The sequence below is a fragment of the Furipterus horrens genome, unplaced genomic scaffold, assembly GCF_987537825.1.
Source record: "Furipterus horrens unplaced genomic scaffold, mFurHor1.1.pri manual_scaffold_4, whole genome shotgun sequence".
Lineage (NCBI taxonomy): Eukaryota > Metazoa > Chordata > Mammalia > Chiroptera > Furipteridae > Furipterus > Furipterus horrens.
The window spans coordinates 48,989,418-49,056,388 of record NW_028327174.1 but is presented as its reverse complement, the minus strand read 5'-3'; the positions used below and the strand labels follow the sequence as shown (position 1 = coordinate 49,056,388).

Below are 66,971 nucleotides of genomic sequence, written 5' to 3'. Positions count from 1 at the left end.
TGGGAACTATGGCCAGGGCAACAGCTAGAGAGGTGCCAGTCCCATACGGAAGTGGGAGAAGTGCCTGGAAAAGGGGCGCAGGTGCTGAGCAAGTGGCATTGTTCCCTCCCAGACCCCTCCCCCATACATAGCACCACAATGTGGTGAACCAGGTCACTCTGTACTGACGAATATCTAAGGCTCCACCCCTTACAATGTAACAGGTGCGACAGCTCCACCTAAGACACAGGCAAACAAACACAGGAACCTGTCAAGATGAGGAAACAAAGAAGTATGGCCCCAAAAAGGAAACAGATCAAGGTCCCAGTGGGAGAACTAAGTGATGAGGAAATAGCCAACCTAACAAATGAGGAGATAGCCAACCTAACAGATGAAGAGTTCAAAACACTGGTGATTAAGATTCTCACAGGCTTGACGGATGTGCCTAAATATGGCAAACACATAAGGGAAGAAGTGAAGGCTATGCTAAATGAAATGAAGGAAAATCCACACAAAACCAATGGTGAAGGCAAGGACACTGGGGTTCAAATCAATGATTTGGATTATAAGGAAGAAAAAAAAACAAAACAGTCAACCAGTACAAAATGAGGAAACAAGAATGGAAAAAAATGAGGAGAGGCTTAGGAACCTCTGGGACAACTTTAAACATGACAACATCTGAATCATAGGGATGCCAGAAGAAGAAAAGGAAGAGCAAGAAATCAAAAGCTTATGTGAAAAAATAATGAGGAAAAACTTCCCAAATTTGGCAAAGGAAATAGACATACATGTCTAGGAAGCAGAGAGAGTCCCAAAGAAGCTAGACCCAAAGAGAACCACATCAAGACGTATCATAATTAAAATGCCAAAGGTTAAATATAAAGAGGGAATCTTAAAAGCAGTAAGAGAAAAGAAAAGTTACCTACAAAAGGGTGCCTATAAGACTCTCAGCTGATTTCTCAAAAGAAACTTTGCAGGCAAGAAGTATTCAATATGATGAAAAGGAAGGACCTACAACCAAGACTACTCTATCCAGCAAAGCTATCATTTAGAATGGAAGGACAGATAAAGTGCTTCCCAGACAAGGTAAAACTAAAGGAGTTCATCATCACCGAGCCATTATTATATGAAATGTTAAAGGGACTTATTTAAGAAAATGAAGAAGATGAAAACTATGAACATTAACATGACAGGAAACTCACAACTATCAACAACTGAATTTAAAAAACAAAAACAAAAACAAACTAAGCAAACAACCAGAACAGGAACAGAATCATAAGTATGGGAATCATTTGGAGGGTTATCAGCTGGGAGGGGGAAGCGGGAGCAATGGGGAAATGATGCAGGGACTAAGAAGCATAATCGGTTGGTACAAAATAGACAGGGGTAAGTTAAGAATAGTATAAGAAAGGGTGAAGCCAAAGAACTTATGTGCACGATCCATGAACATGAACTAAGGGGGTGGGATTGCTGGAGGGAAGGAGGGTACTGGGAAAAGGGAAGCAAAGGGAAAAGAAATTGGGACTACTGTAACAACATAATCAATAAAATATACTTTAAAAAAAATCAAGAAGTGAGAGTGTTTCTTTCTGGCATGGTGGGGGCAGGGCAAGGGCAAATACGTTGGGCGGAGACCAAGGAAGGCAATGCTGAGGACACGACACATGACACTGAGCGTCTTCTGTAAAGCCCTCTGCTGAGGTTCACTTCTGTTACTTCATCTATCCTCACGGTAAGCCCATGAGCAAACAGCAGTATGCCCTGTTCTATGGGTGAGGTTTGGGAGGTGGAATGACTCACCCAAGAGGAGGGAGCTGGAAAGTGCAGTTGTCATGTCTAACCCTGCAAGATGAAGGGCAGCCCTGTTTCTTTTTATATTTATCCAGGAAAATATTAAGCATATTGTGCATTTCTAGGCACTTTTAGGATCAAACTAGACAGGCCGCTTGACGAGCTGGTGCAGAAGGGAACTGAGTGCAAGCAGGTTCCTTTAGTCTTGTTCGCATGAGAACAGAGACCTTTACAAGCAGTGGAGGATTCCAGGGCAGGATCCCCATTGTGGGGGCCTTGCTGATATCCTAGATAACCTGCCAGAGGAAGAAACTTCTACTTGGGGATGGAGGAGTGTGGAAGAAGGCAGATTGCTGCAGATCCTAAGTAACACTGTGGGACAGATGTGACTAAGCTGCTTTCCCTGCCCAAGGCTGTGCCAAGAGGAGCTATCTCAGTTACAGACCACAACGGAGTGCTTCCACACATGGCATTGCACAGTGCTGCATCACACCGCATTGCAGTATATTATATTGTTTGAATACCTCCCCTGAGGCGGTCATCTCCTTAGGACAGGATCCCTGTCAAATAGACCTTTCTTTGTGTCCCCCACCTAGCAGGTGCCTGGCTCAACAAAGTGGAGCTGAAGGAATGCTGGCTGAGGAATGGGAGGGGGAAGGGGGCGGGAGGACAGAGTGAGAGGAGACAGTTAAAGAGGTCTGCACAGGAGTCTGGGAGGGAGGGCTGTCCGGGGCAGTGGGTAGTGACAGTTGAGGGGCTGGCCTTCCGGCTGGAGCGGGGTGTGGATGTGCAGAGTAGAGTGATGCCCTGGCTGTCCTTGGACAGGTGCCTCGGGCAAGGCAGACAAGGCGCCCTCGTTGGTTTTGCAGCATGGGCAAGGGTGGCACACTCTGTCCTTCTGCTCCCTTCCAAGGTTGTTCCTGGCACGGGAGCTCACTACAAGCTGACCACACGTTCCCTTGAGCTCTTCAGGGACTTCCTGGAGGGCAGACCCACTCCACCCACTGGAGTAGGATAAACTTGGTTTCCAGGTACCTGGCCTTCCCTGAGGAGGTACATATCCTGCTAGGCCCAGAGGCACCTCAGTCTGGCTCCTTGCTTTCAAGATACTTCCCACTCAGGAAGAGTCCATGGGTCTGGGGTCCCCAGGAGGCAGGGCTGAAGGGCTTGTTGGGAAAGAGGTATGACGTCAGCCTTCACTCTGTGCCCAACTGTGCCCTCACCTGCCCTCTGTGGAATCCAGGACTGAGCACTAGAATGGGTCAGTCTCTTCCTAGTACCAATTCTATTTCCTGCCAGAGAAATGGAACATGGGAAAAAGTGACCTCCCACCTACTTCAGAAGGAGACAGCCTTTGAGAGTTAACACACGCACAACGCAGCAGCAGGCTTTTAAAAGTCACATGTCTGCCATCCGCTCTATAACCCTCTGTCCATCCCTCTCCCTCAACTCCTCCTTTCTGCAGCCCTTAACTTGGGCCCCTCCTTGTCACGGCTGCAGCTGCAGTTCAGGTGTGATCCCAGCCGCTAACAGACCACATTGCTCTATGAACCAGGGCCATGCACTCTGTCCGTCAAGCAATATTTAGACCAGCACTTATCTACCCTTAAAAGGCACATGAATTATCTGGAGATCTTAGTAAGATGCCATTCCTGATTTTGTAGATTCTGTTTTTCTAACAAGCTCCTGAGTGGTTTAATGCGGCTGGTCAATGGACCACACTTCTAGTAGCAAGAATTTAAAACACTATTATGTGACTGTAAGTGCTTGACAGACTGTGGAAAACACTTCACATGTGTAAGTTATGGCCCTTGTTCTCAAGAAGGTATATGAATAGACTCATGTAGGATTTCTCTGTACGTCTGAGGGAGGGATGAGTGAATGAATGAATGAATGAATGAGGATGCAACACCATGGAACTGGCCATATGTAAGTGCAAAAAGTCAATGGGAGGGAGAGAGATGGAAGATAGAAGCCACTCACAGGTGTCTGGTAGGTTGTGGGCCCTCAAAGGGTGCCCCCTGGAGCCGCTGCCCTGTGCCATTGTTTGACAACAGCCCAGAGCAAATGCTCTCTGGCTCCTGGAAGTGGCTGTGCCTGACAGCCATCTGATGGGGAACCGAGGGCTCCACATGTAGCCTCTGCTGGGCGTGCTTGGCTATCTCAGCATTGAGGCGTTTATGTTTTCCCGTTTTCTGCAGAACCATCAAGAGCTGATGAGAGACACATATGTTCCTTCAAGCCAGAAAGCTGTAGGCTTCAAAAAAATTGCAAGATTTGGCATGAAAGAGTTTTGTTTTAAAAAAAGTGAAATGGGAAGATCATTTCTATATAAACATACAGCCATTTCTTCAAAAAAGTAAGCCTTAAAAAAAAAAAACAGACGTTGATCTCTTTTTCCCCAAAGGCTTATCTAGTAGGAAATAGATAGAAGAGGGGACAATGAGAAGTGAGAAAGGCAGGTCTGAGCCTGACTCAGTGACAACTAGTGGCATTCACGGAGTCTTCTGTGTCTGACCTCGATTTCACCCCTGGTGACATGTTTTAATCCTAGTGGCCCCTGTGGCTGACTCCATACTGTTCTGGGTCCCCTGCCGGTTCATCTGTCCTTCCTTTCTTTTCTTTTCTCTCTCTCTCTCTCTCTTTCCTTTCTTTCTTCCTTCCTTCCTTCCTTTCTGGTTTGTTTGTTTGGGGGTTAGGAAATTACCCTTCTCACAGTATTTTTCTCACAGTCATTTTTTTTCTTGTTTCCTCTACAAACTCAAAGATAGTGTCTTAATATTCTCTGTCTCCCCATTTCAGACATGAGTGGGTATCCAATTTGAGTGCTAAGTTGAATTCACGTGGGGCTGGAGCAGGGCTAAGACTGGCTGGGACTCTCAGTGCTGCTTGAGTTTGAGAAGACAGAGTAACACATTTATGCTCCTACGGAATGTTAACGTATGCCATAAATCTGGAAACCCTATCCTGAACAGTCCTGATCCTGTACCTCTGCCCCCAAAATTCCAAAGTAAAACATAAACACTTCTTGAAAGGATGTCTGAGCTGAGCCCGACGCACGGAAGCAGAATGTCACTGAGTAAGCTGGCCCCACTCCTCCTCCCAGTTGGCCGTCTGGGTGAAGTGTGGCTGGAGGTCAAGGGAAGGGTGTACATTCAGTATCTGCCATATTTGGGGTGGGCTTACCTCTTTGGAATGTGAATCCTTCTTCACTTTTATCACTTTTAAATTGGGATTTGTGTGGAGGGAGAGAAGAGATCTTTTCTTTACAGTCTACCTACAAACATCTTGCCCAATAAGGCTGTGTTTATTTATATAAGTCTAAATTTAATATCCCCATAAAAGAGAGAAAAATAGTGAAACACTGTTTTGTCTGCACAACACAAAATAACTGGTTCAATCCATCTGTTTCACTGAGTTGGTCTGATTTGGGGTAGATAAACTAATTGTGTCTGTTATTTATAACTGTTCTACCCACTGTTAGTCATGTACTTAAAGGTGCAAGTGAATGATGGAGGTGGGACCTTTGTTCTCAGCCACTGATGCCCCTCTTCCTCCAAGTAGGGGAAACAGCAGCTCTGATTCCAGTTCTACAGTTCTAGAAATCAAAGTACTTCCTCAACTATCTAACTGTGCAAGGATATAAGATTTTTCACATTGAGTAATGAACATTTATTTTCTTTATGTTTAATGGAGACCTTTCTAAAATGGAATACATATTTTCCTGTCTACTCAAGGATACCATAATACATTTAAATTAACATTTCGTTGGATATTTAAGTTTGTCATTATAAACCACAGGAACTGTAACAGATGCTATAAACGAGGATATCCACCTGGAACCACTGAGGACTGTAGAGAGCTACTGACTCCACCCTATTGGCCCTAGGCAACCGTGTTTTTTTATTCATTGTGCCAACTCATCTTGCTCTCCTATCTCCTCTCTTATTGTCCCTCCTTGCTGTTCTTACTGTGCTTTTATCCAAGTGCTCTCCTATATGACCTCTTTTTCTACATCTACATGGTGAGGGAAGATGATAATACCTGTTAATACAATATCTATGCTATGAATTAATAAATAGAGTAAGAGGGACTCTACTATGCAATATATGTATATATAACATAGCATATATATGTATATATACTCATATATGCCACATATAGGTTCAATTTCAGTCAGAGTCATGAATTAAAAGTTTTAAAATTGTAGTTGCTTGGATTCATGGATCAGTAAAATATTAATAGTGGTGTTTAGTTGACTTTAGAATTTAACTAATTTCTTTAGTTTAGCTTGGCTTTGTCAACTTCAGTTTTGTTTTGCTTTTGTCAAGTCTCATCTCTGATGAGAAAAGTTTTTTTCCACAGGGAGTGGAGAACTAAACTTTGTATTCACAGATGAACCATGATTACTGGAAAAAATCCAGAGTTCTTATATGTAGATATAGTTCACTGGCAAAGATGAATCATCACAGAGTTAGAGTATGAAATCAAGAGCAACTTAGCACTGAAACTATGTATCTCTTTGTTGCCCATGGAACTAGATCACTTTAAAATAGGCTTCAGTTTTTCATATATCTTAGTGTTTTCACCAAAACTCTTATTTTTCAGTTAAGTTTTTGTGGCCACTTGTATTTGAGGTCAATTGTATGAATGCCTAGCTTTATAGCTGCTGGTGTATTGTTGTATCATAAATCATAGTTGCATCTAAATGCATTAGTCCACAGGGGTTAGACGAATCTTTCTATGTGCTAACATTGTGCTAGGCACCATTCTTGTCCTCAAGGAGCTTCCAGGCTCATTGGTAAGATAAGACCAATGAATACTAGGGGTGGGGATGGGGTGAGAACTACCTATAAAGCAAGCAGCTTAGGGTACAATTGTAGATACAGGATATATATGCCCGAAGGATGCAGAGAGGCAGAGAGACACTGCATTCTAGAGGTATCGGGGAAGGATTCTCAGAGGTATTTTAACCTAGAGGGTCTTGAGAAATGGTGGGATTTGGTCATTCTACCTTCCAGGTGGAGAAGATAGAACCTATGACCCCCAAAGAGGGCACAGGACACTGTGGCTGTGAGACCAGCTCTCTTTTGGCAGAGGCTGGGGCTCGGGAGTGGCTCAGGGCTCAATGCAAGGACTTGAACGGGAGGATGGGAAAAGGGCCAAGGAAGGCCCATGGCCCAAGAGAAGCTGCAACCAGCAGTTTAATCCTTCAACTACCTCCATCCAGCTTGGACAAAACGTGGCAGCATCTCTTTAAACAATGGAACTTCTTTTCCTTCCCAGCTAGCACACTTGCACAAAAGTCAAATTCTGTGCACTTGGAACTTAAAGCTTCAAATTATGGGGGCAGGGGGTGGGGGAAGCCTGGGACCGTGTGTAGAAGCCTGCAGCCTAAGGTGGGGGGGGTCGGTAAAAGAAGCTTCTTCCAAGAGCCCTCAATTTCTAGGAGGAAAGTGCTACAGAAACCCCACTTCTAGGGAGGGGAGTTCTGGTTAAATCAGAGCCCAATTTTGAGATTCATGAAAGTTTGCACTTGCCTAAAGTTCTTTGGGGGAACCTTACAATCCTCAAGAAGAAGAAGGTTCGTTTCCTCTGTGGCATCTTTGCCAGGAGCCAGGCAAAAAGCACAGCTGAACCCTGGGGAGAAGGCAGAGCTTGGGTGAAGCTGCCAGCGAGCCCTCATCGGAGAAGGTGAAGTGAGGTGGGAAGGGGAGGCCAGGGGGCCGACTAGGAAATTCTGGCTTCTCCCTTGGCTCACGGAACTCTGTCCAGATGCAGCGGCCTCCTCGCTCCCTGGACCAGGCTGCAGCAGTGACCGACTGTCTCTGGCCAGAGCTGCTCAACCAGGGCGGCAGCGCCCACTCCCCCCCGGGACTCCCGGAGCCGGGCCAGGAAGAGCAGACACCACGTCTGAGCCTGGAACTAGACGGTCTCCCACCTCGGCAGCGTGCAAGGTTTAGTCTCGGCTCTCTTCTCGTCCTCTCTGGCTCCTCGAGCCCCCTTACCAGGACCTGCCCCGCCCTCCTCCTCCCCCCATCTTCACACAGGTCTCCTTCTGTGCTGTAACACACCGGCCCCTTTCCTGGCAATCGGTTCCGGCCAACGTCTGCCCAGGCTCCAGAGGAGGCTTTCATCGAGTAGCTGGATGGGGGAGGGGTTGGGAGGCTGTCGCTCTGAACTTCCAGGTGGGAGCCTGGGGACCAGGTACCTCGGAGAGGGGCCCCCAAACCTGGTTTTGCTTGCCAGTCTCCAAGATTTAGGACTTCGGATACCTTCGCGGGCTCCCCTTGCATCTTACCTCCCACGCTTTGCCGCCCAAGGTCCCAACGCAGAGCCCCCCACCTCTTCTCCCTCCCCCGCTGCTCCTTTCTACTACTTTTCCCTCCTCCTTCCTAAGTCTTTTCCGTCCTGGTCTAGGGCTCGCGGCCTGTGCCTCTGCAAACACCCCCCGCCCCTCCAATCCGGGCAGAACTCCGAGGGGAGGGGCCGGAGGCCCCCCTCCCCGACTGTGGTCAGAGGGGGCAGCGCCGCAGCCCCGGGTTGGGGAGGGAGGACAGGGGACGACTCTGCGCCCCGCCCGATCAGGCCACTCGGCACACTAGAGGTGGGGGGCGGGAAGCCGGGCTAGCAGAGAGGGGGGTTCGGCCCAGGCAGGTGCGGGCTTTGGCTGGGCCTGGGCGGGCTCCGGGGGCGGGGTCTCAGGTTACAACCCCGCGGGGGGCCGGGGGCGGCCCGCGGTTTGGGCCAGTTAACCAGCCTTGAGTGGGGCCGGGCGCATATAACGGGCGTCGCGGCAGGGAGAAGACGCAGAGCGCTGCTGGGCTGCCGGGTCTCCTGCCTCCTCCTCCTGCTCCAAGGGCCTCCTGTATGAGGGCGCGGTAGAGACCCGGACCCACGCCGTGCTTCTGCCGCCTCGCTGCGCTCCACTCGGGCCCGGCTCCGCCAGGCCCCGCGGTGAGCCATGATGCGCCTCGGGGCTCCCCAGACGCTGGTGCTGCTGACGCTGCTCGTCGCCGCTGTCCTTCGGTGTCACGGGCAGGATGTCCGTAAGTCGCCCACAGTCCTTGCCTGCCACCCTTCCGTGCCATCCCCTCCGCGTCCTCTTACCCGGCTTTCTGCTGTTCTGGAACCCGAGGGTCAGGGCTAGAGAGGCTTCTGGGGTCATAGGGCACCGAGACTTGGGCGCAGGACGCGCAGGAGCTCACCGAGCGGAGTTCTGCAGCGGCTCTGTCCGGGAGTCCTCCGGGAGGGTCACGGTTGGCGGCATTTGCAGGTCCCTACATTGAGTAGGAATATTAAACCTGCAAAGTGTCGAATCAGAGAGGTTTGCGCTCTGATTTAAGCGTGCTCTTTTCACCAGCTTTGATAATTAGGCGCACACGCACACATCTTGCCTCGAGGAAGCACGCTAGAGTTCAGCAAAACAGGTCGTGGCCCATCGTTCTTAGAAGTAGTAGAGAGTACTGGCGAAGGGGCGAGCACGCGCCAAGGGGTGGACTTCGCAGTCGTGTCCAGGGGTTGGTTGCTGGCGGGGCGGAGGGGGGGTTGTTCAAAGAGGAGGTAGACAAAGGAGATGCTCTGGCACTGGTGGGCTGAAATCCGAGGCCACAAAGAAAGGCTTCGGAGAGGCGCTCTGAGACCACAGCGTCTCTCGCGGTTCCCTCCCCCTCCGGCTCCTGGCTGGCCCTGGAGCAAGGTGCACCCTCGTTCGCATCTCGGCTTTCCCCCTGAAACTTCCCGTAGGAGAGGGCATCTGAAAGGCGATAAGGTTCCAATCAGAACGTGCTTTTCAAACGCCCCGGAAAATAGCGCCCCCTCCCTGCGGTCTTCCCCCCTAACCCCCCGAGATACTTTTCTGTTTCTGAAACTCACTGAACCAGGCTTTGGGCCGTGCGTGTGTGTTTAGTCGATTGCTATAACTATTTCAACCGAATATAGTCAGAAATGGCAATTTTTATAATCTGGTCCAATGGCGGTTCGGACCACCCCGTGCCATTGCCTCCTTCGGTAAAAGTCCGGCTGTCTGGGATTATATTCAGGACAAACGAAGCCTGGAAAGTGTATTAGGTAGAGAGATTTTTTTCTACGTGTTTGGGCACGTTTCCGAAGGCTGGGATTCCAGCCCTGTCTTTGTATGTTACAGATTGTAAATCAATCGCAGGGCAAACTTTTTTGGGGGGGAGGAGGGATCAAAGTCCTCGGTCGACGAGGCTCTACACTGTCTCGTCTGCCACCAGGCTGTCTCCGGAGACGCTCTGGAAGGCTGCGGGCCCGGGAGGGCTTCCCGGTCACTAGAGCGGCAGACCCGGGCGGGGCAAGACTGGAGCCCGCGGCACAGCCGCAGGGAGCCTGGGGCAGGAGATCCTGGGCAGGTCTTCTCTGGTTGAGCTAAGTTCAAGGTGCGCTCCGTAGCACCTGTTGGAATATGTCTGTAAGTGGCCCCGGCTTGGACTGACTATATTTTTGTCCTAAATTTACATGAACACACTCACAAAGCTGTTTTCTAGACTGACTTCTGCTTTAGTGTACAATGAAATTAGCTAGGTGACTTAAAATAATTCCCAAATTCTCCACCCGGTATTGGAGGCGCTCATTTAAGTGGCAGAGCTTTCTCATCGCCGCCGCTTTCCCGGGAGAGAGTGAATTCCAGTTTCTTGGGCCCAGCTCCTCCAGTCGTTGCTCCTCCTCCCCAGGCGGACTGCATCGGAGCGGCTGATTTTGTGCGCCCGGGAGCATCTCAGCTCCAGAACCCCATCTCTCGGGTCGGCTGACCTAAAATGTGACGTGGGTAAACGCGCAGTCTGCGTGGACTTCAGGAATGTCAGAAACCTGGAGCTCGGGCACGCCTCTCCTCCCCATCTTTCCACGAGTTTGAGAAACTTATTGGCGGTGGCATCTTTGACCCACATCTGCACTTCACAGCCCTCGCCTCCGAAAGTGCCCCTCGGCTTGGGGAGAGACCTCAATCCTCCTTTGTGAGGCTTGTTTGCGTTGGGAGATTGGCAGCGATGGTTTCCAGATGGGGCTGAAAAGCTGCCCGTATTTATTTAAACTGGTTCCTTGCGGAGACCTGTGAATCGGGCTCTGTGTGCGCTCGAGAAAAGCCCCATTCATGGGAGGCGAGGTCCGGTGGGTTCCCCCAGATTCCCCGACACCCTCTCCCACAATGCCCCCCTGTGCCCGCCCGGGCTCCAGCCCTGCGAATTCGGCGGTGGAGCGAAACAGTTCCCCGAAAGAGGCAACTTTTTCATTGGCCTGCTACAAAGAATCACTTATACGGCGCTGCGGTAATGAGCGGAACCCGATCGGGCGCGCCGGGATGCTATCGGCAGCCGTTTGGAACAGCAATTATGGTGGTGCTGGGCTCCTCCGTCCACACCTAGGGGATCCAGTTACGGGGCTGGCTCCTTTCTGGGGCAGTCATTTAATCCCACTTTTCACCCTCCCAGTGTCTGCGGGCGAGCCCTGTCCAGAGCCGCCTCCACAAAGAGTCACCCCGCAGCTCTCACACCCAGCGCCGCCGGGCCCCGCCCCTGCGCCCGCGCATCCCCGCGGCCCTGCCAGGAGAAATCCGATCTGCATTAGGGTGCACCGCCCTCTCCCAACATTTCCCTCTCTTTCCAGCCTGGGCCCTCTTGGGTGAGAGTGGGCTCTTCTTTAGTCCGGACCCGAGAGCCTCCGTTGCGGGCTTTCTACAGTTTCCAGCAGTTTTAGCGGTGGGTGTATCACAGAGACGTCTGTATATCCCCCGGGATCCCCTCCCCTCCCCGTGATTATCTTGCCTAAAGGCTGAGTGAATTTTTCTAGTGGAAAAGAAAAAGAAAAAGAAGTTTGTCTTTAGACTTTCAGAGTCTGCCTCAAGGGCCGGGGGGCAGGCCCGTTTCTGTCTCCGCCCACCTGGTTTGTGGCTCTTTCCTATTATTCATCCCCTGCAGTTGCCATTGCTTCGGAGGTTTTGATGAGAAAAACAGCGCTGGGCGCTCCCTAGCACGTGGTGCGGGCTCTTCAGCCCTTGGCGCGCTGCGAGCGCTCCTGTCAGCGCAGGTTTCGTTTGCAGAGTGGATTCCAGGAGGCAGGGCAGACTAGTCCTGCCATTCTTGGTCTGCATTCTTGTGGAGGCCAAGCCTGCACTGGCCGATCCTAGCCCAGGCCCAGCATTCAAAGCCCCCTGCCCTTCAAGTTGGGGTGTTGTCTTCAGATGGAGGCAGGGCCTCTCCAGAGAGGACTTAAAACTGGAGGTCAGCACTGGGGGTCCTTTGGCCCTGCTTGCCTCCCACGGCACTTTTATTAGCCTGCGCGGGTCCCACGTGTATTGTTTGAATGGGCTTAACCTCCTCTCCAAATTGACCCTAATTCTACTATAGTTTAAAGGACAGGATGAGATTCTAATTCTAATAGCGCCTTCCTTCAGCTGCCCTGCCCCATATCCAGGGTTGGAACCTGGCTTTTTATAGATTCTAATTTTTGTGAGTAGAGTTTTCTACACACTTTCTAAATTTTAGCTATTAATGGTATTTCACAAATCCCATCATTCTTAGAGGAAGGCAGAAAAAAGGCCTCTGTTCCTCAGCTTGGATGGGGGGCCAGGTGTCTCCCTTTTCTCCTCCCCTCTATCCTTCTAGTTCCTGAGTTCCCGTTCAGAGTCTTATCTCCTCCTGCTCCCCCTCAAACTTGCCCCTGCCCCCCACATCATCAGGCCTTCCTCATGCTAGATGGACAAAGAGAATACTATACAGTCAGTATAGTACCTCCACCCCCTTCATTGCTGGGTCAGGATTTCACTGATGAACAGACAGCATAGTGCAAGGTGCACAATAAATACTTTTTGAATACGTGGAGGAATGAATGATGCCTTAAAAACATAACTTTCAAGTTCTTTGTGTTTGGGTGGCCCGAGTTCGAGTCCACATCCTTCAGCATTTGAGTGATGTCAAGTTGACTGCAACCTCTTTCTCTTTTTCTCTTCTGACTCCTGCCCCCTCCTTCCCTTCACTCTCTGCTTCTCCTGCTCCACCGTTGGTGCAGAGAAGGCTGGCAGCTGTGTGCAGGATGGGCAGAGGTATAATGATAAGGATGTGTGGAAGCCTGAGCCCTGCCGGATCTGTGTCTGTGACACTGGGACTGTCCTCTGCGACGACATAATCTGTGAAGACATGAAAGACTGCCTCAGCCCCGAGACCCCCTTCGGAGAGTGCTGCCCCATCTGCTCAACTGACCTCGCCACTGCCAGTGGTTGTAATTTATTTATTTCCTGTTCCACATAAATAAATTACTTGCAGGTGCAGCAAATGCCCTCCCATGGATGCTGGTCATCTCTGCAAAGCTGAGGGGCTGGTTATCCATGGGACCCCCAGCAGCAGAGGCCCAAAGGAAAGGCCACTTCTCACTTGCAGGTTGAAACTGAGTGAGCCTGAAACACTAGAGGGGTTCTTCCTCACCTAACACCTCCCAGATATGTGCTTCCCAGACACAGGGAAGGACAGATGTGATTCCACAGAGCGCCCTCTCTGGAATCATTCCTGCAAATTATGAAAGCCCCAGTGGAGATCGAATGTTCCATCTGGCCAAACCACAGATGAATTCCTCCTCTATGACCCACAGCTTGTCTTCTCCTTAGAAGACCTCCAAACATAATGGTCTTCAGTGAGGAGAAACCTCCGCTGGCTAGTGGGAGACAGAGGGCAGGCTCCCTCTTTGAGATGGAGAACATTGATGGCAGTGTTCTTTTGTTTCTGCCTCTCTTGGAATTGGCTGCCGGTTAAGAATCACGTTAATAAGAGGAGGAGCTGGGCCCCAGGAGTCCTAGTGGTGAAGGTGGAGAGAGGCTGGGATAGAGTCCCTGTGCCTGCCCTCCTGTGGGCAGCTATTAACTCCTAGCTAGAATTAGTGCTGGTGGATGATATGTGTGCAGGCGACCTCCCCAGCACTCAAACCCTTGCCCTGTCTCCCTGCAGGGTGAATGGAGACCCATCTCTAGGCCTCTTGGGTGGCCTCACTGTTCCTTCCTGTTCAAGTAGACAAGAAATTGAAAGGGGAGTGAGAGGTTGCCTTTCCTTAAAAGTTCGTCAACACTGGGAAGCTGCTTCGGGAAGCTGCTTTTAGGGTCCAGATTTCCAGACCATTTCTGAGGGGGCCTCTGAGTGACACTGTTGCTGCTACAAAGGGCAAGGGGTTACTGATTTGGGGTGGCACTGGCTGCAATGCCTTTTATAACTCCTATGCTCTGCTTTTTTTCCCCCTACTCCTTTTCTGTGCTTGCTTCAAGGAGATCCAGCTTGAATGTAAGACCTTTTTAACTACCTAACTCTTTTTCTGGGAGGGCTTGGGCTGCAGGAAGAGCTTTCTACCTTGTGGGGGAAAGAAGAGATTGAACCTTCTGCCAGCTTTGGGAGCTTTTTTGGTGGCTGATTAGATCTGAGCTCTTTGTTTTCTCTTTTCACTGGCTCTGTTCTTTTGCATGCTGGCTGCTTTTTGAATAACAAAGTCTGGGTCATCTCTGTTCCTCATGGGATCTCAGCAAACCCAAGACCCCAGTGACCCTAACACCCCAACAGAGGGTTCAGTGGAGTAACAGGAAGTTGCCTCTTTCCTTGGTTGAGTTTTTTTTTTTTTTTTTTTTTTGGTTTGATCCCCTAAAGAGTGTTTGAGTGACAAGAACTTGTACTTCTCCAGCTCACAAATCTTACATTCTCCTTCTTTGTTTTTTTCCACTTGTAGGGCAACCAGGACCAAAGGTGAGGGATTTTTGCTTTTGCTTTTGCCTTTATAGTTCCTTCTTCAGAAGTAATGCTATGCTCATGTAGCCTGTCATTTTTAGAGGTCAGCAGAGGTCTGTTTCAGAGGGCATCTTGATGCAGGGGCTGCTGGGCAGGATTTTGTGCTTGGGGCTTGGTGGGCTTGCTCTGCTAAATCCTGAGACTGTGTCACATTTCAGGGACAGAAAGGAGAACCTGGAGACATCAAGGATGTAAGTAAAAATCATTCTTACCCCATGTTGCTTCTATGGCTCTAACTGGGTCATTTTCCTGTGGTCCCCTCTAACTCACTCTTCTGTGATCTCTCACAGATTGTAGGACCCAAAGGACCCCCTGGGCCTCAGGTAAGAAGGGAGGAAACCATTCCTCTGCCCCTTCCTCGAGTTACTGAGCTGCAGGCCCCTGCCCTTGCTGTCATCTCAACATTTCTTCACCTTCAGGGACCTGCAGGTGAACAAGGACCCAGAGGTGATCGTGGTGACAAAGGTGAAAAAGTGAGTAGAGAAACCACGCTGTCTGACCCTCTAAGGTCTCCTACTTGCCTGACCACCACCTTAGGGGCCACCAAGGAACAGGTGGTCCTTGCATGAACACTGCTTCACATTGGTGCCCTGTTCTCTTTCTCCCAAGGGTGCCCCTGGCCCTCGTGGCAGAGATGGAGAGCCTGGGACCCCTGGAAATCCTGGCCCCCCTGGCCCCCCTGGTCCCCCTGGTCCCCCTGGCCTTGGTGGAGTAAGTATCCTTATGTTCCCTTTCTTCAGGGTGCCCCTCCAGAAATGTGGCTTCTAAATTGCTACTCACACTTACCTGGCTGGCTCCCAGGGCTGCCAACAGTGTGTACACAGCCTGTCCGTGGGCTTCTCCCCCAGGCCTATAATTTAGTGGGATCACACATTAGGCATGAGGCTGTGGCACTCAGGGCTGACTTTTTTCAGTCACTGGGTTTCTGCAAAGAAAGTCTTCAGTTACCTGGCTCCATGGTGTCTGTATGGTGTGGTCAATTCTTGGGAGCGGGTGTAGGGGTTGGGGGAGAGGATGACTGGGCACTTGTAGTTCCCTGGAAGAAGAGTGACCACTGTCCTTGGAAGACATTTATTCTTGGTCCTTGCCAAGTAATTCCAAGCAACTATTCATTCTCATGAAAGAACCCCACTGAGTGAAGGTGTGTGGCTAACGTCGGTTTTGGAATCAAACCAGTCAACAAAATATACTATTGCCCAGTTTTTGCATGTTTGCCATTTTGATGGTTGCTCTGTTTTAGATTTTTAAGCTTTAAACTCACAGATACCTACTACATCCCTTGCTAAAATCTTTCAAGACCGTTGATTTTAGTCTTTTGCTGGGCATTAAAGTCTTTGGGGGAAAACCCACCTTTAAAAGTGAAGTGCAAGTAACTGATTCTCCTCCAAACGACACTTAATCTTCCAGGGAGATGATTATGCCACTGTCATCTCATAACACATTTCCAAAACGATTTTTTTTTCAGGAATTATTGGTAATTCTGATCGTTGCTAGGTTAATCTCCAACAATTAGAGTTTATCTAAACAGAGGTTTTTTTTCTGCCCAGAATTAGCTTCTCTAGCCAAGTAGGAACAACCTAGGGCTCGAGACAGCTCTTAATGTTGTTGGGTCTATTTGCAGAACTTTGCTGCCCAGATGGCTGGAGGGTTTGATGAGAAGGCTGGTGGTGCCCAGATGGGAGTAATGCAAGGGCCGATGGTAAGAAAAGACACTAGTTCTTTGCAGCCAAAATGGCAGGAGGTGGCCCTTCACAGAGCCAGACACTCTGACAACCTCACTTTACAGATAATTGCTAAGAGCAACTGGTCTCCATCAGTTATGTAACCTCCCATGTATTAGCCCAAAGCATGTGGTGTTTCATGGCCATGGATGCCAGTTTTAATGAGGCACTGGAGCAACTAAGAAGAATGAGGATCGAGAGGTGCATATAGGCCGAGCTATTAGAAGGCCAGTTGCTATTGCTTTTGGAATGAGAACTGAAGAATGCAGACAGCAGCCACTGTTCTCCAGCATCCACAGGACTTCCAGCAGGAAATCTCAGCCCTGCGGCTCCAACTTGGCACAGGCTAAATGAAACTCAGACTTTAGTAAACATGGCTGCTGTCCAGGAGAAAGCAAGGCCAGCTTCTCCGTCCAAATGGTGCCTATAAATAAAAATAGATGGTTTCGTGGGGGAGTGGGAAACGAGAGGGAGCAGCCACTGTAGGCCCCTTGCCCACAGAGTGGCTCCTTGTCCTTTGTCTGGGCTGCTGGCTGAAAGGAGGTGGCACATGAGAGGCTGCTGATGAAGCATATTTAGTAAATGTCCTCATTTTCTGTCCCAACGTAGGGTCCCATGGGACCGCGAGGACCTCCAGGCCCTGCTGGTGCTCCCGTAAGTACCAGGTCTTTTCTTCTTGGTGACAATGCAGCTGCTTTCAAGCTGTCTCTCAGTTTGTGGGGATCAACCTTGCGTTCTTACTTTTTAGGGGCCTCAAGGATTTCAAGGCAATCCTGGGGAACCTGGGGAACCTGGCGTGTCTGTGAGTACCAATGTGGGCCCGGCGCACCTCCTGGGGAGCCTCCAAGATGGACCACCCAGACCCCGGTCCTGTCACTACCATCCCCGTACACTGTCCTGGGCTTTGGCACAGTGGAGGGCCCAGAGGAAATCCAGATGTCACTTCTTAGCTATGGAGGAACTCTGACAGAGAACCTACTGTGCCAAGGACCACCAAGAACTCTGCCATACCTGTCCCCTTCCTGGTTCATTGCTAGCCTGTGCTGTCTGCTGCTTCCCACTATGCTCTGCTCTGGATTTTGGCTCTTTTTTAGCACAAAATGGGGTTTTTCCATCTTTCTTCTTTAGAAGGAAACTAGCTTCCAAAAAACCCCCCCCCAAAACCAAAAACTACAGTCTCAAAACTTTGTCCACTGATTTGGTGTCTTCCCCCTTCAACCATCTCTTAAACTGTTTTACTTTGTAGGGTCCCATGGGTCCCCGTGGGCCTCCAGGACCCCCTGGAAAACCTGGTGACGATGTGAGTACACATGAGTAGTCACAGGAGTGGCTGCCTCTGTGACAGGGCCTGAGGGGGCTTGTGCTGGGGTGGAGATTGGCTTGACCCGGGTGGAGGCATCTGAAAGGGCAAGACTGGCTAGTCTGAGACTTGGACCCTGTTACGGTCTATGTTCTGCCTTGCCACTTAGCTTGCAAGTGCCCTTGGGACTGCAGTGAACTCGTTGGGAAGGGAAATAATTAAAACATCATTAGCTCCAAGAAAGGAAATTGAGAAATGAGAGAAGGGAGAGGGAGAACACCAGGGGAAAAGATACAGAGAAGAAAAAACAAAGAAAGAAACATTCAACAGTCCAACATTATCTTAATTGTAAATGAGTTAGGAAAAGCTCAGCCTGAGTCAGGATGTCTACAAAGGATGCAAACGAAGTGAAAAGACAAGAGATGGCACTGAAGCTATTCTTACAAGTGGCATTAGGCAGTCAAAATCCCCTGAGCTTAGGGAGCCCAAGCCCTGTCAGCAGAGCTCAGAAGAGCAGAGAGAAAGCGAGAGCGCGCACCAGGGGAAGCAGAGGCTGGTGGGGATGGAGGCGCTCGCTCCCCCAACACGAGTGGTCCCAGAGAATACACTGTGACCTAAGGAAGGCATTTAGGGAAGTCTGGAATGTGGAGGAGGTGCGGGAAGTGAGGGAGCAGATGGGCAAAGGCACAGAGGACTGAGTGAGGGCAGAGCTGCAGTCTGGCTTATGCCTGTCACGCTAACGTGTCTCCTGAGGAAGTTGAGGACATCTCTCTTCTTGCAGGGTGAAGCTGGAAAGCCTGGAAAACCTGGTGAAAGAGGCCCCCCTGGCCCTCAGGTAAAGCCCCACCTTTCCCAGCCTCAAACCTCCCTTTTTGGTCATCAAGTTCAGTGAGCTCACTTCTAAAACAAAATGCCAGCAGATTCCACGTGTATCACACGTTCAGCGGATGATCAGGCTTATAATGCTAACACAGGCCCGCAGGGGACGCTGGCAATTGTTGTTTCTACCCATTTTGCATTAAGTAGGGTGAGGCCGGGTAAGGGGGGTTCTGGCATATACTAAAAGAACCATCCAAGTGCTGGGCTTCTCCGCTGCTGCTCCCTGGTGGTTGGGGAACTGGCTCTAAAGGCTGTTAGCAGCTCAGTCAGCTGTTAACTGGGCTCTTCTGCTCTGTGCCCTGACATCTCCTCTTTGGATTTCAGGGTGCTCGTGGCTTCCCAGGAACCCCAGGCCTTCCTGGTGTCAAAGGTCACAGAGTAAGTATCTTGGGTGAGGGCGTTAAAAGGAAGGGATTGCCCCAGGGGTGAGAAAAGTTTTTGGAGACACGTGCACTTCTTCCCATCTGGGTTCCCCAGAAGTGTGATTGATGTTTTTTTTCTTGCCCCCAAGGGTTACCCAGGCCTGGATGGTGCTAAGGGTGAAGCTGGTGCTCCCGGTGTGAAGGTAAGGGCCAGGACGCACTCTGGGGGGGCAGGAGAGGTAATGGGGAGTCTTCTCCCATCAAGGAGATGCTGTTGAGCTTAGTGGAGTCGGGATGTTAGAGCAGCTTTGGTTGGAAACACCCAGTCCTATATCCTGATGGATGAAAAGAGCTCGGGGAGCTGTCCCTCACGGGACTGATGCTTGGGGGTGTCAGCACTGGCTGAGATGAGCAGAGCTTTCAGCCTCTTCCTGGGGAGTTGTCTGGTGCTAGTAGTGGGGTCCCAGGCGCCAACCTTGTGCATCTTTCTTTCCAGGGTGAGAGTGGTTCCCCTGGTGAGAATGGCTCTCCAGGCCCCATGGTGAGTATGAGCACCCCCCAGGCAGGGCCTCCAGCTCCTTCAGACTCCTCCTGCAGCCCTGGAGATGGCTCCTCCATGAACACCGGTGCTCCTTTTTGCAAAGTAGATATGCGATGTGGTAGACTGATCTACACTGTGAGCACAAGGTGAAATGTATTAACTAGAGGGTTTGGTCAAGGTTTCACCGACATTTCCTTGAACTAACCCTAACAGAGTTTACGTGTGTTTGAATGTAAAAAATTTCTATTTATTCTCAACATTTTGGGGAGCTCATCTATTTGCAAGGGGCAAGATGTGCCTCTAACTGGATGCCGGGGTGCCGCTCAGTAATGGGAGCGTCCGTGTGTGCTTCCTGGGCAGAAAGCCCTGGCTGCACTCTGAGACCTGCATGCTCCCTCCCCTTGGTGTCTGGGAAGGGCCTGCAGGTAAAAGTGATGGCACAGAGTGTTGTTTGTTAAGACAGCTCATGCTTGTGCTGTCCTGGTGTGTGTTCCAGGGTCCCCGTGGTCTGCCTGGTGAGAGAGGACGGACTGGCCCTGCAGGCGCTGTGGTGAGTAATTGGCAAGGCCAAAAGCCACTGTTTGCCCAACGCTCTTTTGCATTCCTAAGGCACTTTCACACAGTTACTCCACTTGATTCCCAAAACAGCCCTGTGAGGTGCAGAGAGTGTGGCATCCCATAGGGCTTGCTCTGAGTGCCGCCATCACAAATTCCCAGGCTGGGTCTGCTCAGCTGAAGCGGGGGGCGGGCTGTGGGAGGCTTGGTGGTGGGGGCAGGGCTCGCTCTTAACCAGTCTGGATTACTCAGGGAATCCCCTCAATAGCACATACCCACTCTCCAGCCAATCCAGTTTGAATTTACAGACAGACTTGAACTGGCTTACAGTACGGTGCTACTTTCTCTTCTTTTGATTGACTCAGATGATGCCCTAGGAAATATGAGTCTAGTGTCATCTGACAGGGCCTTTGAACATGACACTGCTGCTGTCATTACCATATAATACAGTGGCCAACATGTCGCAGGTGTTTTCCAGGTGTGAGGCCTTATAGGCTTGTCTCATCTAACCCTATCTCAGATTCTATTATTCTCCCCATTTTAGAGAAGAAGAAACTGAGGCACACAAAGGTTAAACAGCTTAAGAAAAACAACGCTTGGCAGCCTCAGCCTCTGGTGGCCTCTTGTTAATGTGGGACATGAGAAGCGAGGGGAATTGCAATCGGTGGAGTGTGCGGGTGCTCAGCTCTGATCCCTCAGCAATAGAGGGCCCTTGTAGGCGCCTGGCCAGGCGAGTGGTGCGATGAAAGCCATGTTTAAGAAAGATTATGCTCTCCTTGATTTCCTACCCTGGCTGCCCATGCCCTGAGGCCCCTCCTCACGGGTCCTTGCAGGGCTGGCCAGAGTAAATCAGCTTCACTGTGTTGTGCCGCTTTCCAGATCATATATCTGTCTGGCAGAAATTGTTCTCCAAAGCAGATCAGTGAAGTAACAAGCAGCCTCGACCCCCATTTGTCACCCAGAGCTGCTGAAGTGCCTTGTCCCAGGGTCACTTTGTGTGAGGGGATTAGAGAGTGCTGAGCCTGCCAAGAAACACTGCTGTTTCTTCAGATTAGCAGGACCTGGCTTGTGGCTTTTTGGCTAGGCCCAGAGTCATAGTGGCCGCCCCCATGTGGAACAGAGGCGAGCCGCATCCCCTGCCCTGTTCTCCCTCCTTCCTGGGCACAGTGGGCCTTGTTTCTTGGTCCACGGTAGTCCCCACGGTAGTCAGGCTGGCAGGGTGCACATAGGATTTGGCGTAGAAGGTTGACAACATCACATAGTTCCAAGTGCAGGCCTGGTGTCAAGACTGGGCCAGGGACTAGGCTGGGTTGGCCTCTGCCTGCTGTGGTCACGTGTTCCTTCCCCTCCTTGTGCCAGACTGTGTCCTCCCCCTAGGCTTGCTACAGAGAGAACCTCAGATGCCACCCCAGCTCTGGCCTCTCAAAGTGGCATCACAGCTCCCTGCTGCTCACGCCCAACCGGGCCTCTCCTCTGGCCGAGCCCTGGAGGGAGGGTGCCCCAGACTGCCCAGAAGGGGCCCTGGCCGGTGCTGAGGCTGTGTACTCCCTCTGACATTCTTTGTTAAGTCTTCTCTTGCTTTCCTGCTTAATGTCAATCTGGAGTGTCTCAGTTGGGAGAAATGGACCATAGCCAGGAAGGAGATTTGAGTCTTATTTAAAACGTGAGCTCCCCCTAAAGCATTCTTCTTCTTCAGCTTCCATAGAAAGGTGAGGCAGGCAGACAGGGAAAGGTTGCCTTCTGGCCTCCTCCGGTCCCCTGCCAAGCGCCAGGTGCCAGGCCCAGCTCAGCCTGGCCAAGTGGTTCCTGGAGTTTGAGGAAAAGCTCCCTGGGCCCTGAGGGACCTTGAGAGAGAGACTGAGGGGTGCTCACCACAAACCTGGGGGAAAAAACCCTCAAAGTGCAAGTCCTATAGGGAAAGAGCTGGCAGCGTTGCCTTTCTGTGTAACGGAGCCTCAGGGGCATGAGCTCAGATGTGGTCCTCGGGCTGTACTGGGTGCCCGGTCCCCATCCTGGAGCTGGTGGCAGACATCTTGGGAGCATCTCTGTTTTCCTTAGGGCAGGTTGTCAGGGAGGGGCCAGAGTACAGAGGCAGCCTGGAGTTCACCAAGGCGGGACCTTGACCAAGCCTTTACCCAGGAGGTTAACCAAGCCTTGGAGGCCTTAACCAAACCCTGGATGTCTTCCTGCTATGAGTGGGCGGGACCTAGTCAAGGTTGCTCCTTGGCTAATTGATTTTCCTTTGGCTCAATTCTCTGAGTCTTTAAATGATAACGCGGCCTTGACATTGGGGCTCTTTCAGATCTACACTGAAGTTTAAGAAACAATAGACTAGCTGGGCAACTACGCAAGCTTTACTGAAGCTGAGAACAAGCTTTCTGAAGGCCCCGAGCATCAATTCACGCAGCCCCATGGAGGGCGACTGGGGTCGCTCCCTCCCACGGGGCTGTCCCATAGCTCCCACCACGCCAGCCTCATGCTCGGCCCTGGACACCCTGGGCATAGCGCCACTCACAGCTTCTCCGTGGGTGGGCTGGGCATGTGGGCACTTCTCACTGTATCTGCTTCCTTCCCCTTATTTACAGGGTGCCCGGGGCAACGATGGTCAGCCTGGCCCCGCAGGGCCTCCGGTAAGTGTGGCTCATCCTCAAAGGTGTGTTCCGAGACCCACTCAGTAGCCCAGTGGAACCTCAGTGTCTGTCCAATGTGAGCATAGCCATGCTCGGGCTTCTACTGGAAGGGAGCAGGAATAATTTTTCAGTATGCTTGAGCTTGTTGACAATAAGCTTTAAAGCAATGGTTTGTCTTCCTCAGCAGGTTTTTAATTTTTATTTTATTTATTTATTTTTTTGAGGAGGGATAGAGAGAGAGAGAGAGAAAGAGGGAAAGAGAGCGAGAAGCATCATCTGCTTCCCTCGCCATGTGCGTAGTCAGAATTCTGCTTCTCCTTCTGAACCAGGTCTGGGGCACTGGCAGGAGGACAGTGTGTATTCAGGGACTTAGCCACAATGGATGTGGAGCCAAAGCAGTACAAAGTAGGGGAGGAGTGTGAAGTGTGTGGGTGGCTCACTCTGGGGTCCCACCCAGAGATCCCACCCAGAATAGCATTCACCTCTTTACCCCCTTCCTTCTACCAGGGTCCCGTGGGTCCTGCTGGCGGTCCTGGCTTCCCTGGGGCTCCCGGTGCCAAGGTGAGTGCCCTGGTGGTAGAGTCGGGAACCCCTTTCCCCCATGACTTTTGCTGATTGCCCCCTGGACAATCCCCCTTCCCTTCGGAGGACTGTCTCTCCCCCCATCTGCTGCCGCTCTCCAAGGGAAAGAGCCAGGCATTTTGCAGAGTCACCACCTAGAAGGGGAAGGGAGATGGAAAGATAAAGAGCTAAGGTACTACAGTTACAGCTTCAGCGAGGCGAAAGGCTGAGAAAGATGCGGAGGCACCGGAGACTGGGAGGGAGCAGAAGACCAGGAGTGGAAAGAAAGAAGGCAAAGCTCAGCCAGCTCAGGACCCAGGAGGAAGATGGAGGGAAGTGGGCTGGGGCAGGGAGTGTGTTCCATGCTTGCCTCTCCACTGCTTCGTCTGGGGGCCTGTCTCCTCCAATCCCTGTTAAGTGAGTTCTTCCGAGGATTACTAAAGGCCAGTGGCAGGCCAGCCAGTGCAGGGAAAGGCCCTTGTGGCCCAGGAGGGATTCCAGTGCGCACTTCCCTGGGAATTCTCTCCTGTCACTGCCAAGAGATGAATAAGGAGCCTCCGTGTGGTCACTGGCATCAGGTTGCTTTTCCCCTCCTGGGGGTTTCCATGGCAACCAGACAGTGTCTGAGGCCCTGGGAGCCCGGTGAAGGAGACCCATTGTGAAGACGGACAGCGGAAGGTGAGGGGGCCTGACTTCTAGAAAATAATAATTACAAAAGTGAGCAGGAATGTTCTGAGAAGAAACCTGAGGAGACTCTGCCTGCCCTCTAGGTCAGCAGTCCTCCCCAGGGACTCTGCCAGCCAGAGAGCCCAGAGCTCGGCCAGTTGCAGCTTTCAGGAAAAAGTGAAAGTAAAAGCAGAGGCCATTGGTGGTGGAGGGGTGGGGGTGGGAGTGTGTGGAGGCTGCCAGAAGCCCAGTAGAATTCAACTGTAGTCAGAGCAGGAAAAAGTAGTGGGCACTCACTGGTCCTGGCCTGCGCTTGCCCTGGCTTTCTGGCTCAATTCTGATGGCCTGGCCCAGAGCCTGGGGCAGCGGTATCCACGCATCAGCGAGATGCCAGTGGAGCAGTGCCCTAAGTTGAGGTGGCTGAGGGCCTCCATTTCCTCAATAAAAGAGAAAAATAGGTAGAGAAGGGGAGATAGAGGTGTCTGCCCGTCTGAGCCATCCATCCATCAGCCCAAGACACTAGGAAGGCAGGATCCCCCAACACAGGATTTCCGATGGGTGCTGAGGAGGCAGCACTATCTGACTGTAGCGTGTAACCGTGCATTTGCTGGTGGTTGCTCACAGTATCAAGGGGAGATGAAGACAGACAGGCAGGGGGAGGAAGTGGCCAGGTCAGTGAGCTCGGCTGGGTGGCCCCACATGCTTATGTGCAGGGAGGCTGCACATGTGTGATTCAGCTTTTTTGGTGTGTGTGCATACAGCTGGCCCTAAACTGTTGCTGGCCTTTGAGAGGTCTCTGCCCGCCCCCTGCCCCCCAAAGCCGTCTTCTCATTCCATTCCTCCCTGTCTCTTCCAGGGTGAAGCTGGTCCCACTGGTGCTCGCGGTCCCGAAGGCGCTCAAGGTCCTCGTGGTGAACCTGGCACTCCTGGGTCCCCCGGGCCAGCTGGTGCCTCTGTAAGTGCAGCTCCTCTTTGGCTTGAAGGGCCTGGGGTCTGTGGCCCTGGCACTCTTGACTCTGTCCTGAGCAATGAGGGGAGTGGAGCCCCAATCATCAAACTTTCACTCTGACCCAATGCTTGCTCCCCACCCCCATCCTAGCCACGAAGCATTCAGCAGGATGGTGCTTGGAAAGGGCAGCTGCTGGCCCAGTCCCTGGACCTGCAGCCTGGGAGGTTTGGGAGGGCTGGGGTTGATTCTTTGCTGCTGCTTTTATAATGACCCTGTTACTCCTTTTTCAGGGTAACCCCGGAACAGATGGAATTCCTGGAGCCAAAGGATCTGCTGTGAGTGTTGTCTTTGGACTGGGCTCCTTCGGGCAGGGCGGGCCCTCCCTCACAATCTCTCCTGATGCTCTTCTCTTCTACTCACGCTGACAGGGTGCTCCTGGCATTGCTGGTGCTCCCGGCTTCCCTGGGCCACGGGGTCCTCCTGGCCCTCAAGGTGCGACTGGCCCTCTGGGCCCGAAAGGTCAGACGGTAAGAGCCTGGAGTGAACCCCAAGTTCCACCGACACCCTGGAGTCAAGCCCTACCCTCCCTCTTTCCCACGCTCACACTGGTGTCCTTTGGCGGGCACCTTTAAGGGTTGCTGGAGATGGGGTGAGCGGAGAGAACCCAGTGTGAGAAGCTGCCTCTCTCTTTTGTCAAGGGTGAGCCTGGTATTGCTGGCTTCAAAGGCGAACAAGGCCCCAAGGGAGAGCCTGTGAGTATCTGCCTATCAGTGCTTGTCTGTCCATGCTGCTGCTCTCCAGGCCCAGGGCCATCCCCCAGCCCACCGCCTCTGTAGCCCCAGCCCCTCATCTGGGACCTCTCAGGTTGTGCCCAGAGATGGGGATGGAACAGGGTTGAGAAGATGTTGCAGCTTTGGCTCTCACCTTTGGCTTGACCAGTCTGAACAGTTTGAACTTTACACCCCCTATCTCCCTCCTGGGCCACTCTGCTCTTCCTTGGCTGATCCTTTACGACCTCCCTTCTGCAAGCCCCCCAGCCCTGAAACTATCGCCAAGGCCACTTCCTCTACTCGCAGGTCAGTGCATGCACTGGGCCAGGTGAGGGCTCACCTGTTTCTCTTTTGTGTTGGTCCTTAGGGCCCTGCAGGCCCTCAAGGAGCCCCTGGTCCTGCTGGTGAAGAAGGCAAAAGAGGTGCCCGTGGAGAGCCTGGTGGTGCTGGGCCCATTGGCCCCCCTGGAGAAAGAGTAAGTGGGCTGGGGGTCCCTACTTTTACTGGTTGTGGCCTTGAGATGGAAGTCAAGTCCCTGTGGCTTTCTTCTTGCCAAGAGACATGGCCTTCTGGGTACCAGGCTCCTCTTTCCTCCACCCACCACCACGGGGATAGGGCTCTCTTCTCCATATTTGCGTCCCCCACCCCCGGATGACATGAAATAGTTTGAGCTGCTTCCCAGACAGGTGGAGACCAGCCCAAGCAGTTAATCTTCCAGAATTTTGCAAGCTGTAGCTACTGCTCCATAGAAACTGGTTGGCGGGAGAGACCCCCTGGAGCCTGGCTAGGCTCTCTGTGACCGCAGTTGATCAGGTGCCATTCCAACTCAGTGCTTTCCCTCTCCACTTCTTCCTAGGGTGCTCCTGGCAACCGTGGTTTCCCTGGTCAAGATGGTCTGGCAGGTCCCAAGGTAAGTCGGGAAAGAGGAGCTGCGGTCTCTTCCTGCATCCTTAGTCTAAAGGCCTTCTGCTGACTCCCTGCCTTATCCTGCATAGGGAGCCCCTGGAGAGCGAGGGCCCAGTGGCCTTGCTGGCCCCAAGGGACCCAATGGTGACCCCGGCCGACCTGGAGAGCCTGGACTTCCTGGAGCCCGGGTAAGTACGGAGCTGCTTTTGCCCTTGGCTCCTGACTGAGCCGACCCCTCATGCCCTTCTCCTTCCCCAACTGTTCCCTTCGACCCTATGCTGCCAGGATTGGGAGGTCTCGGGGCCTACTCTGACACCCATCTTCCTCTCCCTCCTGAACAAAGGGTCTCACTGGCCGCCCTGGTGATGCTGGTCCTCAAGGCAAACTTGGTCCTTCTGTAAGTCCATCATCTGGTTTGTTGGAAGGGGTTGGGGGTATCCTTGGGGAAGCAGGTGGGAAGAGAGACAGGAGTTTGGGTGGAGACAGTGCCTTTGGGTGGAGGCAGGGCGTTGTCACCAGCGGCGCGTGTGTGTGGGGCTGCTGGTTGCAGCCTCGGTCAATCCCACATGCTGTGTCTGGCAGTGCCCAGTCCTGTGCCTGCCACACAGTAGGCACTTAGTAGATGTTGGATGGATGAATGTGGCCAGAGTATCTGTTCTGAGAATGATGTCCTCTCTTTCAGGGAGCCCCTGGCGAAGACGGTCGCCCTGGACCTCCAGGTCCACAGGGGGCTCGTGGGCAGCCTGGTGTCATGGGTTTCCCTGGTCCCAAAGGTGCCAATGTAAGTGACCATTTGCCCTCCCATTTCCTTTCACTCAGCACTTCCTCCCTCCCCGGGGAAGTTCACCAAAGGGCAGTGATGAGTGGGTCCCTGGTGCCTTGGGCAGCTTGTGCCTTCATGCCCTACAAGGAGGGCATGTGGTCAGGGAACCCAGGACCCCTTAGGGCCTGGAGACTCTCAGTTTATACTTCTGAACATCAGAGAAGGCGCTGATTCTTGGTGTTAGCCTTTGCTGTCTGTCAGGCCCCAGGCCCCAGGGTCCCCGGCCCGCTCTGCCCTCTACCCCCACCATAGCCTTCCACCTCACAGTCCTGCCCTCTCTCCACCAGGGCGAGCCTGGGAAAGCTGGTGAGAAAGGACTGCCCGGCGCTCCAGGTCTGAGAGTAAGTTCCAGCCCCCCTGCCAGGCCGCAGTATTTGCTGAACAGCCTCCCCAGAGAGGCAGCCGTGCAGCGCGGCCCTGGGACCCCTAGTTGTTGGCGTGGCTTCCTGGGGGCTGGGCCCCACGCTCTGGGCCCTCTGGGAGTCCACACAGGGGACTGTGGTTGCCATCAGTCAGCAACCCAGGGAGACAGGGAAGACCACCATGCTGAGAAAAGTGGGGCTGGGGAAGGAAGGTGGGGGAAGGGGGGCATACAGAGTTCAGGTGTGGATAGCAGAGCTCTGGAAACTCTGGGCCATGAAGTGTACCTACCCAGTGCTGGAGTCTGCAGAAATGAAGAACAGTGTGTCATGACACCTCCCTTTCTTTTCCCCTCTAGGGTCTTCCTGGCAAAGATGGTGAGACAGGTGCTGCAGGCCCCCCTGGACCCGCTGTAAGTACCTGTCCAGCCTTTCCAGGTGGCCCTGTGGGTCAGTGGGTGGTGGCGGGGGCACCTGAGGCCCACTCAGGAATGGAACTGGCAGATGTGGGTCCGGGCTGACCCAGGACACTAGAGCCACCCTGAGCCAAGGGAGGTCTCGCACCCTGAGGAGGCAGTGTGGACCTGCCCTGGTTGTCACTGGTGGGAGAGCAGCGAGGCCCACAGGCATACACACCTTGCTTGGGCTGGGCAGGATGGTGTCTGTGTCGCCCTCCTGTGGCCTCCCTAGGGCCTCTAGCGGAGGCTCTCGGGTGCTCAGGGGTGCCAGCTCAGCTCACCTGTTTCCTCTGCAGGGACCTGCTGGTGAAAGAGGGGAGCAGGGTGCTCCTGGGCCATCTGGGTTCCAGGTACGCAGCCGAACCAGGCTTTCTCTGCCATCCCCTTCCAGGTCCCATGTTCAGCGGGCACCATGGGTGGAGGGACCACCTCCTCAAGGGGGACCAGGGGAATGAGGTTTCCTTGCACCCCTGGTCCCTGCCCTGTGCCAGGTCTCCCTGAAAGGTAGGGGCAGCAAACTCACCTGTTTTTTAATGCTTGTCCCTTTGGCTTCTAGGGACTTCCTGGCCCTCCTGGTCCCCCAGGTGAAGGTGGAAAACCAGGTGACCAGGTGAGTATGGGGCTCTTTGAATCTGCAACATGTTCAGATGGGAAGATCTCTTCTGATGCCCAGGACACAAGGGCAGGAGGGCACGAGGAGCCCCGTGAGGTCTGGGATGTCTGGGATCGAGTCCCAGCTCTCCAAGACGACAATCTGAGCTCAGGGGGACAGATGCTTACTCAGCCAGGGCTTGGACATAAAACCCTTCAGTCCTTTACACGTCCTTCTTGCTCTCCAGGGTGTTCCCGGTGAAGCTGGAGCCCCTGGCCTCGTGGGCCCCAGAGTGAGTGTCCTGTTGACCGTTCCTGCCGGTGTCCTTGGGCTGCTCTCTCCCTGTGCAGTGCTGCAGTGCCTCCCCGCAGTACAGCCGCCTGCGGCCCCGGGCTCCCATTCTGCTCCCCTCACCCCTGCTTCTCCCTGGGCCTCCACCCTCTCCCTCTTGCCTAATTGCTCCTTGGTGTTTCTGCCGCAGGGCGAACGAGGTTTCCCAGGTGAACGCGGCTCTCCTGGTGCCCAGGGCCTCCAGGGTCTCCGTGGCCTCCCTGGTACTCCCGGCACGGATGGTCCCAAAGTACGTGAGGCTGGTCCTGCTGGCAAGGGTCCTCTGGGCCGGCCTGGGAGGCTTGCTGAGGGAGGAAGAGGAAGGGGAAGAGGAAGAAGTGAAAGATGAAATAGAATGGTGGTCTGGACAGAGGAAGAGCAGGAAAGGAGCGTCTGGGTCCTGGGGTCTTGGGGGGAGGTGCTGCCCACCACAGACTCCTCTGTCACCCTCTCCCTAGGGTGCATCTGGCCCAGCTGGCCCCCCTGGGGCTCAGGGCCCTCCAGGTCTGCAGGGGATGCCTGGTGAGAGGGGAGCAGCTGGTATTTCTGGGCCCAAGGGAGACAGGGTAAGTACCAGGCTGATATGTCTCCCCAAAGTGATGCTTCCCTGCTCCTACACTCACTCCTTCCCCCATGTACCCACAGGTGAGGCCCAGCTACCCATCTTGAGGAACTTGGAGAATCCCCCACCCCCACCAGGGTCTCTGTTCACCTTTTAGGGACGTCCTTCCCCACCCTTCCCTTCACCTCACTCCTGTTACTCCCACTCCTTGTCATTCCCCCTGAGAGTACAGCAATTCCCTCAGGGCCAGAGTCTGAGCTCTGCCTGGAGCCCCATTCAGGGTGACGCTGAGCTGGCAAAGGGCTTCTTGGAGTGTCCCCCTGAGGTGGCCTGTTTTCTCTGTCCCACAGGGTGATGTTGGTGAGAAGGGGCCCGAGGGAGCCCCCGGGAAGGACGGTGGACGAGTAAGTGAATGCTGGTTGCTGGCTTCTTGGGGACTGGGCAGGGACAGGGGAAAGGACCCTATAGGTTTCCAGCCCTGCACTCAGGGGAGAGAGGAGCCTTGTGTGTGTACAGTCCCTGGTTCTATCTCAGCTCTCTGGGCTGGGCAACTACAAGGACTCCCCTGTCACAGCTGGGGGCCACAGGGCGAGAGGCTGAGAGGGAGTTCTGGGGGCCATGGAGGGCGTGCCCAGGTCTACCAGGTGTGGGGTCCCAGAGCTCCTGCTGGGCTCCAAGTCCCTGGCTAACCTCCCTGCCTTCCTCACCTCTCCCTTGTCTCTCCCCAGGGTCTCACAGGTCCCATTGGCCCCCCTGGCCCTGCTGGTGCCAATGGTGAGAAGGTGAGTCCTCACCCCTCCCCCTTCAAGCCTCCTCCTCAGATCTTGGCAAAGACCGTTACTTCTTCTCTTCGCTCGTGAACTGCCACCCTGCTGCCCATGAGGGGCTGCCAGGAGTAAAGGATGGGGGTCTTCTCAGAAGAAAAGTCATTGGCTGTGAGCCCTGCCGAGTGGAGCAGACAGGAGGGGGGTAGAAGTGCATTCAGCAGCAGCCCCGAGGAGGGTGCAGGCGTGGGCTGAAGCAGCACAGAGAAAGGCCGCGGTTCGGGGCACCAGAGACCCTGTTCACCATCACGGCTTCCCGGAGACACTTTGCTCTCAGAGGGCCCCACTTTGACTCTGACCCCCTCCCAACCTTAGGGAGAAGTTGGCCCTCCCGGTCCTGCAGGAACAGCTGGTGCTCGTGGTGCCCCGGTGAGTCTCTGCTCCCTGAGCCTGTCTGTCCCCAGGCCCCTGGGAGCGAGGGAGCCTGGTCTGCTCTCAGCGTGGCTCTGCAGGCCCTGGCACTGGCTTCCTCCTTGCCCTTTGGGTCAGGGGGTGGGAGGAGAGATGAGAAATGCAGAAGGCACGACACCCCCAGGATGTGATCAGGGTGGAGGGCCTTTGAGGCAATAGGTCTTCTGACCAAGAGAGGCTTTCTGACCTGGGCCCCTTCATTTAGGACTGAGCTTTCTGAAGCTACTTTCAGAAAAGCCTTCTCTCTAGGGGTTACAGTGCAGGAGGCAGGGCTGGGCCCGAGGCGTTTTGGGCTTGCAGGAGGGAACAGAGCAGGCAGGCACTGTGTGGCCTTACCTTCCCATGTCCCTTCTCTCACAGGGCGAACGTGGAGAGACAGGACCTCCTGGACCCGCTGGATTCGCAGGTCCTCCTGTGAGTACCCGTGTCGACCCTCCCTCCCGTTCCCTCCAGTCAGGCCAGCTCCACATCCGGCACCCACCTGAGGGCATCTTGCAGCCTGTGGGGGAGGGAGGGACAGAATTTAAAGAAGAGAGAAATGGTCTCTTCCCTCCTCTCCTTTTACCTCTCCACACTGACAGAACAATCCTTGGGCCCAACGTTCAGGCCCAGGGCAGACACACACGCACCCATGCTCACTCAGCCCTTCTGGAAGAACCTTAAGTATTCGGCTTGCCCTCCCTCCCCCCACCACTCATGTTCTCCTTCCTGGGACAGGGTGCTGATGGCCAGCCAGGTGCCAAGGGTGAGCAAGGAGAGGCTGGCCAGAAAGGAGATGCTGGTGCCCCAGGTCCTCAGGGCCCCTCTGGAGCTCCTGGGCCTCAGGTGGGTAGTGCCGAGCTCCCCAGGAGCTGTTCCCACAGAGCCGGGGTTGTTGGGCGTGGGGTGAGGGGTGGATGGGCAGAGAATGGCTGGGAGGCCTGGGGGTCACCCCACCTGAGTTTAGGGCCCTCTACCCAGCAGACTGTGGGATCTGCTGCTGCCACCAGAGGGAGACACTGCGGGGAAGAGGAATTTGTACTTAGGGATGAAGGCTAAATTGGCTTTTATTTTCCTGGGTGTGGGCTGGGGTGCTGGGGGATGAGCACAGAGTGCAGGCTACGTCTCCCTGAGCATGCACCGCTCTGAACCAAGCAGCCAGTCTCCCAGGGGGCATAAAAGGGGCAGGGGAGATGGGACTGGCCCTGTGGATGCCTAAGAGGCTTCTCCTTGAGATACAGAAGAGAAGTCTCCTGGTAGCCTGAGAGGCAGGCCCACCTGTGACAGCTTCTCTAGGCTGGGAGTTTAGTGCCAAGGAAGCTGCACCTTTGAAAACCTAGCCGCCAGGGGTCCACTGTTGGTGCTCAGACAGGCACTTCCCCAGAGCGACCAGGCCTCACTGTCTCTCTGCCTCCTTCTCTCCCAGGGTCCTACTGGTGTGACTGGTCCTAAAGGAGCCCGAGGTGCTCAAGGCCCCCCGGTGAGTGAGGCCCTATTCCCACCCTGACCCAGGTGGTTGCAGTGGGTGCTGTGGGTGCAGCACCTTCTCTCACGCCCCAGCCTGACTGCATGAAGAAGGCCTGGCCGCAGAGGCTCCGCTGCGGTGTTCTGGGATTCAGCACCCTCCTTCTTCCTCAGTCCTGCTCTTGCCCCAGCCTGAGCCCATCCTGAGGGAGTGCGCCCCTCTCTGCTGGGAGAGAGCCAGTCCTGGGTGCTAAGTGCCCCAGCTGAGTGCCCCCTGCAGGGCCCAGGGCAGAGAAGCTACAGCTGCCTGGGCCCGTTGCCAGACCCTGCAGGCCCCTTTTCCCTCTCTTGGCTCCCCTTGCCACTTTCTACTCTGGCTTCTAAGACCCCCTAGATTACATTCTTGGACTTCCTGAGAGACCGAGAGATTCAGAGGCTCTCCTCTTTCCACACAGGGAGCCACTGGATTCCCTGGAGCTGCTGGCCGCGTCGGACCCCCAGGCTCCAATGTAAGTGCCACTCCTGGCTGGTTCCGTACTCCGGGCACGTGAGGCACAGGCATGGGCTGCAGAGTCTTGCTCAGTCCTCCTGACAGGGTCCCAGAGAGCCCAGGCTCACCCCTGTGTCCATTTCCTTTCCTGGGAGGAGTCACTAATTGGCCATGGGGACCCGTTCCCCTTGTAGACATCTGGGAGCAGGGGGCGGGTGACCCTCCTGTGGGCTGTGGGCAACCTTCCCAGCTGGCTGGCTGGGGCTCGCCCCCACAGATCTCTGGCTTGGTGGGAAGGATGGGGCTAGCACAATTGTCCCTGTCATGGATGCATGTTTCTTGAGCATGCTCTGTGCAGCTGGCCCTGTACAGGCCACACATCGAGCCCTTAGGGAGCTTGCAGTGGAGGGAGGAGAGATTGGGAAAAGTCTCCCATCTTACCAAGGACACAAAGCACGTGAAGTGGGTGCAGAGGAGCTGGGTTGGGGCCGTTCCTTGAGGAAGGGCTGAGGTGGGGTGGCGGAATGGAGGCCAAACGGAAGGAGGTAGGAGGGACTCCAAGTAGATCAGGAAAAGCAAAGCCTGCAGGGGTTGGAGAAGCCAGAGCCGGCTGCCCAGAGCTCTCATGTGGGAGAGAAGATTGAAGAGGGAACCTGGGGTGGGGGTGGGGGTCAAGCTGCCCTTTCCCAGAGGGGAAACTGCTGTCCCTGGGGCCACAGTGGCTTTGGCAACCCAGATGGGCAAGGGCGGGTTGACTTATCACTTCATGTATTTTCTCCTCCTAGGGTAACCCTGGGCCCCCTGGGCCCCCTGGCCCTTCTGGAAAAGATGGCCCCAAAGGTGCTCGAGGAGACAGCGGGCCCCCTGGCCGAGCTGGTGACCCCGGCCTCCAAGGTCCCGCTGGAGCCCCTGGCGAGAAGGGGGAGCCTGGAGACGACGGTCCCTCTGTAAGTCCCTTGTCAGGCCTGGGCCCAGCCCGGGGTCAAGGGTATGAGAGGTGTCTGAGCTCACAGAGCATGGAGTTGGGGGAGGCTGTGGGGGTATGAGGAGGAGAAGCAGGGCAGAGAGGTAGGCTTGGGGGGCTGGTTCCTGAAGAGCTGGCAGCCAGGCTGGTGTGGGTGGGTGGGCCACTATGTGTCTGTTCTCAAGTTCTCACTTCCCACCTTTTCTCTTAGGGTCCCGATGGTCCTCCAGGTCCCCAGGGTCTGGCCGGTCAGAGGGGCATCGTTGGTCTCCCTGGGCAGCGTGGTGAGAGAGGATTCCCCGGCTTGCCTGGCCCATCGGTGAGTGAGGGGTCCCCTTCCTCCGGACGAGCCGGGCAAGGGCCAGGAGCTCTTCACTCAGTGCCCCTGATGCGGTGGCCTGGCCTCCACAGAAGCAATGCCACCCCGAGGCTTCTTCCCGTATAGCATCCTTGGAACTGTCCTTTTGTCTGCCCTTTCCCCAGAAAGGCTCAGTGGGGCCCTGGGCAGGGACGCTTAGAGTCCACACTCATTATCGTTGTCATTGTCCCTTCAGGGTGAGCCTGGAAAGCAGGGAGCTCCTGGTGCATCTGGAGACAGAGGTCCCCCTGGTCCCGTGGGTCCTCCTGGCCTAACTGGTCCAGCTGGTGAACCTGGACGAGAGGTGAGTAGTAGGACCCATGTGGGCTGGTCCTCACTAGGGAGAGAAGCCCCGAGCATCTCTGTACTGGGCCAGACAGGCCCAGTCCTCCTGCCCTGGAGAAGGGGGCGATGGGGTGGGCCGTGGCTGAGAGGTTCAAGCACCAGATGGAATGGGAAGGTGGTGGTGGGAGAGATGGGGCACAGAAGCTTAGACCTGAATGCATGGGGAGAGAGGCAGGGGGAGTGCTGTGGGAAAGCTTTGGCTCTGGTGATTCCACTGCACAGAGAGAAGCCTGGGCTTCTGAGGGCAGGACAGGGGAGCAGAGTGGGAGATGGGCAGGGCTGGTTTAATGGCGTCTTGTTTCCTTTTGCCCAGGGAAGCCCTGGTGCTGATGGTCCCCCCGGCAGAGATGGTGCAGCTGGAGTCAAGGTGAATATCTGGGGGTCTCTATGAGCAGTTGAATTGGGAGGACATTCCATTGGGCCTAATAGGTCTGCCCAATGCAGCAGGTTGGGGTCAGAGTTTTGTCACTCTGGAAGGACCTTCTTCCCTTGCCTTTTCTGAAACATTCTTCTCTGAGCCTGAGACCTCTCTCCTGACAGGGTGATCGTGGTGAGACTGGTCCTCTGGGTGCTCCTGGAGCTCCTGGGCCCCCTGGCTCTCCTGGCCCCGCCGGGCCAACTGGCAAGCAGGGAGACCGAGGAGAATCTGTGAGTGCCGTGGGAGCTGCCGTCCTAGTGCCCAGGCCACGGGCCAGTGCAGAGGAGGCCGTCCCTGTCTTGATCTTGCTCTCACGCTGCTCCCACCTTCTCCTCACAGGGTGCACAAGGCCCCATGGGACCTCCAGGACCTGCTGGAGCCCGTGGAATCCCGGTGAGTATCTGAATGTCCTGAACTGGGTTCCCGAAAGGGGCAGGCTGCGAGGGCAACGGGTGCCCTGGGGACCAGGACCCCTAGGCTCAGGTGAGGCCTGCCCAGCCTAACCTGACCCTACCTGTGTCTGCCTATCTTGTTCCCAGGGCCCTCAAGGCCCCCGAGGTGACAAAGGAGAAACCGGAGAGGCTGGCGAGAGGGGGCTGAAGGGACACCGTGGCTTCACTGGTCTGCAGGGTCTTCCCGGCCCTCCTGTGAGTGCTGCTGCCTGTGTTTGGCTCCCCAAGGCCTCCCACTGCTCAGAGCCCACCCAGATTTCCCCTGCTGCTAAGACAACTTGGGATTATCCTAAGAAATTTCTGGGTCTTCTTCAGGGTTGGGGGAAGGAGCAAGTGGAAAGGAACCTTTCTCTCCAACTCTCTCTCTCTATATATATGTATATGTATTCAAGAAGGCCTCCCATCCCTGAAGATGGGGCCCTGTCTCTGCTGACCTCTGACCTTGGCCTTTTCCTTCTGCACAGGGTCCCTCTGGAGACCAGGGTGCTTCTGGTCCTGCTGGTCCTTCTGGCCCTAGAGTAAGTGAGACAGAGTAAACCCTTCCTCGGGGGTGGGGCCAGGGCACTGGCCAGGCGTCTGATTGGCTGCTTCTGGGGAAGCCTTGGGCTTCAGAGGGCGTCACTCAGCAGCAGAAGCAGGAGTGGCTCAGTGTGACTGTGGCCAGAAAAGCACCTGAGATCACAGGTAGGATGAACATGAGAGGACCTTCTGGGGAACAGGAGTTTACAAAGGAGGAGCTTAGGAGGGCAGAAGAGTGTGAAGCCATCTTGCTGGCTCTTGGCTGAAGAGAGACCAGTTTGGGCATCTATGACTGAGAAATGGGAAGAGTTGGGAGCAGAGTGACTGGCGCTATCAGGGTGGGCGCCTAACCAGCCCCGGCTACTCCCAGCCTTCCCTTGGCTGGTGGCTGTTCTCTCACCACCGTTCTCTCTCCTGGCCTGCAGGGTCCCCCTGGCCCCGTTGGTCCCTCTGGCAAAGATGGCGCTAACGGAATCCCTGGCCCCATTGGACCTCCTGGTCCCCGTGGACGTTCAGGCGAAACAGGCCCCGCTGTAAGTGTCTTGACTCCTTCCCTGCTCTTCAGGGTGTCCTCAGCATCCTGGAGGCATGAGCTTTCTGTTAAGCCTCTTGGGACATCAGCTGATAGCTAATGGTGATGGCACCTTTTATTCTGGGGTCTCTCTGGAGGTCTGAAGAGCCCATGACCAGTGCTGGGAAGCAGAAGGGAGGGGATCATGAAGAAATAGGGAAGGTGCTGTGGTTTTCTTGGTCCTTGCCTGCCGCACCCCTCCCGCACCCCTGGATGTGGGGAGACAACACCTGAGTGCCTTCTAGCAGGTGGGGGTGGACACAGGAGGGGGCCCCTTCCTGCAATTCCTGACTGGTTTCTCTGTTTCCTGCCTCAGGGTCCTCCTGGAAATCCTGGACCCCCAGGCCCTCCAGGTCCCCCTGGCCCCGGCATCGACATGTCAGCCTTTGCTGGCTTAGGCGGGAGAGAGAAAGGCCCTGACCCCATGCAGTACATGCGGGCGGACCAGGCAGCCGGCAACCTGAGGCAGCATGACGCCGAGGTGGATGCCACACTCAAGTCCCTCAACAACCAGATTGAGAGCATCCGCAGCCCCGAGGGCTCCCGCAAGAACCCCGCTCGCACCTGCCGGGACCTGAAACTCTGCCACCCTGAATGGAAGAGCGGTGAGCCTGGAGGGCAGGACCCCCGCCCCAGAGAGTAGGAAGTCAGCCCATTGGGCATGACCCCTTCAGAACAAAGGAGCAGGCTCCTGAGTGCAGGGCAGAGGCAGGCCCGCAAGGTGCTGGCAGATGGTCACCTGGCTCCTGTCCTGCCGTGGCTATGTGCTGGAAGTGATTTCCGGGTAGTTCCATCCACCAGGCAGGCACTGCTCCTGTCCTATTGCTCGTGCCCCTGCTCAGCCCTGGATGTTCCCTTTCAGGTCTCCTTGCTCCGTGATCTCTCCATCTCCCCGCCCTTGGGCCACGTGTGGCCCTCACGCCCTGCTCTTCTCCTTCTGGTGTCTCATAGGCCTTTCTGTCTCTGGCCCTCTCTGGAGGGTGTATCTGTGCCTGTCTGAGCCCTGATGGGGTGTCGCCTCCTCCCCCTGCAGGGGACTACTGGATCGACCCCAACCAGGGCTGCACCTTGGACGCCATGAAAGTTTTCTGCAACATGGAGACTGGCGAGACCTGCGTCTACCCCAACCCAGCAAACGTTCCCAAGAAGAACTGGTGGAGCAGCAAGAGCAAAGACAAGAAACATATTTGGTTTGGAGAAACCATCAATGGTGGCTTCCACGTGAGTGTCTGGTTGCTCGGGGCCAGAGATAGCTCCTCAGAACTTGCTCTTCTTTCTCCCTGGAAGTTTTTAGCACCTTGCCCAGATTCTCACCAGTTTCCTTTGGGGCTTATGAGGAAAGAAAGAGGAGGGATATTTTCTTGCATTTAGAGCTGGAGGAGGAGGTCCTTGGAGGCTTGCTCTATATCCTAGAATCAAAAATGTCCTCCCAGTGACCCACCCCCCAACCCTCTTCACCTCTTCTGAATCCTGAACACCTGGCAGTCCCTGAAAGCCCTTGGGCCCATTGAATACCACTCCCAGGCCTCATACCACTGCTTTCTGCCCTAACAGTTCAGCTATGGAGATGACAACCTGGCTCCCAACACTGCCAACGTCCAGATGACCTTCTTGCGCCTGCTGTCCACCGAGGGCTCCCAGAACATCACTTACCACTGCAAGAACAGCATTGCTTACCTGGATGAAGCAGCTGGCAACCTCAAGAAGGCCCTGCTCATTCAGGGTTCCAATGACGTGGAGATCCGGGCTGAGGGCAATAGCAGGTTCACGTATACCGTCCTGAAGGATGGCTGCACGGTGAGTCGGCTGGCTGGAGCTGCCAGAGCAGAGCTGCCTGGGGCCCAGGGCTCAGGCTAGAGTGGGTGGAGGTGTCGTGGCTCTAAAGTGATGGGCTCACCAGAGGTGTGAGTGTGAGGGGTTATGCAGAGAAGACGTGCAGAGTGACGACAGGTGAGGGTGAGGTGCATGCTGTTCCCCTTGGCTCAGGGGAAATAAGACCTCACCTGGTGTGTCTAATGACTCTTGTAGGAGGGTTTCCATAATATGTACAGGTCAACTGTGAGATGGAATGACGAGGGGTCACAGGCAGGGAGCTCACTGTTGGGGAGTGGGAAGGAGGAGGAGGGCAGGGCGGAGGAGGCCTTGCTGTGAAGGACGGGAGTGGAGGTAGAGAGGCTTCTGGCCAGCCAAGAAGAGCACTAGGTGTGTTTTGCACTTCGTGTTCTGTGATGCTCAGTTTTGGGGTCTTGGGCAGCTGGCACTGGATTGTAAGGCATCCAGTGAATAGCAATCTCTTCTCTTTCTCCCCCAGAAACACACCGGTAAGTGGGGCAAGACTATGATTGAGTACCGGTCACAGAAGACCTCGCGCCTCCCCATCATTGATATTGCACCCATGGACATAGGAGGGCCTGAGCAGGAATTTGGTGTGGACATCGGGCCTGTCTGCTTCTTGTAAAAACCCGAACCCAGAAACAACACAATCCAGTGCAAACCCAAAGGACCCAAGTACTTTCCAATCCCAGTCACTCGAGGACTCTGCACTGAATGGCTGACCTGACCTGATGTCCATTCATCCCAACCTTTCACAGTTTGGACTTTTCTCCCCTCTCGTTCTAAGAGACCTGAACTGGACAGACTGCAAAATAAAATCTCGGTGTTCTATTTATTTATTTTCTTCCTGTAAGACCTTTGGGTCAAAGCAGAGGCAGGAAACTAACTGGTGTGAGTCAAACGCCCCCTGAGTGACTACCCCCTGGCCCAGGCAAGAAGACCCCCTTTCAGGTGCGGGCACAGGAACTGTGTGTCCCACACAATGGTGCTATTCTGTGTCAAACACCTCTGTATTTTTTAAAACGTCAATTGATATTAAAAACAAAAAAATTATTGGAAAGTACACATTGACTTGGGTTTTTTTCTTTATTCTCCACTAGTTCTTGATTCTGTAGGCGTGGCCAAACAGCCATCCTAAGGCTTTCTTCTGTTGACTTTTCAACCAAAAGGGAGGGCACTGAAGCCACCACACTGCCTGGTTTAGTGGCCTCATACGAACACACACTCACTTCTTTTTGAAAACTTTGGCACTGTGTAGAAGCCAGGGGTGAACTGGGACCAGAGGCCGAGATTTGGGAAGGGAGGCACAAAACAGGGATGGCCTTGTTCTTGAGAGTAAACATGGAACAGGACTCCAGGGTGGATTAGTGCAGGAGAAGTGATATGCTGTGAGCTCAGAGGGTGGGACAGTGTGTGGGCTACATCTTTCTGGATGGGAGAGATTAGAGAGGCCCCTGAGGGAGGAGGGAATGCAGGGAGGGGTGGGGCCCATGCTAAGTGCACACAATCAGACAATCTTGGGGTCCTACTTCTTTGTGTCTAAGACTTTTAGGTCAAGGAGAAGTGGGAGTGTTAAATGCCGAACCCACCCCTTATTCCTCTGTTCTGCCCCTGTACCTCTGACCCCCCTTCTACATTTCCTATACTTAAAGCTCCCTTGGACTTCTTCCCAACATCAGGCTTATGAACAGACAGCCTTCCACTTCTCCCTACCTTCAGGTGACCCTTGCTTTCCAATGACTGGTGCATGTGTGGCAAAAATGAGGAAGCTGTCACCTTCTTCACTAGAGACGGCTAGTTCATAATTTAAAATAAACAACCCTGTCCATGAGTCCTTTTTCTTTTTAGCTCAATCCCTCCACACATGGACAACAGTGTGGTGATTGTGGTGGGGAAGGAGGTATAAGGGGACTAAATGGTAATGGAAAGAGCACAACAAGAAAAATCTTAAAAAATAACTCTTCCATCTATCCAGAGAGCTAGTGGGGGGCAGGGGAGAGCAGTGAGGTGTAGAGATGCTAATTAAAATATTTCCTTAGACGACTGCAGAGTTGAGTTGGGTTTGAACCTGTCAACCACACTCCAAGAGCCCATCCTGCTTCCTAGTTTACGTACCTTGCCTCCCACAGTGGCATCACGGTACTTATTCTTACTAAAGCAACTCAGTAGACTGTGACCAGCAGCTCAGGCCTTTGCGAGAGAAGTCCCATTTGCACCAGGATACCAAGGTGATCCCTTGCAGCCCACCCACTTCCTGGGCACGCGGTAAAACCTAGAAATTATAGTAACTGTGTGGCATAGTAATCAAGGAGTGAACCAGAGGTGCAGCTTAAGGGGAGAGAAGCAAAGGGACAGAAAGCTGTGCCTCCGTGTGTGAAATGCCACACTACTTACTGCTGCTGCTCCCTGTCCCAACCTGGCCCAGAGGGGAAGGGAAGAGTAACCAGGTTTGTAGGAATTTCTGTGATCCCTGATGCCCCAGGAAAGGCAGAACGTCTCTGCAATTAGGATAACCTCTCCCATAAAAATTCTGACCCCAGCAGGATTGAGTGGACAGACCTGGCTTACTGAGGCCTTGGTCAGGTTACTTTTCCTCTCTTGAGCTTTCTCATGTCTATGGAAGTATCTGAAGGCTTTTAACTAGGAGTCAGGAGTCTGAGCTCCAGCTAAGACTTACTTAAGTTCCCTAGATCCTGGGTAAATGACAGAACAACTCCTGAAATAGTTTTGCCTTCTAAATAAGTGAAGGAACAGAGGGAATCTTAAGGGTGCTCTTGAAATAATGAGGATTCTTACTTACAAAGGCAGAGACTAAGAATTCTTTTGCACAAAGGAAATATTTGGGACCCCTTAGGATTCATGTAGAGCATTTATAAGTAGGCTGATTCTTTTAGTAATTTGTCTTACACTTGGGTTTAGAATCCCTAGACAGTTGAGCCAGGGATTGTGGGAATCCTGCTTTGGGTTAACTAAGGTTGAGGAAGAGATGGCACCTGGTGAGCATAAAAGGCTTGTTGATAATGTTTTAAACTCCTAGCTATAATTCTAGACAAAACACATCAGAAAATGCAATCCTTAGCATACAGCAGGTGCTCAGTAAGTACCTTTTTGGAATGAGTAAATGAACAAATGGAGATTTCAACCAGGTGACACAGTGTAAGTACTTGGAAAGCAAAGAAAGTGTTACAGGAAAGGCCAAGGCAGAAGCTACAGAGAGAGATCTCCGATGAAGCCTCATTTCCAAGAAACACATTCTTTCCAAATTTTAGTCCATTAGAAACACAGTGATGAGGGCAATGACACCTAAGCCAGTCACCTCCCCTTTCTATTCCGCTGTTGCTGAGAGCAAATTGTCTGCACTTGTTTAAGAACTGACAGAACTATGCAGAGCATCCCAGAGCAGCTCAGATTGCTAAGAATATAAATAGGTATGAGAATTGATAGCATTATAAGGTCAGACTTACTGCTCTGTTTAAAACAATTAAGTGCTTTCATTTGAATATCATAGTTGGATTTAAAGGTAATACGAAGCCCTGGCTGGTGTGGCTCAGTTGGTTTGGCATTGTCCTGCAAAGCGAAGGGTCATGGGTTTGAATCCCAGTTAGGGCACATGCCTAGGTTGCAGGGTCGTCCCCAGTGGTGGCACGTGGGATAGGCAATGGAAGTTTCTTTCCCTCCATTCCCTTCCCTAAAAAAAAATTTTTTTTTTAGGTAATACTGAGAAGCAAGAAATGTTACTGAGGCACAGTCATAAAAATTATTAAAACTTAAGAACCTATATAAGTAGCTTTTCCAAAACCACATGAAAATTATACTAGAAGCTATTTGGAAAATGGGAAAACTAAAGAGAAAATGTAGCCACGTGAACACCTTCATGTGTTTAGGGCATCGTTCTGTTTAGGGCAACATTCTCATAAATGGTGGACATCTGTGGTACACAGAACAGTCATCACTACTGTGCTCGTTCAGACCATTAAGGGATCCAGAGTAACACTGAAACTCAGTTTTCAACCCTCAGTGTTTGAGTTACTCAATCATGGTCAATGTAAGTAAAATTGTCCCAAAATTTAGCCTTAAATGAAGACTCAGAGTGTCAAAATCATTAAGCAAATATTGAAGATCAGGCTGCAGGAATGAGGACTCATACAGACCCCTTGGCACCAACGGCTGCTGTTAGGGTTCCCTGAGGCCACCTCAGCTGAGCTCTGCTACCTCAGCTGAGTTCTGAAACCTGACTACTTGACGCTGTCAACTAGATTCTCAGCCATAGGGGGTGCTGAAGCCCACTCCTTGATGGCTGAGAGCTTGGAGACAGTTCAAGAAACTTTCAAACTCCAACCAGGCCCTCAGAACGACAGCCATCTGGTGGTGGTGGGGTGGTCACTCCTTCCCAGGAAGCAGCTTCAGGCCAGAGGCATGTCTGCCCTGCCTCTTCCCACCTCCAGGGGGCATGAAGTGCTCTGTTCTGGAAGAGCAATAGCACAGCTGTCACCACCAGAGGCAGGAGAAAAGTGAGGCTGTTCTGATAGGAGCTCCCAGGTATGGTACAATCAGAGTTCCTTCTCTTCCCCCTCTGTCCTGTGTTGACCTACTTAGCAGGCAACTCATCCACAGTTCCCCTAGAGAGGTCTAACACATGCAGGCAAGTAGAGATGAAGATGGATCAAAACCAGGGTTTATTTTTCTATCAAATCCCCAATCCATGTTCCAGCCAATGGATGAAGGGTAAATTCAGCCCCACACAGACTCTTAGTAAAAACAATTATAACTTTCTACAAGAAAAAAAAAGTTCTGCTTTTTAAAAAAAAAAGTTACTAGGCATTTGGGAGATGAAAAAATTCTACATATTCAATGGTCTGTGCTCTCTTCTATATATTCAAATGTCCCCTCCCTGCTGTCCCATCTGTGCAGATGAGGTCCTGGTAATAGCTGTGCAGAGGCACCAGCTGTCCTATCTCCATGTCACTCTGGTTTTATAACCTAGTGCCACAGTATGCTTCCAATTTATAAAGCTCCAAGAACAGCTGAAAAGATCTGAATTAAATTCTTCAAGCCTTGGGTGCCTACTATTTGCTGGGCATAGACTAGGTACTGGGCAGTGGTTCTGCTGGTTCAGAGAAACATCAATGGTGCTGGAGAGTTGAGCTCTCCTCCCAAGCGGCAGGAGGGTGTGTGCTGGGGATTAAGGGAGACAGTTTCTCCTCTACTTCCACCACCTGGGGCAGGTAGGGAACTCAGGCCCTGGGAGCAGATGCTGTGTCTTTTCTGACAGGTGCGGCCATGGAAGAACCAAAAGCAGTTTCTAAATAGCTGAGGAATTAGTGCCACAATCCACATAGTGATGTGTCTCCAAGGAGCTCTCAGTCATGTGGCCAATGTATGAAATCTTCACTGAAGTTCTAGGAAAAAGAAACCAACAAGAATTCTGTTTTTGAGGTGAAATAAGAAAAATTGCTCAAATAATTTCTTGCACACTCAGGCAACAATATCCATGTGTTACACAACCAGGAACCTAGAGAATCTTCCTACATCTGCAGAGATGCTGTGCTCTCTGGTGATTCTCTGAATAAGCAGTTCTCAGCTGGGGATGATTTTACCCCACCACAGACTTCTGGCACTGTCTAAAGACATCCTGGTTTGTTGCAGCTGAGGGGGAGGAGGTGGTAAGCGTACTGGTACCTGGTGCGCAGAGGCCAGGGATGCTGTTAGATATCCCACAATGCACAGGAAAGCACCCTACAACATATAACTGTCTGTGCCAAGATGTCAATAGTGCCGAGGCTGGGAAGCCTTGCTCTACACCCTCCTATTTCACAAGTCTGCAGCAGACCCTCGTCAACTGCAAATGTAACAGTCATGGTTCTAGGAGTACCCCTAGAGGTCCGTGAGATGTGGTAATTTGTGTCACGAGAGAGTCAGTCTGGCCAAAGGCTTGATAAAGCTTTTTGTTCTTTAGTAATCTCATTAGGATTCTAAAGGGATCACAAAACTAGACCCTGTTTCATGGAAAACATTCTCGAACATCTCAATTCTGGAACAATTCAGTTCTTGATCAAGTTGTTCACAGAGAAAAATGTCTTGGCTGTCCAACAAAAGTTCAATTTTTGATTCTCCTCCTGAGAACCCTTTTATGCTGATACCTGTATGATCAGCCACGCGTCTCTCAGGCAAAAAACAGAGATTTGGTTTTCAAACAAATTGCTCCTCAGTTTCCTAGCAATGAATTATGTTTGAGAACTGAAGTTCCACTGCATATCTAACTGCGAAGGGCATTTGGATCCTGCATCTAGAGGACACCAAGAGTTTACTGTGTCTGGGCCTGGAGGCATCAGGCACGCCCCTTTGGCTGTGTGCCCCTGCCTTGCACGCCACACAGGCTCCCCCGCACAGAGGTGCAAGCTCACGTAGCCTGATGCTCTAGGTTCAAAACCAAAGGCCATGGAACAGGAAGGACAGCAACATACCTCATGAAGATCACTATGTTGTGCACCTGGATATCGGGTAATGTGCAGAAGAAGCTACCAAACCGCAAATATGGAAACAGTCAATATAGTTAATTTAAAAAAAAAAAAAAAGGAGAATCACCAGAAGAATGCCGAATTACACTGTCAAAAAGAAGAACCATCAGCCCTGTTTGGGGCCCCTCCCCTTCCCCACACCAACTCTCCTGACCTCAGCGCTGCCATGGCTCACTAGTCCCTAGTCTCCAGTATCCTTTCATCCTCCCACATCATGATACTTTTTGTTCTTTCAAACCCATCACATAAATGCTAGAGCTTGGGAATGTTTCTAGTGGCATAATGTTCTCTTTTAGATATCCCAGCACTTCAGTCACATCATCAAAAAAACATGTCCTCCTAATAAAGCTCAAGATAGCCAAAGCTAGGAACCCTATAGGCCAAAGGCTGGAACTTCAGGCAGGACCAGCCCCAATCAATTGAGTACAACTCCACACCCCTTTCCTTCAGTGTAGCGTACATATGGAGAGAATAGTGTCCTTACTACACGTATGAAAATGGTCCTCCCATCTCCGCCTGCACGGTAAAATTGACCTGAAAAGAAAACACCAGAGTCACTCTGTGGCCAGGCAGGAGTGACGCAGAACATCACTATCATTAGCATCCAAAGACCTGGGAGTATGCTTCCATCACACATGAAACATTTCCCCAAGGTTGTCCCTCATACAGATTGTGAGCCTCTAACAAATTCTTCCAACCTCTTCCCTTTTGAGAGGCCAGTGGACCTCAGACTATCATTCAATCTCTTCTTGATTTGTACCAAATTGCTTTCTTTTACATATTCTTTTGTTCCCCCAAAGTACTGGCTGATTCCCCGCCCCCCCTCTTAATTTCTCATAATTACAGAGCCTGTCAGGTCTTTCTCATCAACCAGTTATTACAAGTGGAAATGAGAGGAAAAGGAAAGTAAAGAGGCTACGGCATCCCCACAGCCCCTGCTCTTCTCTTAGGCCTATGGGGCAGGGATCCTAAGACAAAACAAAACAAAGAACAAGACAGCCTACCAGGTGCTTACTCCGAGGTGGAATGAGGGAGATGTTAGTTGTCACATGTGAGCCAACCACTGTGTTCATGTACTGAACCTGGCTAGACAGGCTGGTCACTGCCACAGAGTAGAAGTTGGAGTTCCTGATTTTCAGGGTGGCCTGCATCAGGGCAAGTGAGGAAATGAGTATAAGTTTCCTGGGCCCAAGACTTGCAGATACACAACCCAGGAAGGGAGGCCCTAAGTCTTACCTTGATGGCAAGGATTACAAGGGAGTCCTGGTTATTAAATGTGACCTTCATCACTCTGATGCCGTCATCATCCACAAGGACTGAATGTGGAAACAGGAAGAAAGCCACCAAAGCAAATGCCAGGAGACAGAGCAGGACAGACAGGAGGACATACTGTTTACTGCAAATGACAGAGCACATGACCACCTCGGGTAGTCAGATAGCAAGGTCCAGTCCATTATGGTTAAATGCAAAACCAGGGATGATGAGGGAGGGGCAGGAAAGTACAAAGGGCTAGGGACCACAAATAGCCAAGAACGAGTGGAGTGGCAGAAGCCTCTGCTGTCTGCGATCCGGGAAGGGAAGCTAAAGAGAGGAGCTGGGTGGACAGAAACATTTCCTGACCTCCCAGGACACTTCTCCAATTCCTTCCAATTCAATTCCTCCACTTGGCCCTGAGAATGTTTCCAGCTTCAAGTTTCCTCCCCCAGAGAGTGATGGGGGCAGAGATACCTTTCTTGAGCAAATAGTATGAAGGAAATGGGGGAATTTACAAGAACAGATCAAAGTTTTCAGAAAGTTATTAGCATTCATATGTATAAAAAGGGACTAGGGTAGAAGTAGGTATTTATAAGAGAGAGGCAGGTAACTCACGTTCTCTGAGGGCGCAATCTCTGATCACTGTGAGGGATCAAAGCCACCAACTCATTTACTTGCTCTAGAAAAGAACCAAACAGTTATTCTGGTCAAATAAACCCTACGTATTGGCAGTACTTTCCTTCACAGCACACATCAGCCTGTCACAACACATACTTGTTTGGAATTAGACATTTCTAAGACACTAGTTTCTCATTTTGGGTCTAATAAACAATAAACAAGCAAATCTACAGAGACTGCCACAAATTACAAAGTATCTTATTCTGGCTCTCCTGTATGGCCTTGGGAAAGGCGTTACCTCTCTAGGCCACTGTCTCCACATCTCTATGATGAAAGCTTTGGAGTAGGTGGTTCTTACAGCTCTAAACCTTTGTGACTCTCTATCTAAACTGTTATGACTTTCTGAGGATCAACTTCATGATAGATGATTCTGCCCTAATCCAGGCTCCACTCCTGAGCATGTTTTTCTCTCCCCACTTGATACATATTTTTCAGATCTTAGGTTGTTATTGATTCACAATCTGCTTCCTTTGAACAGAAGCTTCCTAGGTGGTCCCCCACCTCCCACCAACCAAAGCTGTGCCAGGTCTTGTCTTATAAGTGAGAGCAATAAAGAAACCTGTCCATAAATCTACAGCAAACTATTACAGAGACATCTAGAGGCCCCAGAGTCACTTGTGCTGAAGCCCATGACAGTGCACCTAGACTTAATATCTGACCTAACTGCAGTTTTGATCTTCTCCAGGAATGTAATCTTAGTCAGTCTGGAATTTTCTGGTCACTACCAATGGTGTCATCTGTCATGCGGACCCTTTCCACACCCCCTCCCCGCAAGAACAACCCCCTTGCCTGAAACAGTCCTTTCTTTTCTTTTGCTAACAACTTTCATGTCCCACCCAGTTTCTGCCTATAAAAGCCTTCCACACTGTACAGCTCCTTGGGGATCCTTGATACCTGCTAAACGGATGCTGATCGATTTAGGCATCACTCACTAAAGCCAATCAGATCTTCAAATTTACTCGACTGAATTTTTGTTCTTTAATAAAACCAAGTGTTCCACACCAAGGAAACAAGAGAGTGGAAGTGAAGAAAAGAGAGGCTTTCAGATATAAGGAAACCAAGAGAAGTTGTGGAACCTGCCCAAATGTATCGAGTCAGCCGAGCTGGCTCCTGTTCAGGGCACCATCTACGACTATGATATTACTGCTGGAATAAAAGCTGTCTGGGAGACAGGACAAGCCCTGTGGGTACCTGGGCATTTTTGCTGGGGAGTCAGCCTTCCCATGATAAAAGATGCTCACCTGTTGGATGTAGCCGGTCCCTTGGCACGTGAGACAGGTGATGCTGTCCCGCCCTGTGAATTCCACCAAAGATGCTCACCTGTTGGAATGTAGCCGGTCCCTTGGCACGTGAGACAGGTGATGCTGTCCCGCCCTGTGAACTCCACGTAGGGGAACTGGGCAATGGCTTCTTCCTGCTCCCGTTCATCCAGTGTAGCCTCTCTGTCATCTTTCTTTCGCTTGTAGGAAAAAGGGAGAGCGGAGGCGGAATGCTGGGACCCCATGGCTGAGATGTGCCACCTGTGTCATGTCCTAGGATGCAAAGAGTCAAATGAGTGTCTGTTAGTGGCCACACTGCACAAGGAGAGAAGAAACTGTCTTAATGAGAAAAGCGAAAACACAAAAATGACGAAACTGCTGTCCCGAGTGTGACCCCAAAGATCTGCACAAGTTCCATTAGGACTTCATTTGGTAGCAGGGCTCCCCAACGCCTCCTACGCTCTGACGGAGGCACCGGGCCGCTTCTGCCAACCTGCCCAGTTCCTCACCGCCTCAGGACTCAGGGCACCCCAGCTCCCACCTGGTCCAGCTTTGCCCCGTCCCGTCCACTATTCGCAAACTCAAAAAAACCTTCCTGAACAAACAACAGACACCAAATGAGTAACAGGCCCTAGAAATCCTCCCACTGGCCTCTCAGCCCCGGGAGGCGGGCTCAGGTCACGCCCCCCGGCAAACGGCGACGCTCCGAGCCCACCAGACTCGCTCAGGGCGGAGCGAAAGCCGGAGTCCGTGGAACTGCAAGGCGCGAGCCCCAAGCAGCTCCTTTCCGGGCCGCAGCCCCTTCCGTCCCGGCCACCTGCCCACTTCAGCGCGTTTACCTGCCTCTCCAGTCCTCGGAGCAGCCCGCACTCGGTGCGCACGCGCTGAATAGCAAGCTATCCGGGGACGCCAGCTGGCGCGCGCGTGCGCGCTTTGCGGACCAGCCGTCGGCGCCACTAGAGGGCGGCAGAGTGCGAAGGAGAGCAGCGCCCCGCGTGGCCTGGGGGAGATAAAAACAGAGAGAGAGCGATCGAGCTGTGCTCCGCGGTTCCCCAGAAACGCTGGGGAAGGCTCCAGTTAAGTTTCTGGAGCAGAATGTCGTCCCCCCCCCGGGGGGGGGGGCAATAAGGAGGCTCCGGTGGTCAAAGCCATTCTCAACTATTTTCTGAGCATAAGGGCTGTGTGGACGCTGAACGTACAAAGATGCAGAAGACACCAAACCTGCTCTTGTCTTGGTTTAGGATCTCCCCTTCCCAAGCCCCCCACACGCAAAAAAAGGCACGCACGTAGGGATTCCAAGTGTGGTTTCTCTGTAGGTGCTGCCAGGTTGAGCTTAGCCTGCAGCAGAAGGAAGTGAGGGCGGACATTAGGCAGGTGAAGTTGCTAAGGATGACGCTCGGGGAGAGGAGAGATTCTCAGCTGAGTGAATGAGGAGCCTTCTTGCAATGGACAGCGAGGCTGAACTCCTCTAGGTCTCTGCCACCTCCATCTTTCTCTCCTCATTCTCCTGGGGGTCGGTGGATGGAGGATTACTAAGAGGCAACATTGGGGTTCAGGGGAATTCTGGTTAATAGGATTCTTGCTGAAGACAGGCGAGATGATCAGACATCACTTGGGGGGTGGTGGAAATGAGGAATCTGATTAGACTGGAAGGTAATCAGATATTAAGCGTTGGGAGTTCTTGCTATAACTGGATGTTACAGTAAGTTCACAGAGGGGCCTAGGAGAAGGTTCAGGAACCTAACTAAAGTTTGGTCAGGGAAGAAATCTTTGTCAGAAGCAACAGGGAGCTATTGGTCCTCCTTTTTCTACCTCTCCCCTCACCTTCTCCTTCTGAAATCTGGTCTTCTCCTTTCTCCTTGCAAGCGCTATGCCAGTTTATATTTCTTATTTCTACAAATCTGATTTTGTTGGGGACAGCAATATGCTCAATTAAAAATATATTTCCCGGCCTTGCCAATTCAAGCCAATGAGATGTAAGTGGAAGTTGTGTGTAACTTCCAGGAAAGCTTCTTAAAAGGGATGGAGACTCAACTAGTTCTTTAACCTTCCTCTTCCTGGTTGAAATTTGGATTTGATGTTGGGTGTGGGGCAGCCATCTTGTGACCACGACGTACATGCTGAGAAAAGCTGGCTGGGTAGAAGGATAAAAGGAGCGTGGGTTTCTGATGGCATTTGGAGCCATGTTCAGGCCCTGGGCTCCCTATCTTATGACTTCTCATTACATGAGAGAAATAACCACCTCAAAGTTGTGGGCTTTTTTAGGTTGTTTCTCTCTCACAGTGGGATGCGATCCTAAAGGATATAGGCACAGAGTAAAAGTGAGAGCCTGGATTTTAACACAAGCAGTCTGACTGCTTTAACCACACACCATGTACTAGACAGACAAAGACCCCTTGCCTGATTGAGGCCTGTTCCAAGTTCAGTTTTCTTGTCCAAGGACTCACTTCTGACCAGGAATTCACCTAGGGAATCTGGGAATGAACCCACCTTTCAGTAACGTGCGTGTCACCTCACTTTGTGGTCTCTCTGGAACCCTGCCAAGGACAGGGTACAATCGGCCTAATGTCCGTACCACAGATGGACATTACAAAGGGTTGTCCAGGCTGTCCCAGAAGCAAGGAAGGTGAGGAGACAGCAGTGTGATTCATACCAGCTCAAGAAGAAGAGGAGGCCAGAGGAAGGTTGAGGGATGGGTGCTTTGGAAGAAAGAGAAAGAGGCTGAGAGCTGGGTGGCCTGTGGGGAGGAAAATACAGAGCTTTGGTTGGTGGGGACTCTAAAGGGGCCCTGGGGGCTTAACCAGCAGAACCCTTGAGGCTTTCTGACATTCTGCTTCCAAAAGTGTGTCCAGGACAGATGGACTGTACTCTCTGGTGTGGCTCTTATCCCTCTTTGTCTCCCTAGCACCCAACTTGACACCTGGTGCATACTAGGCCCTCAATAAATGCTTGCAGATTGACTCAGCCTGGAGGCTGGCCAGCGTGGCCCAGGGTGGTAGTCCCAGCATCCACCTGAGCCATCCGGGAAGCAGTTTTAATTGGGCAGCACATTCCTGAAGAGACACCCATCACTTCTCACCTGTGCCTGGCTTCCAGCTTTATCTCATCATCCCAGTTATGAGCAGGGAGGTTACTGCAGACATGAGCTCACTGGGGCTCTCCGGGTGGGCTGGGGAAGAGTGGGGCCAGCTGGGGGTCCCTGCACCCCCAGCATTCTCAGTTTCTCCATATGCGTCATGTCCCCTGGCCCTGCAAGTTGAGGGTACTAAAGACCTCAAAGGGCTGCTGTCCTGACAGGCTCCAAGGGGCAGGTACTTAGCTCTGCACCCTCTCTGTTCACACATAGGACAGGACTGGGCAGGGGAATGTCTAGGACTTTGTTAACCTCCCTCTGCCCTGACAGGGAAACTGAGGGCCTAGAGTGGGAAGCTCCTTTCATGTACTTCATTCTGCTCCCTTTACTTATTCCACAGTTGGGAAAACGTGTCTGAGGTTAAATGATACCCGATAAATGAAAGAATCAGGACTAGAACCAAATCAGTTTCCTTGTTTGGTATACTTCCCAAAGAGATCAGAGACTTGTTAGAGCTTGGAAAGGTAGGGGCAGAGCCAGGTCTTAGCCCCATTGCTGCAGCCACTGTGGTACAACAGGTAGATTTTAGGGCCACACAACGCTTTCTGTGTAATGAATCCTGTGTTCATTCTAATGTAAACCAGAGACCTCAGTGTGCAAAGTTCTGGCTCATGTGTTGTCCAGATGAGGAGGAAATGGTCCCATGCTCTGAAGCTCCAGGTTTGGTTCTCTACAGAGAGGACTAAAGGGAGAAGGGGGAGAAGCTGGTCCCTTGCATTGAAGAACCTCTTAGAGCAGAACAGCATTCTGTCATGTACTTGACACTTCCTCTGCTGTGAAGTGGCTCCCATTTCCATTTCACACACAGACACAATCAGGGAAGCAGATTGCCCCAGCTCCAGTGATAAGGCAGAACTGGATCTGGGTTTTCTGCTCCCAAGTCCTGTCTCTTTTTACTATGCTAGTTCCTATGAAGAATGGTCACAGGAGGAAAGTTTACAGAGCCTGTCTAGGAAGAGGAGTGGTACATTGGGTGCTTATATGGGTGGGGGCTGTACCTGTGTGCTGTGCCCACAGCAGTGGTAGACAGGCAGATGGCTCTGCTCAGAGAAGTCACCTGTAAGGGGGAACACAGTGGGAGTGCAGGGGCTTTTGTGTTCAAAGAGCTGACAAGTCACCAAGCCTGGTAAAGGAGACCCCTGAAGCCACAGTCAATCAAAGTGGTCTGCAAGGCCAGGGTCTCCTCCCCTGAAGGGCATGAAGGAGGCTGTTGTAGGCTTCATGTTTACCTGGCTCAGGGACACACTGGGAACAGCCCATGCAATGTTCTGAGTGCTGGCCACAGCAGGCGGTCAGAATCTTCCTCCATAAACCCAGGTGGACAAAAGATGTTCTAGTTTTTAACAATGGAAACCAGATGAGATTGGGTTCATTTAAATCCACTCAGAGCCCCGTCCTGACCAGCTGGCAGGGAATTTAATCTTCTTAGTTATCAGGGCTGCCTTGCTTCTTAGAGCCTAGGAGGTAAGGGAAGGAAAGGCCTCTCAGCACACCGGTCATACTCTCTCCTTGTCCAACACCCCACAGGCCTCCGATTGGGGTGTATGTAGTTTCTGCTACCTCAAGGCCCAGGAATCTTTGCCCAGGTCGGGCATGCAGGGCACAGTGCAGCCGTTCCCGAGGGCCATGCCAGGGAAGGGTCTCAGTCCTCACGGGTCCCTTCCCCACCTGACCAGGCTCCTTCTCTCCCTGTTCTCATGTTTTCCTTCCTCCCTTCAATGGCAACTCAGGAATACCTGGCGTTGCCTCTTCAACAAACCAAGCCACTGATGGAAGGCGATTCAAGGTGACTCTTATAGTAGTCTTTTAAGAAATATTTCTACCCCACAGAAATCCAAGTAACCTAAAGGACTGTTATGTCCTTGGAACAGGGGACAGAAGAACAGGGAAAACACCAAAACAAGCTAACAACTAAGGGAACACCTAAAGCAGGCTCCTGTAGGGGAACTTGCAGGCTGAGGAGACCAGTACCTGACCCTAAATACTATTAAGTACTATTAACACCTGTCCCCAGGTTCTGTGTGATGACTGTGGGGAACTTGGTCCTTAATAATTGCCCAAAGTCCCTGCCCTGCTGGCAACCTGAGATGAACGCACACCAAGTCACAATCGCCTGCGTTCTGCACGCATGTGAACTGTGTGTCCCTCTCCCCGCTCCCTCTGGAATTGCCACCCCTAAGTACCCCCGCTTAAAAGTTCTGGACCACCTCCTGAGTGGGAAGTCTGTGAGGAGCAGGCACCCTCGGGGCAGCTGTTGCAGGAAGGCTACCTGTGCTGGAGAATGTGGGAAGCTATGCCTGAGGGGTAGGCCAGGAGTGGGCTTGCTGGATTTTAACGCTGCAGTAAGTGTTTGATGAAACCCAGGCAGCAGTCAGCCAGTCTTTGTGGCTGACCTCCCCCAGCCCCGCCTTCCTCACCCCCTATGCCAGCGTCAGGGACAAACCTGGTGGCTGAACTTCAGAACTGCCACTAAACTCCCGCCTTGTCTGCTGCGGTGCTGGGCCTCGTGCCTGGGGCCCCAGCCAGCAGAGCCTCTGCTTTACCTCAAACAGCCTCCGCCTGAGGTCCAGCTGGACCAATGGAAGAGGGACAAGCACTGAACAAGGGGACACCCTGTACAGAGCAGGCAGTGAAAACACAGGGGGTGGTCCGAGCGAGGGAGCCATAGGGCAGAGCCTGAGGACAGAAGGCAGAGGTAAACTCCAAGAGGCTTTTAGAAAAACACCATCCAAACCCAACCCCATTCCAAAAGTCAACAGCCGGAAATAGCTCTTGGTGTCTCCGCAGTCATGGTTAAGTTTAGGCCCCCTACATTGTTTGCCCAGGCAATGGCAGTCGCTTTTTGAGTTGGCTTTTTGGCTTAAAAAATTATAATTTACTGAGTTTCTATTTTGTTTCAGGTACTATAGCACATTATCTCAGGGTCCTCTCAACAGCTTTCCAGGCTGGGAATGAACCCCCTTTGATGGAGGTGGCATCTGTGATTCAGAGAAGTGAAGTGGCTTGCCTGATGTCAGACAGCTGGGGTACAAATACCCTGTCATTTCTAGCCATGAGTCCTTCTTCCACACTCCACCGGTCTAGTGGTCTAGTCTCATGGTCTTTTCCTAAAATGCTCATGTGGCCATATCATTCTGTCTCTTAAAACCTTCAGTGCCTCCTCACAGGCTGCAGGAAACGACCCACCCCCTCCACAGCTTGCAAGGCCCTTACACTGTCCCGCTGCCGCCTTCCCGCCAACCACACACTCCTACCACACAAGACTATTTGTAGCTCCCTAAACACGCCAGTACTTTATGTGCTTGCTCCCTCTGTACTCTGTGCACAGGGTATTCTTTTCTCCCTGCCCCACCCCACTCCACAGCCCATTTCCTGTGCCCAGAGAGATCCTACACAACCATCCAAGTCCAGCCTAGATGACACTCTGAAATCTTCCCTGCAAATCCGTCTCCTGCCACCCCTGCATGCGCGCGCGCGCGCGCGCGCGCACACACACACACACACACACACACACACACACACACACTGCCCAGTGTCAGAGCAGCTGTGCTCGCACACGGCCGCCTCCTCTTCTGAACTCTTCTTTAGCATCGGTATTTTCCCCACTCCACTGTCTTTGTCTGTGAATCTGCCTGGATGTCCTATAGATTGGATGCCCCTGGATCCTCCTGAGGGCTGGGATGGTGTCCCTGGAGCCCAGAGGAGAGCCTGGCAAAGAGTAGGAGCTTCATAAATCTTAAAAGCAGCAAGAGAAAAGCAGAGAGTTACTTACAAAGGAGTTCCCATAAGGTTGTCAGCTGATTTCTCAAAAGAAAGTTTGCAGGCAAGAAGGGACTGGCAAGAAGTATTTAAAGTGATAAAAAGTAACAACCTACAACCAAGATTACTCTACCCAGCAAAGCTATCATTTAGAATGGAAAGACAGATGAAGTGCTTCCCAGACAAAGTAAAGCTAAAGGAGATCATCACCACCAAGCCATTATTACAGGAAATGTTAAAGGGACTTATTTAAGAAAAAGAAAGTCAAAACTATGAACAGTAAAATGACAGCAAATGCACAACTATCAACAAATTAATCTAAAAAAACAAAAACAAACTAAGCAAACAACCAGAACAGGAACAGAATCGTGGGTATGGAAGTCATTTGGAGGGTTATCAGCTGGGAGGGGGAAGGGGGAGAATGGGGGAAAGGTGCAGGGATTAAGAAGCATAATTGGTAGGAACAAAATAGACAGGGGGATGTTAAGAACAGTAAAGTAAATGGGGAAGCCAAAGAACTTATATGCACGACCCATGGACATGAACTAAGGAGGGTGGGATTGCTGGAGGGAAGGGAGGTACCCAGCAGAAGGGGGCAAAGGGAAAAAAATAGGATGATTGTAATAGTATAATCAATAAAATATACTTAAAGGTATTTTAGTGATTGAGTGAAGGAGTTGAGTGAATGAACGGGGAGTGCCTTGGGGCAGGGACAGTGTCATAGTGGCAGGACAAAGTACGTGTTCCCATCTCATGGCATGTGCCCGGCACCCACTGGATGTGCAGTCAGGGTGGATGAATAGAGACTAAAGGAGTAGAGAGGCGGGGGGAGGTTGGACTCAGACAGCAGAGCAGGCCCGGGCACAGCTCTGTTCCTCCGCCAGGGGGTGCCGGAAGCCCTGGAGTTGTGGCTTCCACTCTCCCTGAGGCTCAGCCTTCAAACCCACAGAGGTATGGGTTGGTTGTTTCACTCCATTGAAGGATTCAGGAGGCAGCCAGGATCCAAGGGAAGGAGCCCACCCAAAGCTAGGTTACTGCAGCAGCACACAGGGGACTGGCCTGGCCTGCCCTTGCCTGGTGGGACAGGAAGGAGCCAGCTCCCTGTTCAGGGACCAGGATACACCCAGGTACCGCTCACCCTGGGACAGACAGGTCCTTGCCGCTGAAGGCTGTGACTAGAGTTGAATCGGTCCAGAGCAGGGAAGAGGCTCAGAGCCCCTTCCATTGCGGCGGGGAGGAAGTTGGCACAAATTCCTGGGCACTGGTAACTCATTAGAACTCAAAGCTTTGTCTCCCCACTCCACCCCATGCCAGTCAAGGCCAACCCAGTCTTCCAGAATGTTGGGGCCCTGGGAGATGGGAGGAGCAGGACGTAGTCCCTGCCCTCCAGGAGCTCCCCCCTGATGGAAGCCCTGCTCCTGCGTCCTTCCAGTGGCTGCTGGAGCTAGGTGGCCAGCATGGGAACCCTGGCTCAGCATCTCACCTGTGACCTTGGACACTGTTCTTAACCTCTTCTCTGCTTCAATTTTTTTTCACATGTAGTGCTGTTAGAAGGATAAAATAAGTTATTCTATGAAAGCTTCTTAGAATCGTGCCTGTCAAGCAGCAAACATTCAATAAGCAGAAGCTATTATCACAGTGATGGTTCTCTAGCAGCAGATCCTTAGGAGCTTGTGGGCAAAGACATGCAGGGCACCACTGGACCTGTATCCTGGCAGTATTGCCACCATCTTTGGATTAGCCTTGAGCTTCCACCAGCTGGTCATTCTATGGAACGTCCTTAGCTATGCAGAAGAGGTCTTAGTAGTCTGAGGTCACAGGGCTTTTGGACCCAAAAGGGAGCACACCAAACAGATCCAGAGAGAAAACTGTGGCACAGAGATGCCAAGTGGCCTGGAAAAGGTCACACAGACAAGTGGAAGCAGGGCAGGGAGAAGGGCCCGGTCCACTGACCAACCACCCTATCTCTTGGGTTCTTGGGGCCACATGGCTGTGCGGCCACTCCACGGGGCCATTCATCCCAACCAAGACAGCTTGGTGCTTTCTGTCTAAAATAGATGCCACCAATATTTATGTTATAAAGAGCTTTTGCAATGTTATGGCTTTTGTCTTTCCCCCTCCCCTGTGAACACGTTTGCAAGGAGATCAGTACAAATGGTAAGAGTAAGAGAACTGAATGGGCAGGGCTGTGTCAGAGGGAGGTGAGAAAGCATCTCAGGATGCTGGAAGGTGGGGTGTGGACAATGGCTGGGCCTGGCCTGGCTCTGCATCCTTTCCCCCTGGGCATGGGGCTACTGTGAGTACAGCCTCTTCTTTTTTAATGCCTTTTTAAAAATTATATTTATTGCTTATAGTATTACAGTTATTCCAATTTTTCCCCTTCCCCCCCCTCCACCAGCCTTCCCTCACTCCCTCAGGCAATTCCCACATAGTCATCCATGTCCATGGATGATGCATGTATGTTCTCTGGCTAATCCCTTCACCTTCTTTCAGCCAGTCTTCACCTCCCTTTCCCCTTTTAACAGCTGTCAGTCTGTTCCATGTTTCTATGCCTTTGATTCTATTTTGCTTGTTAGTTTATTTTGTTCATTAGATTCCATATATAAGTGAGATCATATGGTATTTGTCTTTCTCTGACTGGCTTATTTCACTTAGCATAGTAGTCTCCAGGTCCATCCATGATGTCACGAAAGATAAGAGTTCCTTCTTTTTACTGCTGTATTCCATTGGAGCAGAGCCTCTTGAGAGGTGGGGGTGATACAGTGGGAGCTGGGCCTCTTGGGTCTTGTTTCTGCCTCTGCTCCCGCCTCAGCTTTCTCTGCTGTGTGCCTTCTGACCCTCCCACTGAACACAGGCTCAAAATCCCCACTATAGTTCCAGAAGTAGCACATGTTACTTCCTCCATGAAGCATTCCTTGATTCTGACCCTCTGTCAGAGACCATGTCTCCCTTCTTTGAATTCTCTTGTTGATTTGTATGGACTTTTCTCCGGGGTGTGTAGTTCTCAAGGGTTTTGCCTCACGCCTGAACGACCATATATACGTAGAGATGCATAGCACAGTGCCTGAGAGTTTGGGTTCTGGACAGACCCCTTGCACTCAGAGGCTGACTCCACCGTTTACCAGTTTGTGGTGGTGTGATGGTTTCTTAACTTCTGTGTGCCTCAGTTTCCTCTTCTATAAGTTGGGGATAACAATAGTACCTTCTTTACTGGGCTGATAGGGCTTTAAGTGAGTTCATGACCCTCTACATAGGAAACACTTTCTAAGTGTGTGCTGTTATTGTCATTGGAGTGTTTGTGCCTGTCTGTGTCTTATCTCTTAAGCCCATAACTTCTTGAGGAGATCAATCTCTTAATTAAACCGATCTATGTCCCTCTATGGTCTCAGCACAGGGCATGGCCATGGGGAGTTCTCACTGACTGTCTGTGGAATGATGATGGGACCTGAGTACCCTCTTCTCTTATCTGCTGTCCCTGCTTCGGTCCCTGGAAGAGCGAGGCTGTCTCTGTGGCTGTGTCCCTTCCTCCCACAGCCCTGCCTGAACTCCAGCAATTTTCCCTGGCAACTCCCACGTTCTGGACTAACTTTAGGGTTGGTTTCCAGCTGTGGTTGGATTTTTCTGTTTGAAAAATATTTTAAGCAGCTGGTGGGGAAGAGGTGGAGAGGTGGGAAAAGAATAATAAATAAACCAGTGAAAGGAAGATTGTCTAAATGGCTTGGAGCTGCTGTGGCCTACAGCTTGCCAAGGACTGGGAGCTATCAGGTGGTTGGGGGTGGGGAGGGGACACACTGGTGGCTTCAGGCCAAGTGCCCTCCTAAGCACCTTTTGTGCACGTTTCCCTTTATGCCCTGCATGGATTCTGAGAATGCAAGAATTAAATGTATGCTAGAGAGCTAGTTTTGCAACAGGTAGGATTGAGGTTAGATACTGAAAAGAACTTAATATCAGAACATATCCCAGAAACCCACCTTTATGTCACCCAAGACTGTTTTTCTCCAGAACTCAACTTCCTCCTTAGCTCTTATTACATAATACCTCAAACAGCCTGCCCCCCAGCTGGTCATCCCCCTAACAACAAAGTCCCAATCTCAGGCACCTCAGGTTTCATCAGCTTCCTCTTCCCTTCCAGTTCTATCTGCCACTGAAGCTCTCAGGCTTTTTTTTTTTTTTTTTTGGAAATCTGCACCTCAATCATCTCCCTGGGCAAGGGTGGTGCCTGAGGTGGGGAGACCTCCCCAGCAGGAGCAGACAGTACCCAGACTGACAGCCAGGGGCGGAGGCCCTTGGGCCACCCCACATGCTGGCCGATGGAAGGTTCCTGCTGCCCTTGTGCTAGCTGGGAGGATTGTGGAGACAGAGACACACAGACAGACAGGGATGGAAGAGAAACTAAATCATAAAGTCGAACAGAAGCCGAGCCAGAAAGAGACAGGGAGCAAGTCAGCTGTGGGGGTGGGGAGTTGACTGTCACCAGGCAGTGCCCCTGGCCAGGCCCACATGGAAATTCCTGTGGCCTGTGATGGCAGGGTTGGCTTGGCCCTGAGGGCTGCCTGGTACCTGAGGGGGCTGGGGCCCCGCATGGGGTCTCAGGCCTGGGCAGACAGAGAAGCTCTGCCCTCCACACCCAGTTCTCCTGAGGGTTCCCTCCCCTGGAATCAGAGCTGGCAATGGGATGCCGCTGGAAGAGCTGTGGGTGCCAGAGAGTGCCTCACAGTCTAGGGGAGCCAGCAGCAGAAGCAGGGGTGTAGGAAAGGCTGGGAAGCGGGGAGCTGACCTTCCAGGGATAGCAATGGAAGGTAAGTGCTGGGTCTGAGGACTAGTGGAGAGATTGTACTGTTGAGGATTAAGGGGTGGTGAGCAGGTGTATAAAGGAGGTTGTTTGGGGTTCAGGGAGCTTTGCAGGGATGAGTAGACACTAGCCAGGGGTGGAAGCTGTGCCTGCAGCTCTCAGCAGTCTGCACAAGGGAGGAACCGTGGGGCAGGGAAAGCTCAGTCAGTTTTGAGTGGGTTGACAGCTTCCTTTAAGGCTCTCCCATAGCCATCCATACTGCTCAGGCACCTCTGCACTCCTAGGCCTCCTCCAGCAAGGAGAACAGCACTGGTCTAAATTTATAACTGGAATCTCTACTTATTAGCTGATCCTTGCAACCAGATAATTTGGACCACAGCAAAATTTAAGAGCCCTGGAAGCTGCTCAGAGGGTGGGAGGACGAGCCTCAGCACTTCCTAATACCATTTGACTGAACATGAAAATTTCCAAAGTTTTTTTTTTACTATGAAACATTATATATATATATATATATATATATATATATATATAAAATAGTTTAATAAATAACTATAAATCAAACACCCATGTTTCTCTTGCCCAGCTCAAGAAATAGAATGCTGCCAGCACTCCAAAATTTTCTGTATTTTTTTATAATCACAGCCCCACTTCTCCCTGGAAGAAACTAGTATCCTGACTTTTGTAATCATCATTTCCTTGTTTGTCTTCCAAAGCATTTAGTCGCTTTGATGTTATCATCTTTGAGTTTCACAATAACCTTATTATTCCCATTTCACAGATGAGGAAGCTGAGGCTCAGGAAGGATAAGTAACTAGTTCATGGACACCCAGCCTATAAGCATCAGAGCCAGAATCATATTTGGATAGGCTGATTGCCCCCAGGAAATTTTCTTAGTCAAACCAGAATCCACAGGAAACGCCGGGAGGCCCCAGCATTGGAGACAAGCACCCCAGTGCCCCAGAAGAGGCCATCTTCATAGCCAGGGCAGGTACTCCTCCCCTGGGTTGGTTGACACTTGACTCCCCAGGGGCCTACTCTCTGAGTGCCTGGCAGGAGATGATGGAAGCCCAGTGGAGAACAGTTGGAGGTCTGGGAAGCAAGAGGAACTGGAAGCTGATGTGGGATGGGATGAATGCCTAGAGAGAGCTGTGGGCCCTGCCTGACACATGCCAACAGCACCCAGGACTGCGGGGTGTGCCTGAGCCAGCTGTGTGCCCAAGTGTTTGCCAGATTTACCAGGTGTGCCCTCCTTGGCGGGCCAGGTATGCTTGGTGTGAGCATGCATGTGTGTGTTTGTGTGCACCTGGCATGTCCCTGTGCACACCCAGCTCTGTCTACACACTTGAATCACTCTGAAGCACTCCCCCACCCTCATTTTTTTCTTTTCATTCTAAAATTATACCTGTTCATTATTGAAAAACTCCAGTACAAAAGTCTCTCCTCTAATTCTAATCCAAACGATCCCAGACATAATTTCCAAATGCCGTAGTTATAGGTTTAATTATTTTTTAACAAAATAGTATCAGAATCTACTTATTATTTTTCAATTTCTTTTTTACTTAATATACCTTTGCCATCCTTCCTGTCAGTATATATGGATTTATTTCACTTTAAAAAAAAAAATTTTTTTTTAACAACCGAAGAGTACTCTGTTAAATAGATGTACCATCACAGGTTTAACTGGGTGGCCCCTGGGTCCTGGCTCCCCTAGTCTCCTAGAAGCTGAGAGAGCAGGGTGCCAGGGGAGGAGGGTGACGAGGAGACTGGCTACTCAAGAATCAGCCGTGCCCAGCCAGTCCCAGCTGCCCTTTGACCTCCTGCTGATAGATTTCCCTACAGCCCCACCCACACAAAGTCTACCCTTTCTTCTCCCGTCCTCTGCCCCTTTCCCCTTCTCCCTCCTGACCCTGGATCGATGTGCAGTGCTGCAAGTTTGGAGGGGCCTCTGGGTGAGCTCCTGGCCCCAGAGACTACCTGATCTCAGAGAGCTGAGAAAAATTGGGCTTGAGGGACCAGAGCTCAGGAGGCTCTGAGCAGACAGCCTGCGTGGGCCCAGGCTGCCCCAGGAGAAGGCTCTGCCAATAGTGAGGCTGGGGCTGCCTTGTCCCCAGGGGCATGTGTGACCAGAGCTATGTGGGAGACATGGTGCCCCCACCTCTGCGCCCCTGCTTTGGAAAACCCAAAGCTTTGATCTCTGTTCTTGATTGCTCCTCCCCGAGTTTTACTGCTGGAAACTTTCAGCTTCTTTGTTCCCATCCGCTTGGGAGGGAGGTGTAGAGGGGGGACAGTGGGAGGTGGCTCAGTCAGCAGCCGGGGTATGGGGCTCAGTACTTCTGAGGAACCGCCCGACCCTTTTCTTTCTCTCACATTCACATAGTTGACCTACAAACAGACCCCACTTCTGTGGGGGTTGAACAGAGGGAACAGGATGGGCACAGCCTTTGTGGTCCTTCCTAGGTAGGCTGCCTCCCCTCACCCAGGATTGGCCTCCGGTGGTCCAGGGCCATGGTGCCCCTTGTTCTAAACACCCCTAATGTCCCAGTGGCACGTGGTTCCCAACCCTTCTTATGCCTCAGAGCAGGTCCAGAGCGTCTGTTTACCACAGGATCCAATTAGACGTTTACAGTAAGGAAACCACTTTGCCAGTCGATTCCCTCCCTAGCACCTTGCGCAGCTCTGCTGCCCTCTTCCCCTCCCTTCTCCCTCATGGCCAGAGTTCATGGAAACTTCTCAGGTTACTGGTTCTCACCTCCCTTTCCTCCTCAGCAGAGGGGTGCTCAGCCCCCATTCTCTGGAGCCTGGTGCCTTCTTTGCTCAGGGACAGCGTGCTGTGGGAGAGGAGGGGCGCACCTGGGGGTTAAACCAGCTCCTGGCATTGTCTGCTGGATGAGTGGATGTGCCTCTTGCTTCCTGCCACCTTAGAGGTCAGCTGGGGCCGGGGTGGGATGAAGCAGACAGAGATGGGGGAGACTTCAGCCCAAGACAAGGGAGGAGAGAGATGCTGAAGCAAAAAAGAGAGAAAGTGCAGATCTTCATTCAGCAGCTTCTGCACTCAAGCACCAACCTATCCCTCACCTGCTCATAGATTCTGTTAGAAGATCGGCAGCCCCTCTGAGGAACCTACGGCATAGCTGCGTGTGGAGGTGTATGCTGGGGAGCTGTGTGGCACTGCGGGGGGGCGGTTTGAGCTCAGAGGAGGGATATCTGAGAGAGGTGGGGGCAGTCAAGGCCTGCTTCCTGGAGGGGCGATAGACTAGTGGAGACTGGGCATGCTGGTGTGGTCACAGAGAGGGTGGCAAGTGTGTGTGTGTGTGTGTGTGTGTGTGTGTGTGTGAGGGGCGGGTAGAGGAACCTATCTGGAATTCTGTGCTCAGGCCTTGTCTGCCTGGCTGGGGCTCAGTGGGACCCTGCCCTGTCTGTCTGGATGAACGGATGGCGCACTGGCCTGGAGTCTGGAGCAGGCAGTGGCTGTACGGAGAGGCCGTCACACTCGCTGGCTGGGTGCTGAGTGCATGACCTTCCCTGGATGATGCTCTGCGTACTGGGAACCTGGCTGGGCCCGAACAAGGCTGAGAAGAGCCCTGCTCACCCCTGCCGGCCAGAAAGGGGTGCTGCGGGCTGAGGGACCACAGGCCGGGCCTCTCCGCCACCCACATCCGATTCGCCTTGCTGCCCAAGCGGGACAGATTATTTTTTGCTCCTTCAGACTCTGCCAGTGCCTTTGCCCCCTCTCCATGAGTTATTCAGTTACCAGTGTCAGTTTTCTATTTCCAGAACGAGGCAGGCCCTCCCTGCCTGGCTTTCTCCACCACAAGCCTCAGTAGGCATTTCCCTTCCATCCCACCCCGGACAGGCTGCGTGCCTGGGGTCAGCTCCCAGGGCAGGGTCACCCTGGCTGCATCTGAGGGAGGCTTAACTCCTGTCTCCTTCACAGCTTCGTTCTCTTGCTTCCCCCTAGACATTCCCATCAGCACATGAACTTGCTCTAACTCTCATTTTAAAAAACAAAAAATTCCCTAAGACCCAGGCCCCCCTCCAGCCACAGCCCATCAGGCTGCGCCTTTCATCGCCACACTCTTGTCAGAGTGGGGACACTTGCACTTGCTACTTCCTCCCCAGATTTTCCCTCTTCACCCCTCCCCCTGTATCTTCTGCCCGCCCTCCCCACTGCACCTGTCCATATTAAATTGACCAGAGCTGATGAACACTTCTCCGCCTCCCTTATCCCTTCTCTCAGCAGCTTAAACTCAGCCAACCCCCACCCTGAAGCCCACCCCCACCCCCCACCGTTCCTTCACATGGTTGTTCTCTTGGCTTCCTTCCTGCCCTGCCGGTGGCTCCTTCTCAGGCTTCTTGGCAGGTCCCTCTTCAGTGCAACTCTAATGCGAGTGCCCTGGGACTTGGTCCTGCGTTTCTATCTCTACGTTTCCATGCGGCAGACACCACCCATATGGAAGCAAGTCCACATTTCTGACTCTAGCCCGTTCCGCCTCTTTGAGCACTGACTCCCAGAATCAGTTCCCACTTGGTATTTCTACTTGAGGTCTCCCAGGTATTTTGAACATAACCTGTCCCAATAGGAACCTTTGATTCTCGTTCTATTACCTTCCAGTCTTGCCTTCATCACCTCCACTGTCTTAGTTGCTAAAGACTATGGTCCTTGATTCCTCCTCATCTTTCACATCCAATTTATATCAAGTCTAGCGAATTCTACCTCCAAAGCGTACTTCTACTTCCACCATTTCTCTCAGTTGTCACCACCACCCCGTTTTTCCTGCACTACCATCCTCTCTTACCTGGATTCTGCGGTGGCCTCATTACGGACCTCTCTGCTTCCAACTCAGAGCTCCTCCATTTCAATGTTCACGAAGCGTGAAGATTTGTCATTTGGACCCTAAAACCTTTTCCCCATAAGGCTTTCAGTGTGTGTGTGTGTTTGTGTGTGTGTGTCCACATGTTACTAAGTCTGGACTTTTCCCTTTTCCCCAGCTCTATCGCTGCTGGCTAAGCATGTGGGTCTTCTAATAGTCCCTAAGGGTCAAAATTATTTTCCTGCCTCAGGGCCTAGAATTTCTGCCCCCAACCTTCAGCCAGTCCCTTCTCATCCTTCAGGTTGGCCTGAGCATCATCTCCTCAGAGAGGGTTTCCTCAGTGTCCTGTCAAAAATTGACCCTCCTTTACTTTCTATTTCAACCCTCTATCTAGTTTATTGACATACTAGCACTTACTACATTTATAATCATTTCATTCACTTGTTTACTTACTTTTCATTTTGTTGAATGTAAGCTCCATGCGGGCAGGACTATGACATTTTCACCAATGTACCCCCAATGCTTAGCAGAGGGCTTGGTGTTTAGTGCCCATGCAATAAGGCTTTGTTTATTGCCTACCAAGGTCTTATTGTATGTGTACCAAAATGAGTGGATGAATGAATGGTCTCAGCTGCTAAAGCCAGTCAGGCTCTGGTGGCGCTGGAAGAAAGGAGTGGAGGAAAGAAAGACTAACGTTGGTAGAAAGACACTCCCTAGGTAGGGTTTCCAGATTTAGCAAATAAAAATATAGGATGCCCAGTTAAATTCAAATTTCAGATAACAAATTATTTTTTAGTGTAAGTGCATCCAAAATTAAAATTTAATTGGGCATCCTGTATTTTATCTGACAACCAGGTGAGTGAGGTGAGGAGGGTGATGGGGGGGGCGGAGCCTGGTGGGATAATGGGTTGAGGGACAGCATGCAGAACCTGTGGAGTCTGTGGGAGCTGTCATGAGACCTAATCAGGTGACAGCAGAGCATGTCTATGGGATACCAGTGTGCGGCGCTGTGACTGAGATCAGAGTGGCAGTTGTGGGACTGGGTCCTCAGGTGGTGGTGGAAATCCAGGTCCTTGTCCTTCTAAGGTCACCGGCAAAAACCTATCAGACTCTTCATTTTCCATGACTTCTAACTTGTTGTCAAATTGAGTGTGTTTCAACATACACTTACAGGATGCCCTAGGGCATGCTGGGCTCTGGGCCAGGGAATTGAGGGCACAGAGATGACAAAGACTTGTCCCTTCCTTTCAGAGTCCGGGGCCTGAGCACTGGACAACATGACCCAGCCCTGGGAGGCAAGCCCTCACCAGCACTGCGGTCACCAAATACGGGGCTGGGCGCCTTCCTTGCTTTAACTTGTTTCATCCTCCAAACACTCCCACAGGAGAAGGCAAATAAAAAAAAATAAAAAGATTTTATTTATTTATTTTTAGAGAAAGGGGAAGGGAGGGAGAAAGACAGGGAGAGAAACATTGATGTAAGAGAGAAACGTAGATTAGTTGCCTCTTGAATACACCCCAACTGGAGACTGAACCTACAACCCAGGCATGTGCCCTGATGGGGAATGGAACCTGCAACCTTTTGCTTCGAGGGACAATGCCCAACCAACTGAGCCACACCTGTCAGGGCAAGAGGAATGGCATTTTTGCTGTTACTTCATAAACAAAGAGATAACTGTTCAGGTGATTCTGCAACTTAGTAAACATCCCACAGGAAGTAAGAGATGAAGCTGGATGCAAACCTGTTTTTTTGACCCCTTGGAGCAGAACTCCTCCCACTCCGGGGCTCTCAGGTGTCAGAGCCAGGTCAGAGCCAGGTCAGAGCTGGGGGCTGCAGGAGGCGAGTGGGGCAGGACACCCCCTTGTGCCCTGCAACAGGGGCCAGAGCACAAACTTCCTCTCTTCACATCCAGGCCCAGAGCTGTTGCCGGGACATGTGATAGGGCAGGCCATTGCACACGTCCTGGTCTCACCAACCTCTCCCAGTGACATCAAACATATTGTCCACCGACTTCTATCCCCACCTAAGCTTTAAGCCCTTGGGAATACAAGCAGTATGTAAGAAGGGGCACGTGAAATGCTAACCCCACCTGACCCCCTCCCACCCTGTCAGCCCCTGTTCCTTCTAATTCTGGGGCTACAGCTGGGCTCACATTCCTTTGCTTGGATGCCCCATATCTCCTAGACTCTCAGATCAGGCTGGGCTCCAAGAGCACATCTTTGCCCTCCTTCTTCCTCCAGGAAACCTAGACCCTCCCTACTTTGACAAGTAGGCTCTTGTGGCATCAGAAGTCTCTGGGAAGAAGAGGCTGCACAGCCCATCTTGCTCATCCCCCTGGAGCCTTCTATGCCCAACGAGTAGAAACTTCCACTCAGCTTTGTCCCTTTCAGTGGCATTTGTGGCAGCCTGCTATAGCCCATGTTCTCTGAGACCAAGGTGACCTTGGAACTCGCTGTTCAACTAATTCTTTTTCTGTCTTTCCAGTTTCCCATGACGCTGTATCTTTATTTTCCGTGTCTCTATGTTGCTTTCCAATTAATTAATAAACTTTCAAGGAGATGTAGCTTGAGTGTGGGGGATCTCCTTGAGTCCTTCATGGGACTGACAGGCGGGATTTCTCAGCATT

The 66,971-nt window shown here is 52.1% G+C and overlaps 2 protein-coding genes across 3 annotated transcripts; one reads left to right on the top strand and one right to left on the bottom strand.

Moving 5' to 3' along the window:
* Window positions 1–8,734: 8,734 nt before the first annotated feature.
* COL2A1 (collagen type II alpha 1 chain) lies at window positions 8,735–39,159 on the top strand. The gene is made up of 54 exons (XM_090275532.1): window positions 8,735–8,819; window positions 12,799–13,005; window positions 14,491–14,507; window positions 14,708–14,740; window positions 14,840–14,872; window positions 14,969–15,022; window positions 15,159–15,260; window positions 16,171–16,248; window positions 16,880–16,924; window positions 17,019–17,072; window positions 17,517–17,570; window positions 18,352–18,405; window positions 18,774–18,827; window positions 18,961–19,014; window positions 19,308–19,352; window positions 19,849–19,902; window positions 22,493–22,537; window positions 23,045–23,098; window positions 24,621–24,719; window positions 25,004–25,048; window positions 25,142–25,240; window positions 25,412–25,465; window positions 25,851–25,958; window positions 26,340–26,393; window positions 26,479–26,577; window positions 26,733–26,786; window positions 27,072–27,170; window positions 27,500–27,553; window positions 27,931–27,984; window positions 28,326–28,379; window positions 28,586–28,639; window positions 28,869–28,913; window positions 29,103–29,201; window positions 29,410–29,517; window positions 29,864–29,917; window positions 30,242–30,295; window positions 30,653–30,706; window positions 31,109–31,162; window positions 31,466–31,573; window positions 32,154–32,207; window positions 32,647–32,700; window positions 33,467–33,628; window positions 33,857–33,964; window positions 34,200–34,307; window positions 34,662–34,715; window positions 34,889–34,996; window positions 35,106–35,159; window positions 35,306–35,413; window positions 35,683–35,736; window positions 36,163–36,270; window positions 36,625–36,913; window positions 37,342–37,529; window positions 37,863–38,105; window positions 38,620–39,159. The coding sequence occupies exons 1-54, from the start codon at window positions 8,735–8,737 to the stop codon at window positions 38,764–38,766; spliced, it is 4,464 nt and encodes a 1,487-aa protein (XP_090131658.1). The 3' UTR covers window positions 38,767–39,159.
* Window positions 39,160–42,800: 3,641 nt separating this feature from the next.
* On the bottom strand, window positions 42,801–48,754 carry TMEM106C (transmembrane protein 106C). 2 transcript variants are annotated; one of them, XM_090273064.1, is made up of 8 exons: window positions 48,690–48,754; window positions 47,912–48,123; window positions 46,529–46,592; window positions 45,896–46,055; window positions 45,664–45,804; window positions 45,144–45,193; window positions 44,606–44,659; window positions 42,801–43,540 (listed from the first exon to the last, which is right to left on the bottom strand). In XM_090273064.1, exons 2-8 carry the CDS (start codon window positions 48,093–48,095, stop codon window positions 43,444–43,446), a joined length of 750 nt encoding a protein of 249 aa, XP_090129190.1. In that variant the 5' UTR covers window positions 48,096–48,123; window positions 48,690–48,754; the 3' UTR covers window positions 42,801–43,443. The 2 variants fall into 2 exon arrangements, with proteins under 2 accessions (XP_090129190.1, XP_090129191.1); XM_090273065.1 differs by lacking the exon at window positions 48,690–48,754 and adding an exon at window positions 48,566–48,677.
* Window positions 48,755–66,971: the final 18,217 nt, after the last annotated feature.

Excerpts from the sequence above, each read along its gene's own strand:
- COL2A1 (XM_090275532.1), top strand. The coding sequence starts at position 8,735 with ATGATGCGCCTCGGGGCTCCCCAGACGCTGGTGCTGCTGACGCTGCTC. Across the intron at positions 18,406-18,773 it reads GAGGCCCCCCTGGCCCTCAG|GGTGCTCGTGGCTTCCCAGG; the intron begins GTAAAGCCCCAC and ends TTTGGATTTCAG. Across the intron at positions 22,538-23,044 it reads CTGGCCCCGCAGGGCCTCCG|GGTCCCGTGGGTCCTGCTGG; the intron begins GTAAGTGTGGCT and ends TCCTTCTACCAG.
- TMEM106C (XM_090273064.1), bottom strand. The coding sequence starts at position 48,095 with ATGGGGTCCCAGCATTCCGCCTCCGCTCTCCCTTTTTCCTACAAGCGA. Across the intron at positions 46,593-47,911 it reads GACCGGCTACATTCCAACAG|AGCAAGTAAATGAGTTGGTG; the intron begins GTGAGCATCTTT and ends GTTCTTTTCTAG. Across the intron at positions 46,056-46,528 it reads AGATTGCGCCCTCAGAGAAC|TAAACAGTATGTCCTCCTGT; the intron begins GTGAGTTACCTG and ends TGTCATTTGCAG.